Source organism: Leopardus geoffroyi, chromosome B4, assembly GCF_018350155.1.
Source record: "Leopardus geoffroyi isolate Oge1 chromosome B4, O.geoffroyi_Oge1_pat1.0, whole genome shotgun sequence".
In the NCBI taxonomy this organism is placed as follows: Eukaryota; Metazoa; Chordata; class Mammalia; order Carnivora; family Felidae; genus Leopardus; species Leopardus geoffroyi.
Genome location: NC_059341.1, coordinates 53,167,224 through 53,239,312, shown reverse-complemented (window position 1 = coordinate 53,239,312; position 72,089 = coordinate 53,167,224). Strand labels below are relative to the sequence as shown.

At 36.6% G+C, this 72,089-nt stretch overlaps 1 pseudogene; it reads right to left on the bottom strand.

Moving 5' to 3' along the window:
* Positions 1–11,488: 11,488 nt before the first annotated feature.
* On the bottom strand, positions 11,489–68,065 carry LOC123591797 (annotated as a pseudogene).
* Between the last annotated feature and the right edge of the window lie 4,024 nt (positions 68,066–72,089).

Here is a 72,089-nt window from a genome sequence, read left to right as displayed (position 1 = left end):
TGATAAAATGAGGAAGAATGACTTAGGAGTTCTCCAGGTGTCTCAAACAGGGTGAGATAGAATGTGGTTTAGTTGATGGATTTAAAGGTAATGACTTCTAGGGTAAGAAGGAGACACAAGATGCAGTTAAAAAGAAAAAGTGAATCTATGCTGTTTCAACACCATTTGGATTGGGGGGTAAGGGGGTCTCCACTGAGGAGAGCTGCATGAGAAGCAGTGTCTTCAAGTAGAAATATATGGTAGGTGCCTTATTTCTCTAATGTCATCCCTTGCTCTTCTTTTTCAGGTCATCTACCATCATAAGTATTGAAGGAATTGACTCCAAATCACTGTGTTGTTGTTGTTTTTCCCTACTACTGATTCTTAATGATTTCAATATCCATCTACAATGTCCAATTTAGACCCTAGCCTTTTAGTTCCTTGACTTTCTTACCTTCAGTGACCTTATCTGCTATCTCACCTCTGTCATCCACTTTCATCATCAAAACCTAGATATTGTTATCACCAATAACTGCTGTAGCAGACACTGATGGTTAGCTAACCAGGATTATTTCCAACCCTCTCTAGCCTGAATCTACAGTATAGAAGGCAAAAGCTAAACACTTTTCTTCAGGATCCTACACAGTAGTCACATGAAATATAAATAAATATACTGCTGCTTTCACTTGAGCTTTCTTCTTTCTTACAACAGACATGTGGCCTAGAGGTACAGCCACCAACTAGAAGCCATAAGTTGGGAAATATAAGGATCTAAGGCTCAAAGCCAATATACTGAGAGTGATGGAGTGAAGCATAGAAAATGACTAAGTCTTTCAGGATAAGATGGTGGGGGGGAAAGACTGGAAGAAAAAAATTGAGGAGTCAATATCTCTGGAAAAATAGAAGCCACCAATGTAAGAAATACTATATTCTCAAGTATGATAAATAGAAAACCACATTGAGACACATCATAAAAAAATTACCCAAAACCAAGTGCAAAAAGAAAAATCTTAAAATCAGTGAAATTAAACATACCACCTTCAAAGAAGCAACAAAAAGAATGAAAGCTAATTTCTCTAAAGAAACAACAGAAAAACACAATCTGATTAAAAGATAGGGAGACATTTTTCCAAGGAAGACAAACAAATGGCTAACAGGTATGTGAAAAGGTGCTCAACATCACTAATCATCAGGGAGATGCAAATCAAAACCACAATGAAATATCATCTCACAACTGTTAAAATGGCTATTATCAAAAAGACAAAAAAAATAAGTGTTCATGAAAATGTGGAAAAAAGGGAACCCTTGTGTACTGTTGGTAGGAATGTAAGTTGGTGAAGCCACTATAAAAAACAGTATGGAAGGGAGTGCCTGGCTCAGTCAGTTAAGCATCAGACTCTGGATTTTGGGTCAGGTCATGATCTCATGGTTCATGAGACTGAGCCCCACCTTGGGCTCTACACTGACAGTGTGGAGCCTGCTTGGGATTCTCTCTCTCTCCCTCTCTCTGCTTCTCCCTTGCTTGTGCTCTCTCTCAAAATAAATAAATAACCTTAAAAAAAACAGAATGGAGGTTCCTCAGAAAGTTAAAAATTAAACTGCCATATGATCTAGCAATTCCACTTCTGGTATTTATCCAAAGGAAACAAAAACAAGAACTCAGAACAATATATATGCACAACCACATACACTACAGCATTATTTACAATAGCCAAGATATGGAAACAATGTAAATGTCCATTGATCAATGAATGTATAAAGGAATTGTGGTGTATGTGTATATGAATGTATATGTACACACACACACACACAATGAGATATTGTTCAGGCATAAAAAAATGAAATCTCTCCAACTGCAAAAACATGGATGGACCTTGAGGGCATAATGCTAAGTGAAATAAGTCAGAGAAAGACAAATACCACATGATCTCAATTATATGTGGAAACTAAAAGCAAAAACAAAAGCAAACATAGATACAGAGAACAGATTGGTGGTTACCAAAGGAAGGGATGGGACGAGGGATGAAATGAGTGAAGGTGGTTAGAAAATACAAACTTCTAACCATAAAATAAATAAATCCTATGATGTAATGTACAGCATAGTGACTATAGTTAATAATACTGTATTGTGTATTTGAAAGTTGCTAACAGAGTAGATCTTAAAAGTTCTCATCCCAAGAAAGAAAACATGTATAACTCTATGTGGCAATATATGTTAAGTAGACTTATTGTGGTGGTCATTTTGCAATATATACAAAACCAAATCATTATGTTGCACGCTTGAAACTAATATAGCATCATGTGTCAATTAGATCTCAAAAAAAGAAAGAAACAATGGAAACCAAAAGAGAAATGTATAACGTATCTCAAATGATTGAAGGTATTAATTGCCAACCAAGAAACTTATATCCAGCAAAACTATCTCTAAAAAAACTGATCTTTTCAATCTTTAAAATTTGTATATAAAGAAATATTGTAGAATTTGTCCACCGCAGAACTGCTTTGTGGAAAATACTAAGGGGGATGCTTATGAAAGGCATAGATAGATAGATAGAAAGCTAGATATTAATAGAAAGAGTTAATATACAGTATATCTAGGGGTGCCCAGGTGGCTCAGTCAGTTAAGTATGCAACTTTTACTCAGGTAATGATCTTGCAGTTTGTGAGTTCAAGCCCCAGGTTGGGCTCTGTGCTGACAGCTCAGAGCCTGGAGCCTGTTTCAGATTCTGTGTCTCCCTCTCTCTCTGCTACTCCCCTGCTCATACTCTCTCTCAAAAATAAAAAAGATTTTTAAAAATTTAAAAAAATATACAGCATATCTAAATAAATACTATATAAAATATGAATGCTTTATGGAGCATAAAATGTGGGTAGAATTAAATTACAAGAATAATGCAAATATTTTTGAATGGGTAAGTGGAATTATAGTACTTAAAGTCCTTGCATTTTCTGAAATTGCTTGAGTGTCAATATAAGGAAGATTCTAGTAAGTCAAGAATTCATGCTGCAATAGGTTAACCACTAAAAGTAGAGTTTTAAAAAATGCAAAACTAATAAGCTAATAGAACAGAAGGAATAGAATTAGAAAAAAAAAAAACCAAGCAATCCATAATAGACAAAAGGGGGGAAAGAAAGTTACATAGGGCAGGTGGAGTTAACAGAAAACAAATATAAAATCATAGATTTATGAACATGAAATAAATGCTTCAATTAAAAGACACAATTTTCAAACCTGAAAAAAACCAAAACCTAATTACATTCTGCTTTCAAGAGACACACTTTAATTATAATGACGCATTGAATGTAAAAGAAACCGAATTTATAAAAGATAAACCACTCAAACACTGTACAATGAAACTGCCTTTGCTACATTAACATCAGGTGAAGTAGAAAGTAAGGCAAATGAATGCTTCAAGATAAAGAGGGCCATTTCAATGATAAAATTTGTCAGCCAACCAAGAAGATAAAACAATTCTAAATTTTTATGCATTGAATAGTATAGTTTAAAAGTAAGTAAATTTAACAGAATTAAAATCAGAAAGACATACCCATAATCATAATGGGAGATTTTAACATAACTACCTCAGAGAAAGATAAAACAAGCAGATGGTAAGCACATATAAGATTTGAACACGCATGGAGCCAGGGTGGCTCAGTCAGTTGGAAGTCCAACCCTTGATTTTGGCTCAGGTCATGATCCCAGAGTTGTGGGGTGGAGCCCCACTTCAGGCTCCATGCTCAGCATGGAGTTTGCTTGAGATTCTCTCTCTCCCTCTACCCCTACCCGCCCACCCCCCACCCCCTCTCATGCTTGCTCTCTCTTAAAAAAAAAAAAAAAAAAAAAAAAGGATTTGGACATGCTTAACAAATGACCTAATTAACATATATAGAACACTATACACAATGATAGAATATACATTCTTTTCTAGTTTATGTGAAAATGTTACCAAACCAGATGTATACTAGGCCAAGTTAAGACAAATTTCAAAAGGCTAACGTCATAAAGGACACATCTTCTGACCATAGTGAAATTAAATTAGAAACCTAGGCAAAACAAAACCCAAATATTTAAAAATTAAGCAAAACTCACCAAAATAACACTTATGTCAGAGAGGAAATCCCAGTGAAAAATTAAAATTAAAAGAAGAAACTTAGAAAATACTGGTAACAGAAAACAACATCCCAAAGTTGTAGGACACTGCTAGAGCTTAACTTAAAGCAGTGGCTCTCAAACATCAGCATGCATCCGAATCACCTGGCATCAGCATGCATCCGAATCACGTGGTGGACTTCTTAAACCACAGGTTGCTGGGTCCCCACTCTAGAACTTCTGATTCAGTAAGCACGGGAGGGGGAGACAATAGGCATGTCTAACAATGTTCCAGGTGATACAAAGGCTGCTGGTCCAGGAACTACAACTTCTACTAAGATACTCTATGAACATTCATGACAATTAATTTTATAAATAAATATGTTTTTAGAAAAAGTTTACTGAAATTAGCACAAGAACAGATACAGATACAAAATCTGAATGGTTTCTTATCTATTTAAAATTTTGAATCTTTAATTAAGAAAGTTTATACAAAGCAAACTTCAGACTCCAATGGCTTCACCAGTGAATTCTCCCATCCACTTAAGGAAAAAATTATACCAATCTCCCATAAAGCCTTCCAGACAATAGGAAAGAAAAAACAAAAGAAAACAAAAGAAAAATAAAAAAAAAAAAACTTTTCAATTTCTTTGATGAGGTCAACATATTATTAAATATTAAATCAAAACCTTAGAAGGATATTAAAAGAAATGGGATAGGTGTTGTTCAACCACTCTCATGAACACAGACCCCAAGATCTTAAAAATAAATAAAATAGATATGTAACCAAACTGCATCTATTACTATATGAGAGAGAGAGACACGCACATACAAAAGCTGAGTCCTAAAGGCAACAATGCATAATTGCACCAGCCTTGGATTGTCTACCTGGGACTTCTTGATAAGTGAAAAAATCAAACACTTACTCATGTAGCCAGTCTGAGATTATTAATGGTACTAAGTGATTCATTTATTGATACTACTCAGCCATCTACAAAATCTCAATCTAAGTAACCACCAACTCCTATATTTCCCAGATCCCAATTCCAAGAATTGTTCATCCCAACCTTGAATAAAATCCATTATCTTGGAAACCTTTTCACTGTCTACTCAGACCTTGCATCTCATTGTCACTATCTTCATGTCCTTGTGTATAATGTCAACTCGTTGACATCCATCATCCATTGCATTACTGGACAAAACCCCGAATCTAGTGAGGCTCAATCCCTGTATACTTCATGTTTACACATGAGAGGCTCATATGGTTGACTACAAACCAGCCAGATTACTAACCCATCTCACTTTAAACCACTAACCACGAGCCTTCACAAAAGCCCAGAAAACTTACCACATTTTCTCATTAGTTGAGGGTCCCCCTCTCCCTGATAACAGTTTCACAGCTATTGCTCTACTTTCAAATATCCCACACTTCCCCCTGCCCACCTCACTCTCAGCTGATGGCCCCCTATTTTACTAGGATAATAGAAGCCATCAGAAGCTAACAGCCTCAGCTTCTCCCACCCACTTTTCCAACATTCTGCAGCTGCAACAGTTAAAGCCCTGTCTTGCTACCAGGTAAAACTATATTATCATACAACAACATCACTGTGTCCTAGGTCAAAATCACAACTGGGAAGATGCTTAGGAAACACGCACTACAGCAGCATTTTTCAAAGTGTGGTTAGCAGACCAGCAACATCAGCATCAACTCGGAACTTGCTACAAATGCAAATTCCCAGACCTACTGAAATAGAAACTCCTGCGATTAGGACCCGGCATTCTGGCTTTCTTAAGTCCTCCAGCTGATTCTGATGTGCACTAGGAATTGAGAACCACTGCTCTAGAATGTATGAATTTAATGACGTTGTTTTAACTCCTGCACCAAACACAGTAGTGTATAATAATTGCTTCATTATTAAGGAGGGAAGAAAGGTGGAGAGGAGCACATGTAAGCACATATATTTTTTGACTTTAAAAAGTTTAAAGAAACTTTAAATTGCCTCTAGGTTCTCACATTATTTTTCCAGATGAAATTGAAGCCCAGTAATGTGCCCACATTCATATAGCTAGCCTTGATTCTGCCTTTTAATAATGATGTGTAATGGGCAAATCAATTAACTTCCTCCCAAAATAGAGAGCTAATCTCTACTGTTCTGCACTAATTTCCTAGGGCTGCCATAACAAATTAGCGCAAAGTAAGTGGCCTAAAACAACAGAAATTCATTCTCTCACGGTTGTGGAGGCTAGAACCTGAAATCTAGGTTTGTGAGCAGGGCTGGCTACTTCTGGATGCCCTGAGAGAGAATGTTACACCCCTCTCTCCCAGCTTCTGGGGAGTACTCTTCTGGCAACCCTTGACCTTCCTTGGGTCATAGATGTATCACTCCAATCTCTGTCTCCGCATTCTGTGGTTCTCTCCCTCACCTATTTTTGTTTCCAAATTTTCCTCTTGAAATCTTGCCATTTGGGACAACATAGGTGGACCTTAATGACATTATGCTAAGCAAAATAAGTCACACAGAAACCAAATCTGTATGATATCACTTATGTGTGGACTCTAAAAAAGCTGAACTCCCAGAACGCGAGAATAGCATGGCAGTTACTAGGAGCTGGGGGGTGTGGGCAATGGGGAGATGTTGGTTATAGGATACATACTTCCAGGTGTAAGATGAATAAGTTTTAAGGATTTAATGACAGCGTGGTGATTATAGCTAATAATGCTTTATTATGTCCTTGAAAGTTGCCAAGAAAGTAGATCTTAAATGTCCTTACCACTCCTCCACAAAAAAGAGAATTATGTTACATGATGGAGGTGTGAGCTAACACTGTGGTGGAAATAGTTTTGAAATATATGTGTATCAAATCAACACTTGTACACCTTAAAGTTACAAAATGTTATATGTCAATTATAGCACAGTAAAGCTGAAAAAAAAAAAAGCCTAAATTTTCCTGTTCTTTAAGGACACCACTCATTTGATTAGCGCTCACCCTAATCCAGTATGACCTCATCTTAACTCAATTACATCTGCAAAGACCCTATTTCTAAATCATGTCACATTTGCAGGTACTAGGGGTTATGATTTGCACATACCTTTTGGTTGAAAGGGTTAACACGAGTCAATCTAGTATACCTTCCTTCCACGTTCCAAAGACTAGGGAAGGGGAAAACACGAGTCAATTGACATGAGTCAATCTAGTATACCTTCCTTCCACCTTCCAAAGACTAGGGAAGGGGAAAACAAAGTAAGCAATTCATCTCACCCAACAAATAGAAACCCAAACTTCTCATACAATCCAGTGCTGACCCTCTATGAAGCACTGACCCACAACATGCACAGCCGAGGACCATTGCCTAACACCTCGGCTCACCCCATATGAGAAATGCCATGTGTCCTGCCTTCTTGCTCTTCACTGGCCACTTCTGCCACTTACCCCACTTGCTGGACCAAGGACACTGATTCCTGAAATCTGCCTCCAAGACTGCCACATCCCATGGGACCATCCCAATGTGAGATGCTTTATCTCATCCCCTGTCAGGCTTCCCTCTAAGGAATTAATTCTAAACCTAAAGAGGAAATAAAATGACATAAATTCATATTATTTCATTTTTTATGTACAAAAACTTCAGTGAGAGCAATATGATAAATATATTGCTGTGATTAGTGATCCTTATTTTACTTTATAATGTGACTAGGGGTAGAAATGGCAGTTCTTCCATTGTCTTCTCTGCTTGCTCTTGCATACAAATTTTTCAGTCTATGGATTTTTTGTTTGTCTGTTTTTGCAGAAATCCATTAGAACCATTTGTCAATTTGAAAAAAGTTTAGTACAATTAAGACCAGACACTATACCCCATAAATACAGTTCCCTAGATGCAGATAAACTGTGAGACATTGTTAATTCCCTCTGTGTGAAAGTAGCCAGTAAATTCGCAGCATCAGATAAATGTGCCATAGTATTATCATCATCATCATCATGATCATGCCTGTTGATTTCCTGGTTGTTCGTCCCTCTCTGGACTCTTCATCACCCTATCACACCTGAATGTGGAAATATTGACCAAATGCTGACAGTTTGCTACTGTCTGCTGTCCTTAAAATCTTGTCATTCTATTACTGATCCTTGGTACTTCTCTAAATCTTGACAATGTCTCTTCCCCTTTTTCCTACTGCTAACACTCCCAGCTGTACAACTGAGACCTCAGTTTGGACACTATCAACAGGTTAAGATGATGAAGCACAGAAAAAAAAAAGAAATGCAGAGAAGTAGTGTGACATTATGTTTATCTAGAACCTACCTTCAGGACTGCCACTGTAACATAATATTTTCGGAATTGGAATTTAGTGTCAGTAAAGAATTGGGTTTGGAAAATAATAAACATGCAGTGAAAAATCAAGGTGTGGGCTTGGAAATGTCTCTCTATTTCTGAATGAATCAGGTAATCACCGCCTTGATAAAACATGCTTTATAGTTATCCCTCATACCCACATCACCTATTTGCAGCTGGCCAAAAACTCTTTAGGGGCAAACCTTTATGTTCAAATTTTTGGTTAATTTGTTCACTCAAGGTTGATTTTGAGTGCATGGTCCTGCTGAAATAACTTAAGCACATGTGGCTGAAGTTGTCACTTTGAGTGACACTTTCTCATATTTATGCTCATGACATTTCTACAGTTATAAACTGCAAAAGTAGAACAAATATAGCAGTGATGGCCAAAGAATACAGGATGATTTCTCCCTTGGCTTCTCTCATTTCTCTAGTTTTCAGGAAGTTTCCCCCCCATTCATCCTGCCCATGGCTGTTTCCCCTCCATTAGTCAAACCTTCTAAGTCAAGAAGCATTTTTTGTGAAACCAGTCATTCTTTCCAGAATTCCAGAGATGAGCTAAAGCAAGTGAAAACTGAACCTGTGCATAAAAGGCAAAGATTGTTATACCTCCGGTACACAAAATGTCAATCTCTGAAGTTTATTGGGAACTTTATATTTTATATTACTAGAACCTAAAATAGATTCCTGAGGATTTAAATTAGGCTTCTAGGATTCCATTAGAGGTTAGTTATACTGGGAGTATCTAGGACATTTAATTTTATAAACTTTGAAGCTAGAAAAATATTAGCATTTATAGTTTGGGGAAAACAAAGGGAAACGGTAATAAAAAGGAAATACTCTGTTTATGCTTTCTTTGGGATTATGTATAGAATTGCATTTTGATAGTTTGCCCAGAATTTCAAAACCTTGGATGTAAATATCAAAGGTACTCCATCCATGCTTTCCACTTTGTTTCTATTACCCCAGACACCCAAGTTCCCTGAAGCAGACATTAGAAGCCATAACTTTCTGTCCAAAACATGCATATCAAGGTAACATGGCCTGAGTCAGGAATCATCACACTTTCTCAGCTCTTCATGTTTTCTCAAATGCCCAAATAGACACAGCTCATTTGTAAGACAACTCCACTTTATAAGATGATGGCTAAATGTGAACCCATATCGTCCTTATAAAATGTGAGATATGGTGTAGAAGAACACTGAAATGTACAATTTCTGTCAGCCCACACAGTGTAGGTGCCATGTTTATTCAGTTCCTTGCAAATTCTTCCAAGTTACCAACTTCTTCTTAAGTTTCAGGCTCTAGGATTGTGTATCCCAGTTTTAAAAGCCTAGCTACTGCTGAACAAAGCAGGAATACCAGGCTTTGTGGACTGTTTATACAAAGCATGTTTACACACTATAGCATCATGGGGCTTTAAAAATGCAACCTATTTGACACATTCTAAACTTCTCTCTTAAATGAGTCAGAATGCCTTTAGATCCTGCTGTGGTATGAATCACAGCAAGAAGTTCCTAAATAAGAGAAGGAATGAACATAAATTTCACTCAAGCAGCCCTTGTTATCACAAACAAGAAAGGCCAGCATGTTTTTAGGTATTGCAAGTGATAAAAGAAATCTTTAAAAAATGTTGATAGTAAATGGAAAATGCAAAATTATGAAACACCTAGAAGATAACATAGGAGAAAATCTAGATGAACTTGGGTATGGCAATGACTTGTTAGATACAATATCAAAGGCACAATCCATGAAGGAAAGAATTGATAAATTGGTCTTCATTAAAATTAAAAGCTTCTGTTCTATGAAAGACAACAGAGAGAGAATGAGAAAACAAACCACACACTAGAAGAAAATATTTACTAAAAACACAGCTGATAAAGGACTATTGTGCAAAATATACAAAGAACTCAAACTCAACACTAAGAAAAGAAACAATCTGATTAAAATATGGGCCAAAGACCTTGACAGACATCTTACGAAAGAAGATACTAAAGATATACAGACAGCAAATAAACACATGAAAAGATATTCCATATGTCATCAAGAAAATGAAAATAAAACAATAATGAGATACCACTATTTACCTATTAAAATGGCCAGGATTTGGAACACCAACATCATGAAATGCTGGTGATTATGTGGAATAACAGGAACTCTCATTGATTGCTGGTGAGAATGCAAAATAGTATAGCTACTTTGGAAGACAGTTTGGTGATTTCTTCCAAAGGGAACATATTCTTACTATATAATCCAGCAATCATGCTCCTTGATATTTACCCAAAGGTGTTGAAAATTCATATCCACACAAACACCTGCATATAGATGTTTGTATTAGCTTTATTCATAATTGCCAAAACTTGGAAGTAACCAACTTATTCTTCAGTAGGTTAACATCTGTGGTACATCACAATGGAATATTATTCAGCACTAAAAATAAATGAGCAATAAAGCTATGAAAAGACATGGAGGAACCTTAAGCATATGTGATTAAGTGAAAGAAGTCAATATGAAAAAGCTACCTATGCATGACTCCAACTATTGCCATACTGAAAATGGAGACATTAAAAAGATTAGTGATTGTCAGGGGTGGGGAAAAGGGAAGGATGAATATGCAGAGCACAGAAGATTTTTAGGGAAGCAAAAATGCTCGGAATGATCCTATAATGAGGGGTACATGTCATTATACATTTGTCCAAACCCACGGAATGTACAGCAGCAAGAGTGAATCCTAATATAAAACAATGGACTTTGGGTGATCATGATGTGTCAGTGGAGGTTCATCAAGCAGCAAACGTACCCCTCTGATGAGGGATGTTGTTGATAAAAGAGAAGGCTGTGCATGTGTGGGGACAGAGGGTGATGTGGAGAAGCTCTGTACTGTCCTCTCGATTTTGCTGTGAATCTAAAACTGCTCTTAAAAAAAAAAGTCATTAAAAATAGTAATGAAATATTTTTTAAAATAAAAAGAGTAGAGGGTAAATGACTGTCCCAACATAATTGCTAACAAAATTCAAAACAAGGAGTTTTGCTTCTGTAGCTTCAGTCTCCCTTCCTCTCATCAGGATAAAGATTACATGTGGATTCTGATGCTAGTGGGTGGAGCAGGTCTGGGATTCTGCATTTCTCACAAACTCCAGGCAGTGTTGCTGCTGCTGGACTGTGGACAGTGCTGTGTACAGCAAGTCACGTAACACCTTGAGGGTTAAGGCGTGCCGGGTGTCTAAGGAATCATGCTACAACAACGATGAGTGGAGCACAGGAACTTGTATCAGCATCCCTTTCCGGAAAACCTGCTGCTGAGTGAGCTGAAGAAAAAAATTACTAGGAGGAGGACCTGAGTTAAAATATATGTATCTACCCATTGATACTAGTACTAAAAAGAGAACTCTAGGTAGAAATAAAACTGGGATGGTTGCAAACAGACCAGGATTATGTCTACTGATTATCCGAATGTCTTTCGTAAGCTACATAACTTCTGTAGAACTTCATTTATTTAGCTTTCCAATTAAGAGGTTGGATTTAAGTAAGTCTTGGTCGCAGGGCAAAAGAGAGCAAACTGGGGTGGGCAAAGGGGTGGCGGTGAAGATCTGAGGATGTGTCAGGATATGAGAGTACCAACAATGACTGGTTGAATGTGGAGAGCAGAGTATGGTCACAACCAAAGCCTTAATATAACTGTCAAGTTCAGAGTATAAGACAGAGGTAAAAATAGGTTAGTAAAAAAAGAAGTTTAAGAGCAGGACATAGGGTAGGACAGGTTACTAGATATAAAAAATGAGTCAAGGGAGACTATTAAAGATGTATTCTATGAATCATGAATGGAGACTAGAGAGGCCATTCTATGATGTTTGTGGCAGTAGGGCCATCAACTTGAAGGACTGCTGCAGACGGCATGTGACTAATCTTTCAAATCCCTCCCAGATCTGTAATTTCATGATCATTGCTTCCCTTTTTCTTCTTCCTTAGAATCATCTGGGCCCATTTGCCTCATGGGTTCCCATCTTCAGAGAGCATTCTTAACCTCTCTGGGGAAACTCAGAAGGTTATTGTCATAAGTCTTTCTTGTCTTTAATTGGCCTAATTTCTTATATTTATTTTGTTTGTCTTTCAACACACATTACATTCCCCCCTGCAGCATATTATGTTAGGCCATGTTCTGCTTTATTCTTTAACATTTTTTTATTTCATGATCACACCATTCTATTCCTTTGAATTTCCATTGGAAGCAATTTTAGTGGTATATATAATAACATTCTTCAAAACTCTTGTCCTGTTTTCTTACCCATAATGAAAAAGTCCCAGTATAAGTGTTTTCTATGTATTTTTTTTTTTTTGGTGCATTGATTTTTTTTCATACTTAGCAATGTTATAATTAAGTCAATAAATTCCAGTCCATAGACGAGTACTAGCTCCAGAACTCTTCTTTGATGATTAGTATCCAGAAAGCTATGTGGTAACTTTATATTTAGTTACTGTTTTCAACCTCCTAAGAAAGCACACTTTTGTTTTATGAACTATAAGCAAATAGTAAAAAAAATATATATTAAACATTTTCCTCAGAGAATCTATAGTAGAAATAGATATGTTTTGTAAATGCAGATACAGAAATATCTTCACATTTATATATTCTATTACAATGACATATTCAAATACCGCCTGTTTGGGTGGATGTTTGTTTACATTACTCAGAGTTTTATCTATTTCTGTGTATTCTAACACTTGTAATTGACAAAAAAAAAAAAAACCTCTAAAATCCCTTAACCAACCGTTACTGCTAATGATATGATTAAGGGAGACAAAATATAAACAATCCCTTAAAACCAATCTGCTAGACCTTGTTGTACTTCATTTTTTTTCAATTCAAAAAAAAGTCTTCCTATCGGCTCTCACAATACAAACAAATATTTTTATTCAGCTCCTTGCAATTCCTTTCCAGTTCTTCACTTACAATTCTCTATCTTAAATTTTAGACTCTGGAGCTGTATTACACACAGGTAAGAGCCTTGCTCCTGATGAACTGAACAGGAATACTGTTCATTGTGGACCTGGGATCATCACATTCCTCAAGACCATCTGCTTCAGAATCTCCTAGAAGCTTTTTAAGAATTAAAATACCTGAGCTCCCCTAGACCCACCAAATCAGAATTTCTGCTGATGGAGCATATGAATCTACCTTTTTTACTTTTTTTTTGCTACTTCTGGTGATGCTTATAAGCACTAAAGGTCAGGACACACTGTCCTAGAGTAAAAAATCTTAAAATAGCCATTTTCAAACATCCTTCTGTTTTAAAGACTTACTTCTATTATCTCTTCTCTTTGCTACCCTATGAATGAGATTTGATTAATAAGAAAAACAATTATCTTCCAGGACCAAGAGGAATTTCTACTTTCTCCTACTTTTTTTTTTTTAATTAAGCCTAAGTGTGCTGATGTGTCTATCCCCAAATATGTTCCACAACAGCACTCCAAGTCACAAATGTATTGCCTAAATGGAGGATGCATTTACTATACAGCATCATCAGATTAGCTTAAAGTCATTTTTCCCATTTTTTATAAGTCTGTGTATTGGGTAGCAGGACTCCCAGTAAAGTAGGTGGAAAAGAAACTTCTAGGACAAACTTCTATCTACCTTTTTTTTTCTTTTGGGCCATCCTACCTTACCCGTTTCCTTTCCTCCAGTCCTGAAGAAAAGAATAATAGCTATATCTGTCTAAGCCTGCTTTTATTTATCTTCATGCATTTCCCCACAGCAATATCCACTGGAATATGCATACTTTAGCCCCCACGTTCAAGAAACATAATGAGTTATGTTATTTCTTATTTCAGACTGAGTTTTATCACGAAACATATTATTTTTCAAAAGATATCGAACTGTTCCTAGGTCCTTGTGCATACATGCACAAAAACTCAAGTTTGAAAAGCATTCATTCTCCTATATATCAGAGTCCTGGGTGATTCTGATTTCTTTTAATTCTAAAGTATTATTGGAGTGTGGGCTACATTTACTTGCAATGTGTATCCCCTCCTATTTAATTTTCGCTTTTTCTTGAATCACTGTGCTTGCTTTTCAAAGTTCAGTGTATTTCTACAGCACAAATTAAATTGTAACAAAATTCAAGTCTATACTTATCTTTATTATAGCTTTTTTACCAGGTCCTGAAGAACACAAGATAAAGGAAAGAAAACTCTGGACTAAGCCGACCCCAAATTTTAGTGACAAATCCAGGGCCACCACATTCAGCCAGATTGGCCAGACACACCTAACATTATAGAGAAACCCTAGGTTGTCAGTCCAGTGGATGAACAGGCCTCCCTAACTCCCCAACTTATAGCCCATAATATATGACCACACACCTGCACTGCCCTAGTAGTAGCCAATGTTTGACAGTGTGTCTGCACTGTGAACACATTTCATAAATTAGCCATTCTCTGCAAATGAATAAGACTATGCCTTTGATAATCTCAAATTCAAAGAGCTTAAACTGGATATATAATACTTTTCCATGATATTTTTTCTCTAAAACTGCCACTGTATTTCCCGACATTTAGATTCGATATCTAGGCTCAATCAATAGATATGGATGTGTTTTAGATCCCTGAGTCACCTAATACCTAAGTGGCTCTGAACAGGTGTCTGCTAAGAAACATATAATCCATTTAGTGGAGACCTATAATACTCATTTTGTTTTCACAGATGGTGTTGGATTATTAAAGTGGAAATATGCCAAGAAGTTTTGAGAGTACCTTTCCATTTAAGCTGGACTTTGCATTATTTAAAGCTATGATAATTTAACTCATCTCTAATCCTCTCATAGTCCAGTCGGACCAAATCCATTATTTTCTGTATCTCCTAAATTTCAGTTTTCCTGTTACTAACCTCCTGCATCATACAAAAAGCCTGGGGGAGGAAAACACATCACTCAGCTTCAAAGTGTTTCATTTGTAGCCATATCCTTTTCTTTTCCAAGGGCAGGTAATGGACAGTAGTAGGCTGAAACAGAGTCAGGAAAAACAAATAATGGTAACTCTACTATCGACTATTTGCATGGGGAAGCCATTTAGTGTCTCTCTCAGGTTGGTCATCTGTTACATAAAGTAATAAATTATTCAAACTACTAAATTTTTTAAGTGCAAACAAGTGTCAAAGTGGTTCAGGGTTTGTTTACTTGCTGAGAAATGCTATAAATCCAAAATATTATCACTGTTTACCTAATCATACACAGTATCTACCACGAGTCTTAGAGTAGAAAGATTTGCAGTTGGACTCTTTCACTTAGCTCAGTGACTTTGGGCAAATTACACTTGTGTTTCTTTGGCTGCCTAGAATCTGAAATACCTTTGTGTATCTGGAGAATTCCCCATCATATGCCTTTGTTGAACTGTCTCCCACTATAGAAGCTGAAAAGAGCAAAACCCACTCCTGTATTTGTCTCCCACTCCCAGCACTTAGGGCATTGGCATCTCCAAACAGACGCTTCCATGTTAGACTCTGAACTTGTATTGAGTAAAATAGGCAAAGAGGATGGAACTCATTCTGTCAGTGGGAGTTGCAGTGGTGCTACTATTTGATGATTCCTACCAAATGGTGCTTACTGAATTTAAAAAAAAAAAAAAATTTTTAATGTTTATTTATTTTTGAGACAGAGAGAGACAGAGCCTGAATGGAGAGGGTCAGAGACAGAGGGAGACACAGAAACTGAAGCAGGCTCCAGGCTCTGAGCTGTCAGCACAGAGCCCGACATGGGGTTCGAACTCACAAACCATGAGATCATGACCTGAGCCAAAGTCAGACGCTTAACCGACTGAGCCACCCAGGTGCCCGGCGCTGACTGTATTGATCAAGATGTTGCTATGACGATCCAGTTGGTTGTTAATGATATCTACTTCAACTTTATATGGAAGAACTGAGAAAATCCAGAGAAGGGACTTAGGGTATGATGTTTCATATCAGGATTATGCTTAGCAACTGACCTCTCAAAAATTCTCACTCAACAGTGGACTCAGTGGGGCTGGTTCCCAGCAATTAGTTCTAGCTCAGAGTTGGTGCCCATTAAGTATAAAAAAATCCGTGTATGTTTTTTAAGCTGCTCTAGAATATAGGGCAGACTAGAGCGCCTGGAGTCATACTTCAGTGTGCATCCTCAAGCCAGTTAGCCTCCCCTCAGGTGACACCAGATCTATGAAAGTGCAGTCAGCAAGTTACAGTGACTTGCCCCCTCAATCTTCTCCAAGAAAATCAACTTATCAGAAACTACTTTGAATGTACCCCCTAAGTTAAAGTGCATGTTTCCAGTGTGCTGAAACTTGATTGTCTAAAATAGACTAAAATCTCAAGCACATGCAAAGACTAAGCCTCACTTAATTAGAAAATGTGGAATCTGTCATTTTTATCACCAAAAAATTCACTTTGAGGTGTAAGCTGCATCAGGCCCATTTTATACTTGGAAAAACAAGTAGCAACCCATAAGTATCTTTGGTGAACACTAACCTTGAACTTAAAACTTGTGGTTCTTTAGTTTATAATATGCTGACTCTACAAATAAAATCCCAAATATACCAATACTAAGAAGACATTTTTATTTCTTCCATACTAGAATATTTAATAAATGTCTGGTTTCAGAATTAACTAATTCCACTCCTTTCAAAAATGTATATTTTCAAAAAAATGTTTACAATGGATAATACCACATGCAAAATGTATTTCATCCATAGAGATCATTTTTTAACCTAAGATATTACTTAAGGAAATTTAAACAATTGGAGCTTATGATGACACCAGGATAATTAAGACAATGGCTGCCATAGTAATGGAGACCAAGTGACCAGCAGAATAGATAAAGAACTCCCAAAATAGAGCTACTTCAGGGTGGAAATTTGATATATGCAGAGGTGGGAAAAAAGGAACTGTTTAATAACTGGAGTTGGGAAAAAAGTTATCTATTACAGAAAAAGGCCAAATTTGATCCCTACTGCATATAATAATAATAATAATAATAATAATATTTAATAATAAAACAATTCTAAGTGAAATAGGGATTTTAAATGCAAAAATGGAAATATAAAACATCTAGAAGAAAATATAGATGAATATTTTTAAGACCTTAATGGTAAGGTCTTTACTACGTAAAGATTTCTTAATTTACAAAAACCAAAAACAAAAACAAAAAATAAACAGTACTGTATCAAAAGTAAGAACTTTTGTTCATACAAAACACTTTAAGGAAACAGGTGGGATGGGGAAGGGTTATGATGAAGGAAAACATTTGCACATTTGCAACAACAGAAGACTGCTATAAAGAATATATCTTTTAAAACTCCTTAAAAATCAATAAGAAAAGCAGAAAGTATATGGGTAAAAAGACACAGACATTTAACTGTAGGTAAAATGCATATTGACAATAAATATATGATAATAGGGGCACTTGGGTGGCTCAGTCGGTAAAGCATCTGATTCTTGGTTTTGGCTCAGGTCATGATCTCGCAGTTTGTGAGTTGGAACCCCACATCGGGCTCTGTGCTGCTGGTGAGGAGCCTGCTTGGGATTCTCTTTCTCCTTCTCTCTCTTTATCCCGCCCTCCTCCCTTCTTCTCTCTCTTCCTCTCTCTCTCAAAATAAATAAACTTAAAAAATAAATATATTAAATATTATTAATGATTAGTGCAGGGAAATTAAGACCATAATGAGATACCATTTTACAGCTATTAAATTTGCACAACTTTAAAAATCGAAAATGCCAAGTATCAGGGAGGTTGTAGATTCCCAAGATTTCTTGTATATTACCATTGTAAAGGTAGTGAAACCATTGTGGAAAACAGTTGGACCTTGCCTCCAAAACTTGAACATTCACACACTCCATGACCAGAATTTTTAGTCCTAGGCATACATGCTACAAGAGCTCATGCATCCGTACAACAGGAGACATGGGCAAGAATCTTCTAACAGCACCAGTTAAAATAGCAGAGAGTTGAAAACTACCCAGGGACCCATCGATATAAATAAACTGGTGTATTTACACAGTGAAATATTACACAGAGGTCATAATGTCACAGCAATATAATTTGTGGTAGGCTGAAAAACTGGGTCCCCCCCCCCAAAATACTCACTTCCTTATCCCCAGAACCTGTGATTATTACCTTATATGGCAAAATAGGTGGTCAAGTTAAGGCCCTTAAGATGAAGAGCTTATCCTTGTTAACCTGGTTGGCTCTAAATGGAATCACATGTCTCCTTATACAAGAGAAACAGAAGGAATTATGAGACGGACACACGTAGAAGAGAGAAAACAGTGTGAAGATGCAGCAGACAGAGAGATCTGAAGATGCTGGTGATGCGGCCACAAATGAAGGAATGCTAGCAGCCACAGAAGCTGAAGGAAGCAAGGAACAGATTTTTCCCCGAGAGCCTCTGGAGGGCTCAGTGCAGCCATGCCAGCACCTGATCTGCCTAGTGAAACTGATTTTGGACTTCTGGCTTCCAGAATTGTGAGAAAATATATTTTATGCCACTGAATGTGTGGTAATTTGTTACAGCAACCAGAGGAAACTAATATACAAGTCATTGATACATTCATCAATACAGCAAATGGATTTTTTTTTAAATACTGATGATTAACTGAAGGGGAAAATTAAAATAAAAAGCTTAATTGTCCAATGTGTAGATTTGTAAACTAAATTATGTTAACATAAAAGGATGTTAGGCCAAAATAATAAATCTAGAGAAATGGGGGAAGAATCTTCCTTAATTAAGACCTCACTGTATCAAGGCCAAAGTCCTTTCCTGGGCCTTCAGCACACAGCCTGATGATGCATAAAATTAAAATAGAATATGAAGCACCCTAATTATGGTAATTAGATACAAGATAAGGTAGAATGGTTATGGAGTGGTGAGGACATTAGTTCTTTAGGATGTAAATAAATGAGACAAAGGAATAAGGTTTTGAAACACAGACAGGAAGAATAAGCAATTTGAAAAACAGGACTGAGTCCAGTTACAGATAACTTCCAGAAGGGATTCTGATTTAATTTGCATTTAGCAAGCAGCTCATGACACAGCCTCATCCATTTTTCCACCGACAAGACAGTGGTTCTCAAACCTTAGATGGAATCAGAATCACCTGGGAAGTTGGTATAACTCAAGAGGCTCAGGCTTATTCTCTTCAATGAGCCTACTCTTCAGTGTTCTTTCTGAGTTCTCCAGGTGTTCTGATTTGCATCAACATGTAAGAACCACTGATCCAGGAAAACACACAGAGGGAAAAGTATACTGTCACTGAAACAGTTTCCCTAGAATTAAACAGAAAATTCTGTTCTCTTCCCTCACTGCTCATTCAAATCTGTTCTGTGAGACTAATCCTGTGCCCCTTCAATGAAGTCTAAGCAGATCCCAAGGCTTTTCTGATCATTCTCAGAAAACAAAAAGTCCTCTGGTCACTTTTAGTCATAAAACATTTAATTTTAGTCTTTAAATGATCATTCCCAAGTAATGGTCAAGACTCCCAACTGCATTTAAAACTTCCTCCATTCCCCAAGTTTTTGCAAGGATATAGAGAAAAAAGAAACTTGTGCACTGTTGGTAGGAATGTAAATTGGTGCAGCCACTGTGGAAAACAGTATGAAAGTTCCTTAAAAATTAAAAATAGAAATACCATATGACTCAGTGATTCCACTGCTGGATATTTAACAACAACAACAAAAAGCCCGAAAATACTAATTCAAAAAGGTATATGCAGCTCTATGACTATTGCAGCAGTATTTACAATAGCCAAGATATGGAAGAAACCCAAGTGCCCATAGATAGATGAATAGAGAAAATGTGGTATACACTGGATATGTACCATACACACACACACACACACACACACACACACACACACGCAGAGGAATATTAATCATCTGTAAAAAAGAATGAGATCTTCCATTTGTAACAACATAGATGGACCTAGAGGGTATTCTGCTAAGTGAAATAAGTCAGACAGAGAAAGACAAATATTATCTCATTTCATTTACATGTGGAATCTAAAAAACAAATGAATAGACAAACAAAAAGCAGAAATAGACCCATAAATACAGAGAACTAACTGATGGTTGCCAGAGAGGAGGGGTGAAGAGATGGGGAAAATGGGTGAAGGGGAGTGAGAGATAAAAGCTTCCAATTATGGAATGAGTAAGTCACGGCCATGAAAGGTACAACATAGGGAATAGAGTCAATGGTATTGTAATAGCGGTCCTTGTATGGAGACAGACGGTAGCTACATCTGTGGTGAACATAGCATAAGGCATAATCTTGTCCAATTACCATGTTGTACACCTGAAACTAATGTAACATTGTGTGTCAACTATATGTCAGTAATATATATGGCTGCTAAACAAGACCCACAATAATTGTTATTAAAAACAACAACTTCCTCCCTCCCTGCTCAGGTTAAGGATTGTAACCTGGGTTGTAAGCCTGCAGTGTGGGGAGGGCTCCAGTTACCTCCTTTATTTCACTGTTTCTCCTCCTTGTCTACAGCCTGGATCCTGATCTTCTAGATTTCACAGAGGTGTTAGAGAGCTGTAAATTCCAAGAAAGTTCTTATTTGACAGGCACCAGTGTAATCTGGCATTGTTTTCCTCTGGGCTTGGCAGGGATTTAAGGCTGATTCTTTCTCATGGAGCATCTTTGTAATTTCTATGGAACTGTCACTGGGCACAGGGTCTCCCATTATTGCATTCATAACACAAGTGAGGTCTCCTTTGCCTGGACATTCAGGACTTCAGCCTGATTTTCTGAGGCCCATTGCATTTTCTCAGGAGCTTATCACCCCTGAAAGGGGGCTGCAGGTATGTCTCTCTCTTCTATGTGGCCCTCAGGAGTTGCCAGAAAGCATTCATGAATTCTTCTTTCCACAGACCTCTGGCAATGCAAGTTTTTCCTAAGGCAGTGAGTCTTGTAGCTCTTGGGGCAACAAACTGTGCCCCAAACCCCAGCACACAAGGCAACCTCTTTAAGGGGCTTCCTTGAATCCCCTCTCATTTGGCTTGAGGGGAGACAGAAGGGACATTTCACAGCACTCCAAAATCAAATGAGCTTTACTTAAAAAGACAGAACTTAAGCAAACCAGCAAGGAAAGGTAACACATAAAACAGTGGGTGGCGGTGAGTTAGGCATTATTAAGAAAAATGAGACAAATAACCTTATTAGTTTGAACAAAGTAGAACAGAAGGTAGATTTTTTTAACATGGATGAAAGAAGATCTTGAAAATAAAAAATAAAACTTGTAAAATGTGTCAAAATACATAAAGAAATTTTCTTGGCATTTAATGATAATAAGGCATAGGCACAACTAAATACACATTTCTTAGCCCTTAATCAATTATATAAAATATATATAATGAAGACTAATAAATTCAGAATTGTATATATTTCAGATTTTGTAAGGCTTTAAACAGTTAACTAGTATACATGACCCTTAAAACATATCTATATATAGCAAAGATATATTTTGCCAAAAAAACCTACATAAATTCCAAGTGTCCAAAAATTGCTATCTATATTTACTTTGCAAAAGAGTGAAACTAGATATTTATAGAAGAAATATTAAAGAAGGATCCCAATCATTTAACAATTCAAAAAGTCATTTAAAGGGGCAGCTGGGTGGCTCAATCAGTTAAGCATCCGACTTCGGCTCAGGTCATGATCTCACAGTTCATGGGTTCAAGTCCCACGTCGGGCTCTGTGCTAACAGCTCAGAGCCTGGAGCCTGCTTCAGATTCTCTGTTTCCCTTTTCTCTCTGCCCTCCCCCACTTGCACACTGTCTCTCTCTCTCTCTCTCAAAAATAAACATTAAAAAAATTATACAAGAAGTCTTTAAATATTAGACCAAAACTATAAATCCATAATTATAAACTATTCAGGAATTAATGATGATGACTAAATTATAGCCAAAATTTACAGGAACTGGCCAAGGCAATGCTCAAAGGTAATTTAAAATTTTTAAATCATAATTTAAAACAGCAAAAATGAATTGTTTTTTATTACATAAGCTTAAATTCAAATACTTGGAAAAATTCATAGAAATCTAGAGGAATCAGGAAGAAAACATTCATGATTTTGAGTCTTTAGAATACAATGCTGAATAAGACAAAACACCTACCTTTCTGTTTATGAAAGAATATTGCCTGGTTAATTTGCGCTCAGTATTTTTCTACACATAAAATAGTGAACAAGTCACAGGTCTTGTCTTCAAGAACTTTAAAGTCAGTAGGGAGTAAAGTAAATAGGTAATCAAAGTCTAGGGGATCAGTTGTTCTCTGATAGTACAAGGGGCCAGGGAGCAGGTGGCTTGACTATGTATAATCTGCAAGGTGGTAGTGAAGGTCTTCCAAGGGACAGGGTACACAACCTGAGTCCTGAGGGTAAATGGCATTAGGGAGGTATGTGTTGTTAGCACAGGAAGAAGCATATGAAAGGAGAGAGAACAGAACACATTTGGAGAACTGAGAACATTTCAATATTGCCAGAGATTAAATGATGAAATGTGGCCTTGGAGAGGTGAGCCTGGACCGTATCATGGAAAGTCTCACAGGAACTGTTAAGGAATGTCAGCATCATCCCAGGGAGGTATTAAAGGATTGTAAGAAAGAGCATGACATGAGAAGATGTGCATTTTAGAACTGTGACCAGAGGGGGTGTGACATGTTAACCCCTCCTGTCCAGGGTGTGACGCTTGCCACACTAGGAGCAGAAGGGGCTCATGAATCCTAGACACGTGTATGTAGAGTCATGTGCACACATGGGAGATGAAACCAAGTAAGGAAACGAATACTCCAAACCCCAAAATGACATACAGGGAGCTGGAACTGAATGTCAACAAATACCACTTAAAACATAGAAGTTCCAAAACCGAGGGATAAAAATAAAGCAGCCAGACTAAAGGGCTTGAAGGAAGAACACAAAATACAAGAATGCAAGTGCAATACTATAAAATGAACAGAGGCATTATAAACTATTGGAAGTGAGGACAATTGGCAAAGCATCCACCGGTAAACCTAGGGAAAACAATTTCATCCTCTTGGGTTTCCTTTGAGGTCAACTGGAGAGCTGCTTTTTAGAAACTGGCCGTTCAGTCCTATTATATAACTTTAACTCCCTAATCAGTTAAAAACATGGACTATATTCCTACTCTCAAGATGCCTAATGGGCTGAATGTTAATACTTATAATTCAGATAGGTCTATGAAATGGATGTGATTCCCAGGAATTGGTAGTCGTGGGTACTCTAGGTAAGGACTTTAAATAAAACAAAATGAATGCTATATGGGAAATTTGAGAGCAATCTTTCAACTGGGTCATTAATTTTAATAATAGTAGGAGATTTTTTTTTTATTTTAGAGACAGAGGGAGTGTGCAAGTGGGGGACAGGGGCATAGGGAGAGAGAGAGAGACACTATTGTAAGCAGGCTCCATGTTCAGCACAGAGCCCAGAAAAGGGCTTGGTCCCACGACCTTGGGATCATGACCTGAGCCAAAATCAAGAGTCGGGAGCTCAACAGACTGAGCCACCCAGGTGCCCCAAAAGTAGAAGCTTTTAATAAAATAATGTTAACTTCCCTAATGCTATAGTTAGCAATTAAACAGACATCACATTGAACTATAACCAAAGCAGTGTTTGTTAGAAGTGAGAGGCTAAAATCCAAAATGTGAATAATGAGAACATATAAAATTGCAGTAATAAGCTCTTAGGGGTGTCATTAGTGAAGCATCACTTTCTCTCTGTTGATGTGGCAAATCTTTTCCCAGGGCCACTAAGCCCTTCTGACTCCATCAATTTGATTATCAATTATTTCCTGATATCCATCAATGCCAGCAACTAGTATTATTTTTCTATTTTCACGGTAATTTTAAAGTAATTTTAAGGATGAAATGGAATGGAAATAAATCACGTGCCTTGCTGTAGCAATTGGCCAACTCAAAACATTGCCAGGTTTGAGTGAGCGTCATTATGAATACCACATTAAATACATCAAATGCCCATACTGATTATGTTGATACACTCATGGATGAAGTTAGGATTTGCAGAATTTCAGCGAATTAGAATTCTAGGGTTATATATGCCTATAATTATTCATTCACTTATTTATTCATTTATTCAATCAGTTCTACATAAAATATTTATTGGGCATCTACCATGTGCTAGGTCCTGTTCCAGGTGCAGGGAGTAGAGTGAACAAAACAGACAAAATTTTGCTCTCAGTGAACATCCTCATGTTGCTTTATATGAGAGTTCATTCCATGAAATAAGAAAAATTCATTATGCGTTGACATTGTGCCTCCTTTGAAGAGAGGGCGTGGGTACTTTGAAAGCTTCAGAGGTTAGTTTGTGATATATGTTTTCACTTCTTCCCAAATGGATTTAAAATATTTATTATCTCTCTCTGACAAAAAAAAAAAAAAAGAACAAAAAGGAATAATGCTTATTTTTTGAAAGCAAAGAAAAAGGGTCTGTAATATAATTTAATTTATTGCTCATGAGAAAGAATTCTAAGAACAGCACAGGATATTTAAAAAAAAACGTTTTAAGGAAATTATAATTTTAAATTTGGAATCTGTCAGCCAAACACTCGATTCACCAGTCATCTGCTTATCTGAGGATTCATTCATCTCCAGATGCATCTTTATTACACCAATATGTAAGATGAAATATACGTCAAGCTCTGTTTTGCAACTTTCATAGCTCATGTAAAATATCTTTGTTCTGGTGACCCATTTTTAAGAAGTGTTCACCTTTCTGCACGTTCGTGAGTGGTATCATATGAAGACATGATAGAATTGAGAACTTTTCACAACTTTTTTACGTATTCACCAGACAATATCACTTGTAAATTCAAACAGGCATGATGATAAATGCATTATGTTTTCTTCTTTCAATTCCACAGGTACTTCATTAAAATTCCCACAATTTTGATTTTGTTGCAGGCTAGGCCACACATTTTATTGCAACTTGTTGCAGAGAAGTTTTGACACACTTACGTAAGTTGTTCCCAGTTATCTTTCCTACTTTGATGAAATGTAGGAGTTTCTTTTCGATCAGGATAGATTTTGACATTTTCATTGGGTCCCACCTACATTTTCCCTGCACAGTTTTCTCATAATGTGTTATTGAGTAAGCTGAGAAGAAACTGATCTCATTTACTATGTTTGATGATATTCTTACTTTTTTTCACTTAGCATTGAAGGTTTTCCCTTTTGTAGAAAACTACTTATAAATCATACATTGAAATATTTCTTTGTCTCTCATTCTAATCTAATATAATCTAATCAACCAGTTGGCTGGTTGATAACTCCAACGATTTTTAGACCATTTACTTATCACTTTTCTCAGTCACGTTTGGTTCCCTCACTATTCTGGGAAGCCAGGATTCCCATTTGCTCCAGTCTTCTTCTTCCCTTCCACTTGATGCTATGTCATGCATGAAATTTTGTAGCAGGCTCACCTTCATTTTCCAGCGAAGACCTTGTACATTAAAAATCATGCAGCATGTGTCATATGTTGATCATATGACACATTTTTTTCAAATTCCAATGATTTTCAACTGCTGCTTTACTGTCCGAGAGCATTTTAATTCAGGATAGTTAACATTACTGGAATTGCCACATCACTTAATTGGTAACACTATAGGTTTACAAGCAAAAGCAAGCCTTGCGCTAGAGACAGCAAATCTACAAAACACTAAATAAAGAGAACAAAACCACCATGTTTTAAAAGTTGATGTCAGAAATGTCTCATTTAGTTCAAATAAACTGCTATGAAATAATCCTTTAAAACATGTGAATAAAGAGCCAACAACCTAAAAGTGGAAATAACATCTAGACAGGAGGTAGTTTATATTCTGTTGGATGATGGGATTAAATAACATGAAGACCCAAAATATTCTTTTATACAAAAGTCTGGTTCCCAAAACAATTATTAAATATTTCCACCATCTCTAAGGGAATGACTGGAATATTAACAAAGCACCCTATTAAAAAGAGCTTCAAAGAGCATCTTTATTGTTGCATTTAATTTATTTTCTGAAACTCTGAGGAAATTACAAATCTATTATAGAAGTTTATGATCCTTCATAAGTCAAGAACAGAAATTATATTATTTTTTATAATTATCAATAATAACAAAATCACTGAAGACATTCAAATAAAAAGATATACTTTTAGTTTGGATGCAACTGAACAAAAACACAATTTAAAGAGGCTGTACTTTTTTTAAACAAGCCAACATAGAAGTTCAAGCTACATATTAAATTTCCATTTCTACTCAAAATCTTAGGAGATTTTAAAAGACTACGACACTAGCATGGCAAGTGACATATCATATCCAATAACAATATAATTAGAAACTCATTTATTCTATAACTGCAAAATATTAAAATTTTGCTGACTTTATTTCAGTCTTCACCACTTTAATTAACTTTTTCCCCCCATAGCTCTGTTCACAATACAGTACAGAAAGGCAGTATATAGGGTATTATGGTTAAGAGTGGTTAGTCAGACTGTCCTGAGTTCAAATCCAGGTTCTATGCCATCTGAATAACCTTGAGCAACTTGTTCCTCTCCACTTGCCTCATTTTTTTTTAATTTTTTTTAACGTTTATTTATTTTTGAGACAGAGATAGAGCATGAACGGGGGAGGGTCAGAGAGAGAGGGAGACACAGAATTCCAAACAGGCTCCAGGCTCTGAGCTGTCAGCACAGAGCCTGACGCGGGGCTCAAACCCACGAACTGCGAGATCGTGACCTGAGCTGAAGTCGGACGCTCAGCCAACTGAGCCACTCAGGCGCCCCGTCAATTTTTAAAATGAGAAGAATAATATTTGCTTCATAAGATAAGTAGCTTAAAGGGGTAGCTTATAGGGCTCAGAGTATCAAATGAGAAGTGAGAACAAAAGTCCAATACTGGTCTCATTTGCTCTCATTTATTTACTCGTTTTGTCTTTGAGCAGCAGCCCACGATAAAAAAAAAAAAAAAAAAAAAAAAAAAAGAACACACATTTCTGGCTGAATTTTAACTTCTTCCTTTTCTTCATCCACCAGTGTTCTTGATACACTGAAAGGAAACTTAAGGAATTTGAAAAATCTTATTTTCCATGTCAGAAGCTATTACATCATCCTTCTTGCAATAACATGTCTTAATCTTCTCCAGGTTTGATGAATTTTTGGGCCAACTAGAATAAATGTCATATACTTGAAAAGCTAGAAAAGAAAGCGTATTTGAACTTTCATTGTATCACCTCCTTCCCAACAGAAAAAAAAAAAAGGCGGGGGGCGGGGAGGGCTCCTGAGTGGCTCAGTTAAGCGTCTGACTTCTGCTCAGGTCATGATTTCAAGATTGGTGGGTTTGAGTCCCACATCAAGCTCTGTGCTGACAACTCAGAGCCTGGAGCCTGTTTCAGATTCTGTGTTTCTCTCTCTCTTTGCCCCTGCCCCACTTACTCTCTCTCTTTCAAAAACAAATAAACGTAAATTTTTTTTTTAAACGAAAAGCTGAGTGATTGAGCTAAAGGGATAGGCAATACTTCTACATATCTGAAAGGAAGCCCATCAAACAATGTTAAAAAATGATGTTATCTGGACTAAAGCCCTTGCTAAACTGAGGTTGGCAGACACAGTGAATCTGTCCATTTTAGATCTGTCAGTCTCAGCTGCACACTTTACTTAATAGTTTGGGTACATCTATTCCTCCCCCAGCCACAGTGGGGGGAAGGGCTCAGAAATCAATAGAGAGGCTATTTAACAATTAGTGAGATTTTCTGGGATGTGCCCAAGAGGATCTCCTGCACTTCTTTACAGTTTCCTCCCAAAATCCTGGAAGAATGTCTACAAATAAGTTACTTTCTAAAAAAAATTTTAAATTAATTCCACATTAGGTTCTGTATTACTATGAGCTTTACTACTATTTGTGGAGAATTAACATCCAGTTACAAAACAACAACCTCACTGATTTAACTTCACATGGGCTTATATGATGGACAGAAGACTCCTTTATACCAGTACTTCCTTATTCTGTTTGAGGATTATCAAAGATTCATGAATTCGCCTTAGAAAATGTCAATCTCTAGCCGCACTTTTTAAACACCTTCTAAAAATCAATGACCTCATCTTCAATTAATTACGCCAAGTGTACCATAGAAAAATGCTCATCTTGGTCATATCTCAGCAGTTACTGTACTTCAAGAAGCTGATTTTTGGCTTCCATGTGTCTTCTGTTATATGCAGAACATTAAGCTCTACTTTGTGGTTCTATATGTTAATTCTCATATTTAAAGGTAGAGGCATATACATTACATTTTAAAATATATTTTAAAATTTAAATTGCAAAGTCAAGCTCTTAAAAATTTTATATTACATCACGGTAAAATGTTTATTTTGCCAATGGAGCAGTTCCAACATGACACTAAGATCATTTAGCATTTTAGGAAACCAAATCCTGTAAGAAATGCTAATATTGTCTTCAAGCTTCCTGGAATGCAAAGGGATTTAGCCTCTCTTTTTCAGATGCAAGTGATAGCTTGTTAGGTATTATTCTTAGAGAAATGATTCTTCTTGGCTTATTTTTTTAATCCCAGCTTTGGAGAGACAAAGGTGCATACTTACCCTCATATACAGTGAGTCATACCTTCAACAAGTCACAAAGCCTAGGTAAGACCTATATATGTTCCAGTATGTTATCTTTCACCAAGAAAACCAGGTATCACCTCCTTCCTCAACCTTCAGTATACTACTTTTGTGGGCATAAAAGCAAAGTGATGACAAAGGTGGCCAATGCTGAACACTTTAGGTGGTTAAGTGGCCTCAAAGAGGTGAAAATAGCATAACGGAATGCTGAGCTAGCAATGAAAGGAGCTGTAAACCTAAATCTTCTCAACAACATTTATTTCCTAGCTATGACTCAGTCTCAGTTTGTTTTTGTATCAGGTAAGAAAATAAAATCAACACAGGTGACACACTGGAACCAGTAAAGGGTATACTTAGACCATGTAGGAAGGCAATGCTTCATACCATGTAGAGGAATGGGGTTAAAGAAGTCTTTCCCAGAAGAGTTGATGCTTCAAAAGGCATAGGACTGAGCTGGCTGATGAAGATGTGGGGAGAAAGTCATCTTAGAAGATACAAGGCTATTGTGAGGATTAATGAGATGACACCCAAAACACTTACCCTCAGTGCTTGGTGCTTAATGCTAATTCTCGCTATCCTTAGTTTGACAAGACAGAGTTTGCCTTTGATCAATGTGCTGCCAATCCCATTCCTAGCACTCAAATGAGAGCCCCATAGAATTATGGGAATGTACAGTAAAGGCCAGCTTCATGGCCGTACAACCTGTATAGTTGCACACACCCCACCTTAGAAGAGGTCTGAGCTTGGTTTAATGCTCTACTTTCATTGCCTTAAATTCTCAGTAATTCTGAGCAAGATGCCCCACATTTTTATATTGCACTTTTATTTTCCACAAATTGTGTAGCCATTCCTGGGTATGGTATCAGAATATCCAGATTTGTGTTGATTAGACTGATTCACATCCTGATTTTCTTACTTCCTAGTTTCATGAATTTCTTGAGGTTCTTTTTCTACAGCTTTAAAAATGGCAAGATTACCAAAATCTATTCATTTGCAATGATCAAATAAATTATGATTGTAAAACTAAGGTTTGTTTTCTAAGGTACTGTAGAAACAGAGAGGACAGCAATCGTTCAGCTACCAGGACCCTTATGTTTAAAGAAGTTACTATTTGGAATGGTTTTAAATACCTGGAAATTAGTATATGCCCACTGCCCTTTCTTCTCTTTGCTTCTCTTTATTTTTCTCCCTTCTCCTTCTTTCCTTTGCAATTGATCTCATACTATGTGTCAAATACTGCACTCAATGCTGAAAATGCAGGTGCAAGAAGACAGAGGTCCTTCCCTCAAGGAGTTTGTACTCACCTAGAGGAAAGAGAGGCATAAATTGACAGTGATAGTGAATTGTGATGGGTACATCATGGAGGAAACATGCAGTGTAATGAGAACAGTGACTCAGATGTGGGCACATGACGTGGACGGAGGTGGCTCAGAGAAGTCTTTCCCAAGAGAGCTGACGCTTTAACAGAGGGACAGGATTTAGAAGAAAGGAGAAGGCATTAGGAGGAAGGTGTTTAAGGCAAAAGAGAAAGTGTGTGTGCAGTCGTAAAAACTTGAAACGCATGACAATTATGAAGAATACCAGTTGTTCTATAAATCTGTGCCAAAGATATACATAGAAAAGTGAAGGATGTTGAGCAAAATAGACAAAGCGCAAATCCAAAGATATTAAAGGGTAAACCAGAATATTTGGTTCACCCTGAACTTTCCTTGGGAATTATGGGAAGATAAAGAAAGGAGAGAAATGATATGGTAAGATACATATTTTAGAAAGATGTGTAGAACTGAATGAGAATGAAACCTGAAGGGAAGACATTTTCTTGAGTAGCTCATGTCTCGAGCAAAGGTAAGAAGTATATGTGGAAACACAGCTGACTCTACCGATGCTATCGAGGGGGCATTTAGAGCAAGCTTCAGGCCCTCAAGGAATATTTTATGGAGCAACTGTTATAGAGCAGGTACTCTGTTATGTTCTGAGAATGTAGAGACAACGAAGATAAGCTTTCCACTTCTCAAAAAAGCAACGTTGTCAGTACAGTGAGGGGGCTGTACTCATAATGTTGAGAACAGAAGGGCTTCTGACCTTCCCAGGGACATAGGCAGTCTTTCCAGAAAAAAAAAAAAAAAATGACACTAAGACTCACAGGAATCTCCTGAACTGGGATGTATAGGATCCAAAGGATTAACCAGACACAGGATAAGGTTAATTTGGAGGAAAGAAGTGTTCTAGGAAAAAGAGATAACTTATGAGATGTGTGAATTTATATTGACTGTGCAGAGGTGGTAACGAACTGAACCAGGACAGTGACTGTGGGGATGGAAAAGAGAAAGAAAAGCCAGGTTTGTGAAATGTCTAGGAAGTATTGGCAGAACTTGGTTATTAGTGAAGTGTGTGCAGTGGTGGAGGGGAACTACACACAACACTTTTGACATGAAATATGTGGGGGGAGGGCGTCCCACACCAACCAATTCTCCAGCTCTCTGAACCAGGTGTCATATAATTGAATTCTGACACTTACAACCCAGAGTTAGTGCAGGCACCACGGGATTCAATCCCAAGACTAACTCCCACTTCAGACACCAGTCACAAGACCAGGCCGCTAAACCTTCTGACTGGCCAGCGATAAATCAGGGGTTCTCACAATCCCCTCCCTGTGTTAGATAACTTGCTATGACAGCTCACAGAACTCAGGAAAACAGTTTACTTACTATTACCAGATTATTAGAAAGGATACAACTCAGGAACAGCCAAACAGAAGAGATGCCCAGGCAAGCTTGGGGGAAAGAACACAGAGCTTCCGGCCTTTTCTGAACACTCCACCTTCTCAGCACCACGATGTCTTCACCAGACCAGAGCTCTCTGAACCCCACTGTTTAGGATGTTTATGGAAATTCCACTACCATAAACTGGACTGATTAAACCAGTTTATGGTTTAATGGCTTAATCATGACTGATTAATCATCACCATTAGCCATTGGTGATTAGCTCAATCTCCAGGCCCTCTCCTCTCCTGGAGGCTGGGTGAGGAGGAATTGAATGTTCCAAGCCACCAATCACATGGTCACTTCCTCCGCCAACTTTCCCTCATCCTGAAACTATCTAGAAGCCCACCCAGGGTCACCTCACTAGCATACTTAGGTGTGGTTGAAAGGGGTTTGTTATGAATAACAAAGACACTCCATAATTTTGACTCCAGGAATTCCTAGGGTTTTAGGAGCTCTGTACCAGGAACCAGAGGGAAAGACCACATATGCATTTCTCATTATACTGCAGTATCACGAGGGTGGGGTAAGGGAATATTGCAGTTTCATCTTGCCTCTTTCACTCCACAAATTATTCACAATAATTATTAAAATAATCAAATTATTCACAAATAATTTCCCAAACTATTCAGGTTAGTTAAGTTACTTTTCCTTCTCAAGTTGTACTGAAGAGGGTCTACGATGTATATCTATAAGAACTGCAAATGTATATATCTACCAGTCACATTACTTTTTAATTCCAAGACAGATATACTGGAATCCCAGGATAACCTTGATTGTCACAGGTTATGTCTAACCTGTAGACATAATCGTGGTCAAATATGTCCCCTTGTCAAACAACAAGTTACTGTTACCTTGATATATCATATATAAGACATAACTATATCTCCTCTCCCAGATCAATTTTAGATTTCCACCATGAAGTCACAGAATCTCAGGGTTGGAGAGCATCTTAATGATTGCAGAACTGAAATACTGGGGGCATTCTGGGGTTTAAGTTTCATCTACTTATTTTGTAAAATCAACAGACTACAGAACAAGGACCACCTGCTTTGATAAGTTTATCATTAACTCCTGGTTCTGAGAAATAAAATTTTGAGAAGCTGGGAACAATAATACATGACTACTATTTCAAGGCCCCCTGAACTTTTAAATTCACTTCCCTATTTCATCAAACAACTGTCAGATCAAGGTTGAATTTTTTCCCTTCCTCATTTAAATGTCTCTCATGCTTTCTGATATAAGAATCATGCTCACATGAAATTAGGTCACCGTTTGCTTTTATTTTGCCTAGGCTTTTGACAGGAAAGAATAATGTAGCCTGAAAGGAATATAAACCGGAATGAGTGAGTGAAGTAGGAATACACGAGTCATGGGGAATAAGGCTGTTCTATCAGAAACAATGAGAATGCCTGCTATATAGTTACCATGCTAGAAACTTATACATGATCTCATTAAGTTTCATTTTTAATACTGAGAACATTCAGTGTGGGGATGATAAAATATTTTAAAGTTCTAACTCCAGCAGTACAGTCATTGTAGTTAAAATTATTCAATGAAACATAATTTATCAACTATGTATAGGAGAGACAAAAACCCTATTTTTTGCCTCTTGGAAAATGATTACTTAGAATGTTCCTTCTTTAAGAGCCCAGAGGAATCTTTCAATATAGAGAATTACATGAACTTGTTTAACCTAGAAAACACACACACACACACACACACACACACACACACACTCCATTCATATACACATACACCACACCAAATTTATAGTTCGTAGAATTTGGAGCAAGGAAAAAAGCTTGACATTGAAACAACAGGAAAAGGACATGTCACTTTTGGTATATCATAAGTTAATCCTACATTTCTGACAAAAATTCATGATTATAAATGCAAGGTATCTTTCTAATACATTATATCAGGTATGCTGTAAGTTCTGAAATATGAGATCAAATAATGACTAATGGCTACATAAAAATCATGACTGAAGAAATGGGAAGACAGCCAAAGAAAAGACTCCCGTGGAGTAAAAAAAAAAAAAAAATAGTTAAATACCACCTGTTTAGCTTATTTTAATGTAATATTTTACTTGTTTTCCAAAATATTGCATCATTCAATGAATATGTGAAATCCTACTATGTGCCGAATGGATTATTCTGTTTGTGGCAATCTAACGGTGACAAAGAGGTGCTGAAATCTAATCCCTCTCTAAGAGACTTTGTCTCATTCACTGCAAATCTTGTGCTCTTTTTCGTTGTTGTTGTTGAAATTGATAAGTGTTCACCACATTCAGTAATGTTTTCCAGACTTCCAGACATATTAATTCAGAGCATATGCATTTACTTCCCCTTGAAAACGCAATTTTTACAGTTTCTGTTTCCAGAGAATACAGAGTAAGCTTATTTTTCAGAAGAATTAATGAAATAAGTAAACAATTGCTTCATTGAGTAGTCTAGCCTCAAAGCCACGGATAATGTAGAGAACAACTCTAGTGACGTACTTCGTTTTCCACAGGGGCCTGTTCCAATTAAAATGAATCTAGTCTCCCGTAAAGCTCTATTTTTCTAGCCACAATGTACTTAATGAGAACTCCACTACCTGCTCTCTCCTAATCAACTACGCTTTCAGGACAAATTCCTACATTTTGCTATTTTAAATGTTGACTTTGTAATGATTTTTGTATAAATACTTTAAACGATAGTCTTATTTTTTTTCAATTATTCTACTAGGATCTACTAGAAGAGGGGGCAATAATTTTAAGAATGTAATTTTCTAGGGTTTTTTTTTGTGTGTGTGTGCGTGTGTGGTTGTTGTTCCCTGCAGGTATCTGGGTTTTTGTTGGCGGTGGTGGTGGTGGTGGTCTGCCCAAATTTCACTTCAGGGCAAGGGGTGATATTTACAGTTTTACACTGCACTACAATTGAAATATCTTTTCAAATCACACTTCATTTGTTTACTATTCTCTTGGAGATTACATACGTTTATTTAGACATGTTATATTACACCAATCTAATAATATTAACATAGATAGTAGTGATTTTATAATGTGCCAAACAGCTAATTCATTAGGGTTTCATAAGATTGACACGGTAGAATTGGATTTCTCTAAATATTAGTCTGCAGAGATAGCTTGTGCAATTAGATTGTGGACATATACTAACTAGTGTTTAAGGCTCACTAAAAGAATCTTATTAACCTTAATTCTCCTTCAGTTATTTAGTGTTTTATTAGGTAACTTGATTACAAGATCTATTCCTTTTTCCCCCTCTGCTTTTTTTATTGTAATAAAATAGAAATAATGCAAATTGTATCTGTTTAGCCATTTATTTGTAGGTGCACAGTTCAGTGGCATTAAGTACATTCCCATTGTACAACCATCACTGCTATGCATCTCTAAAACTTTTCATCTTTCTGAACTGAAACTCTATACCCATGAAACACCTATTGCCCATTCCCTCCTCCTCCTAACGCCTGGCAACCACCACTTTACTCCCTTTCTCTATGAATTTGGGTACCACATACATACACCATTTGTTACGGGATCTATTCCTGAAGAAGCTCAATTGATATCTGTCTCAATTTGACTTGATTTCTTCAACAATTTGCCCAAGGTCCCACAGCAAACAACAATTTAGAAGTAGGCTCATATAACTAAAGAGCTTGTACTTTTCACACTAGGCAGAATTATATCAATGCCTTGTTCCTAACCTCCACCCACAACCTGCTTCTTTTCCTGTGTTTCATTCATGAGTGAATAGCAACCGAATCTACCAAGGCCCCCAGGTCAGAAATCCAGAAGCCATCTAAGACTGCTTCCTCTTCCTCAGACACCTTTTATAATTAGTCCTTAAGATCAGTAGGGTTTACTTTTTTTTAACATTCCTGGTACCTGAACTTTCATTTCCATTTCTATTTCTCCTGTCTTAGATAAATTCCTTATCTTTTTCCAGTTAAAGTTTTCTTCCTTCTCTCCCCTACCCTCCACTATCAAATCTCCATGTCACAGACACATTTTCTATAAGGAAAAACTAACTTTGCACACACCACCACCATTACTACCATCATAAAATTTTTGAGTGACATCTAACCAAATCAAGTTCAAATCCATTAGTATGTCCTATGTTGTTCTCTGTAATCCAATCCCTGCCTATCTCCCTCTAGCCCTTCCTGACATACCACACCCTATACTTTACTCTGCAGTCATGTTAAACCACTCATTCTTCCCTCAGTACATTAAAGGTTTTTATGTTTCTGCAACTGTGTTCAACTTCTCCAATTATCTGAATGTGCTTTGCTCCCTTCAATCTCTTCAGGTCAAATACTGCTTCCTCTGCGAAGCTTTTTCTGAGTCTCTCCTATGGGGACATTATTGACCTCCTACCATGAATCTCACCCCAAATTATTGGCTTAAATAAAGATAATCTCATTCCCCTGTTTTATGTGGCCTCAGGATGGGGTATGACACTAATGCCAAATTTAGTTCCCCTGTTTACAAGATTGACATCTTTTACAAAGTTTTGATTTCTTTAATGGCAAGAAATCTATCACATTCAGCTTTGTAAGTGGTCATTTGCAATTCTTAGGCACAATCATATGTTCAATTGTTTATATGGGAGGCTCTGTCATTTACTAAGCAGAATTATATTTATATTTGTCATATAATAGACTACCATGTAGAAGACTCAATCATACTTGCAATTGTTATATAGTAGGCCCTTGAATGAGCACATAGTAAATTGATATCTGAAAAGCAGTATTTATATATTAATTCATGCAAAGATATGAGTTAATTTTTTAACATTCTTCAGCATAATTAATTTTCGCTACACTAATACCATAGTTGGTGTTTTAATATTGCACTTTATCCAACATTTTCATATTCTTGAGTGCTTGTGATAAACTTATCATCTTTCAGATAGCCCTGTCCTTAAAAAGATCTCTATCATATGTCATTATACTGTTTACTGCTTTCATGAAATTATATACCTAAGTCAAATTTTTTAAATCAATTTTTAACCAAAGTTTTAAATCAAATTTAAATAATATTTGCTTTAGTGTATTTTTTACAGCTTTATTGAGGTATAATTGATATATTTTTAAAACTGCATACATATTTACATATTTAATATAGGCAATTTTATGAATGTAGACATAACCATATACCCATCACTACAATCAAGGTAATAAACATGTCTATCACCTTGTGTCCCTTTGTTTTTGTTTTGCTTTATTGTTTTGTTTTGTTTTTGTGTAGTAACAACATTCAACATGATATCTGAACATGAGGGTACTGTTAACAAATTTTTAAGTGCAAAATACTGTATCATTAACTTTGGGCACTATATTGAACAGAGGACCTCTAGAACTTACTTATCTTGCATAACTAAAACTTTATACTCTTTGAGTAAGAACTGCCCATTTTCCTCTCCCCCCCATATCCTGGCAACCACCGTTTAACATTTTGGTTCCATAAGTTTGACTATTTTAAAGATCTCATGTTATGCAATCATGTATTGTTTGTCCTGCTCTGACTGACTTATTTCACTTAGCATGTTAAATTATAATCCTGTATACTATTGGTTGAAATGCAAAATGTTGCAGCCACTGCAGAAAACAGTATGGAGAATCCTCAATTAAAAATAGAAGGGTGCCTGGGTGGTTCAGTTGGTTAAGCATCCAACTTCAGCTCAAGTCATGATCTTGTGATTCACGAGTTCAAGCCCCACGTCAGGCTCTGTGCTAACAACTCAGAGCCTGGAGCCTGCCTCGGATTCTGTGTCTCCTTCTCTCTCTGCCCCTCTCCTATATGTGCTCTGTCTTTCTCTCTCTTAAAAATAAACATTAATTTAAAAAAAAAAACGTAAAAATTGAACTACCTTCTGATACAGCAATTCTACTTGTGAGCAAATATTCAAAAGAATTTAAATTGTGATCTCAAAGAGATATCTGCACTTCCATATTGATTGTAGCATTATTCACAATAGCCAAGATATGAAAACAACCCAAATGTCCACTGACAGATAAATGGATAAAGAAAATGTGATAACATACATACAATAATGTATTAGTTAGCCTTACAAAAGAAAGAAATCTTGCCATTTGTAACAACACTAATGGACTTAGAAGACATTACGCTTCAGTATATTCTTAAAAGAGCTGATTTGACACTGTGTTGCCCCATTCCATTTATGGGAATTCTAGGTACTGAAGAACTTATCTGGCACTGTGGTATTGTTCTAAATATTCATTCATTTAAACATTAGTTTTTGAACACCCACTATTTACTTGCCAGGCATCATGGGGGCAGATGAAATTTCTTTCATTATAGAAGATGAGAGAGAAATAGAACAGTTTGGCATTAATGAAATCATATAAATGTCAAAGGTCGACGTACCAAGATTCAAACCTTGGTCTTCACTTTCTAACCACTTTCTAACCAGATCTGGAGCAAGTTACATTATGTCTGTGAAATTCTCAATCCTTCCATCTGTTATCTGGGGTAAATTGTAGGGTTATTATAAGATCAGATGTCTGTGAAAAGTATTTTGCATTGCGCCTGACCCTTAACGAGGAATCATTAAGAGGTAATATTACAACTTAAATTAATACTTACAGGTAGACATGTGGCACAAGGAAGAGAATTGTTGAGGGAGGAAGATGAAAGCTTAAGGGAAGGAATGTCACAAAAGGTTTAGATGTGGAATGTTAGTGTAGTTTAGTAAGCAGACAATGGAGAAAGAACACTCAGGTAGAGAAAGCAATGTGAGCAGAGACATAGATACTCACATGAATGGGGACCAAATAACAGTTTGGTGTGGCCACCATTTCTGTCAGCAGACTGGCTGAGTTCTAGCACCTTGTCGTTGGCCATTTATATGTGCCAACTAATGAAAAGCAGATAGGATTCATGAGTAATTCAGGAAGCTGACAGTAATCTTTGGGCAATGCTCAAACCTCAAACACATAAAAGATGGAATGCTAGCTATCATCTTAAGATGAGCCACTTGGTATGGGGAGTTCTGTGTCATATTAGCCAATATACCATTTAGAGTTCTAAGCTGCTTTGTTTTTCTATTTCTTGCTTAGTCAGAGTCTTATCCTCTCAAATACATTCTCCAAGGCAACTAGAGAGGCCCACAAATTGAAATCACAAACCTTGAAATGTTGGCCACAGTATTTAAAAGCCTTTAATGGTTTCTTATGACTTCAAAAAACTGAAATTTAAACTTTTTAGTATGGCAAAACTGTCGTCCAATGCATATTCTTCACATCTCTCTCTGACTACAATATTTTCACCTGTTTCTGCTTTTGCATTTTGTAATAAAGAAATACCAAACTGCTTAAGATTCCCTGTATACATCAGGCTCTTTCAAACTTTGTACATTTTCTCACCTCTTCCTTGTACCTTGAATACCATTTTCCCCTTCACTGTCAGCCTAGCATTCTTCAAGACATGTTCAGATGTCTTTTCCTCCCCTGATATCCAGCCTGGACTGAGTTCACCAACTCTGTGCTGCCTTAGAACTTGTGTCCAAGTTACTTGTTTTTATCTGTTCCACTAGAACACAACTTCCTGAAAGATTGTGAGCCTTAATCATTTATTAATAATCCCAGTACAATTACTGCTTCATGGTACCTAATCAATATGCCTGTTCAATGAAAGGTAACTTGGAATATAAACAATCATTCCAATGTAGCAGTCTGAAGAAGGTCATGTTGTTACTGATTTATAGCCTTTTAACATATACATTAAAGTTTCTTCTAGGCCCCTGGCTCTGTCCTAACCAAGCTGGCAGAGAATAGGATAAAAATGGACCTTGTTGGTTTGGATTTTATTGATTACAGTTAACGGGAAGTGTAGAAAAACATCAATTTGTTTACAACTAGTCACACCATTATGAAACGTTTCAACAATCAACATTTTCACACACACTAAAATGCCTACCACATGGCACACCTAGGGACCTTGGGGAACTTCATGAGGTAGACGGTACTGTATAGTAACTGCTACTGTCCTTGTCTTCTGATGATGCCACTTATATTGAAGAGACAAAATACCATTAGTTCTAAGATTTCCCTACTGCCTTTGCACCTCTTTATCTGCTGAGAAGGCAAGAACACAGTGGCTCTATCACAACTTGGCCTGTGATCCCAACGTAATGCTAGGAATCTGTTGATAGATAGGGCCAGTCGCCCATCCAGAAAGTCGCTAACTATGAGCTTGGCAACAAATAGGATATGAAGAAGCCAACAGTTTTGCCTCATAATCAGTTTTGCCTTCAGGGCTCTAGCAACTCTATTTTTACTTCCATTTTTGCTCCATTTGTGTAAGAGTTGAGCGGCTGCCACTAAATCAACCCAATACAATTCATACCACTCTCTTTCATCACAGAGTTGTTCCTCATTTCTGTCCAACCAATTTCCAGAGAACAGCATGCTTAGAGGTCAAGTGCATTGACTTCTGTTTTCAAATAATCTTCTTCTGAAAACCACCTGAGTTATTCTCTGAAAACCACCTGAGGTATTCTTTTCTTGCTATCTTAGTGCTTCTGTGTGTATTATTGTACATTTCTGAGCAAAATTAAGATTGCCACTATGGTCTCCTATGAGATTCCTTTTACCGAGAGAATAATATTATCAGAAATGCCACCAATACCAGAAGGCAGAAGTTCCTTACCTTTTGAGTTTAAATGCAGGCTGGTCTACCCTCTTGGGTTTTTTCTTAGGATAGAGGAAGATATGGGAATAGCATTCCTATAAGAATCTCATGATAGTTCTTCCATCTTTACATAAGTGGCTCATCAGCCTATCAGCTGGGAATTTCCTCAGACTGGCCAGTAGTCAGATTCCACCTCCAGATATAGATTTATTTGGATAGCTGCTCCTAGAGGTATTCAAAATTAAAAACATCCTGTCATTTATAACCAAAATAACCTTAAATTTTCTTTGTAACAATTTGCAAGAGAATGCTTGCTTTGAAATAAAAAACAAACTAGGTTTAAATACCAGGTCTGCACTGAATTTCATTAACATAGAAATAATATTACTAACATCAAATACCTCCAAGGAGTAAATGTCAAATGTTTCAAATAGTACCAGGAACATAGCAGTATATGAAATGTTTTATAGTTGTCTACAAAATGTTTTTTTTTTTCCCTTAAAATGGAACATGAAGGGAGTCTTTGTTATTTTTTACATCAGAAAACATAAAGGCACGTGAGATTCAGCTCACTAAGGCCAAAACGGTCTCTGAATCTTAAGTGTCCTAGAGATTCTGAGCAATTATACAAATGTTACAAGTGACCCTACATGGTCTCACAGTCACTGGGCTAAGTAAGGTATGCAGCCAGGAGTCTGATGTAAGTGGTGAAGGAACAGACACTGTAGCTAGGTTACCACTTACAGCCGTTTGATCTTGCTCAAAGAACCTCACCACTCATATGTTTTAGTTTCTTCATCTGTAAAACAGTTTTCTGCTTCATAGGTTTGTTAAGAAGATTTAAAGAGTTGATACATTAAAGCATGCCAGAAACATGGAAAGTTCTTAATTCAATGTTAAATACTATGGTTATAGTCAAATTAGATAATTAAGGCAGAATGATGAACAGGGAGTAAAAAATAAAGGTGTCACACTGATCCACTCTCTCTAGACCTTAGAGAGACCTGAGGTATAGTCAAATTAGATAATTAAGGCAGAATGATGAACAGGGAGTAAAAAATAAAGGTGTCACACTGATCCACTCTCTCTAGACCTTACTTTGGCCTGAGGATAATTTTACTTGATTATTAAGAATGGCTATGCACTTTCTACATGCTGAAATTTCACTAGCTCATACATCATGTAACCTTTCTTCCCAAGTGGTTTCTCTTATTGAGCCCCTCTTCCCAACTGTTTTTCATGCATAAGGCACACATGCTTCCCTGGAAATCTCTAGCACGTGCACATTCAATTCCAACTAGACTCAGAATTTAACTCTTCATTCCCTTGGTATCTTTTTCCTTGCTTAGTGTTTAATCATGCTGAGTTAATAAAAACCTGCAGGGATATTTCTATTCCGTGTTTCATGTTTGCCTTTTAATATATTTTAAATGCTTCATCTCAAACATTTTTGATGAAACAAAAATTCCAAGATTTTAGATATTCCATCACACCCCATTTAAGTCATCCCCAAATCAAAGAGACTCATGATTCTTAAACCATTCATTCTCAAAGAAAGGAAAACACAGACCAGTACAAAGAAAAAAAGTCAGGAACAAATATTGGTGCGACTGCACCTCTTAAATAAGTTCTGCTTACGCCCCTTGTAAAATTATGGTTATCAGGAACCAGCAGGTTTTGACTGATAGCTCTTATTCTATTTAAGCCCAATAGGGCCAACTAAATGTCATAAAAGTGCAGTGTGGTGTGTTTTGTTTTGTTTTTTCCTTTTCTTACTGGGGTTAAGTCAAGACATGCCTTATTTGGAACTAAAGTATCCTTATAAGCAGCTGACTTAGTTTCATTTAAGAGAATCAATAGGCAAAATTTAAAGGAGCTGACCAAGATCAAGCAAGAAAAACTCAAGACTCAATACTCTCAAGAGCCCACTGCAGTGTAAGATTTATTAAAAAAAAGAAAATTAATGTTTATTTTTGAGAGAGAGAGAGAGACAGAGCATGAATGGGGAGGGGGGGCCCAGGGGGGAGACACAGAATCAGAAACAGGCCCCAGGGTCAGCACAGAGCCCGACACAGGCCTTGAACTCACAAACTGCGAGATCATGACCCGAGCCCAAGTCAGACACTCAACCAACTGAGCCACCTAGGCACCCCTGCATAAGATTTATTTTAAATGAATGTGGTATCTTGGTTCAGATTTCTCAGTTTAGGATTCTATGATGGCTGACAATCATACCATCTTATCCTTATGTCCTCTCTCTATATTTTTTAATCATTCTATCATGCATTTTATTTTAACAAAGTAAACCCTAGGTCCCTATGTCACTTCAGAGAAGGCACTCTCAGGAAGGTTATGAGAAGGCTGGTCAGGAGGGCAAAACACTTCCTGATAAAAGCTGTTTCTAAGAGATATAAATAGAAGCTTTTCCAGGACTGCAGCCTGGTGCTATATTGGGAATCATGTAACATTTACAATATACTTCCATGTGAGACAATCTTGTGCTAAGGCATTGCTAAAAGAGGCAGCACCTTTGGAGTTTATCATATGTGATATTCAAAAACAGTGGTAGGTTTAATCTCTTACCTTGATCCTGACTTGTTATTATGGTAAGCAGCCTCCTTGTTTTCTTTGTCCAGGTAGCACCATAGTATTTTGCCCAGTAGAAGTAGATAGTAGACATTTCTCTCAAAATTCCATTTACTTCATCTGTAGCTACTATGACAAAAATTTAAATTTCTTTAAAATATAGGATAAAATCTTACATTTGAGCTCTTTTTGAATGGAAGAATACATTTAATTCAAAAAGAGAACTCAGGAGCTCTGGGTGGCTCAGTCAATTAAGTGTCTGACTCTTGGTTTCAGCTCAAGTCATGATCTCGTAGTTTGCGAGTTCAAGCCCTGCATCAGGCTCTGTGCTGACAGCATGGAGCCTGCTCCTCTCTCTCTCTGCCTCTCCCCTATTTGCTCTCTACCTCTTTCTCAACATAAATAAACATTTAAAAACAAAACAAAATGAGAATTCATTCAAATGTCTAAAACTATACCGTGCAATGATCTAAAAACTTTCACGAAGAGCTCATAAGAATGCCTAAAATCCCAAACGTAGATACTGATAACTATATGTGATCATGTAGTGCAAATATTTACTCACTGCTTTCCTTAAGCAACTTCACATTTTGGTATCTCAGTGTTGTTTTTTTGTTTTTTTGGGTTTTTTTTTTTTGCATAAATTCTAAATTATGATTGACATGTTCAATAATTCCTAGGAGGAAATCTCATGATTCTTATGGGAAACAGATGTGCATGATTAAGATGTTTGTGAAGCTTTGTAATTAAAAAAGTCTTGTGAACTTGGATACTGATACCACTATCACCATATTTCCTTAACACTCTCAGTTTTGTCACATGTTTTAGAGTTATTAATGTAATTCTTAACTTGAAGATGAAGAAAAAACGTAGCCAAATGAAGTGATACGTAAACCTGAGTATGGATGATAAACATAAGACTACAGACAAGATTCTTCTCAAAGATATTAAATTGCTCACAAGATACTCCAGAATTTGTTGGAACAAGATACGGTAGAAAACAAGTAGTCAGACATATAGGCTAAGGTACTCAAAGCATACTTACCCTAAGAGTATTATAGACCATTCCTGCAGGAGTAGTTGAAAGGCTTAGCAGTGGGGCGCCTGGGTGGCGCAGTCGGTTAAGCGTCCGACTTCAGCCAGGTCACGATCTCGCGGTCTGTGAGTTCGAGCCCCGCGTCAGGCTCTGGGCTGATGCCTCAGAGCCTGGAGCCTGTTTCTGATTCTGTGTCTCCCTCTCTCTCTGCCCCTCCCCCATTCATGCTCTGTCTCTCTCTGTCCCAAAAAAAATAAATAAACGTTGAAAAAAAAAAAAAAAAAAAGAAAGGCTTAGCAGTGCTTTTGGTGGTCTTGTGGGACTGGAGAAATAGAACTCAAAATCAGGAACTTTTTAGGAGAAGAAACATTAATAATTTACCCACTGCAGGGGCACCTGGGTGGCTCAGTTGGTTAAGCTTCTGACTTTGGCTCAGGTCATGATCTCACGGTTCATGGGTTCAAGCCTGGTGTCGGGCTCTGCACTGACAGCTCAGAGCCTGGAGTCTGCTTCTGATTCTGTGTCTCCCTTTCTCTCAGCACCTCCCCCTGTTCATGCTCTGTCTGTCTGTCTGTCTCTCTCTCACAATAAACATTAATATTTTTTTTAAATAATTAACCTACTACAAAGAGCTATACCTAGAAGATAAGCTGGAGGTTAGCAAGCCCTCTTTGAACATGTGGCTCAACATTGCACCATCTGTAGGGATGCTGAAATCTCAAACTTCATTTAAAGTGGTTCTGGACTGGCAAGACCCCATATGCCTAGAAAAAGCAACAGAAAATCCTCTATGAAAGATGATATATAAAAGACATAAGAAATATTTTCCAAATAATGTTTTTTTATAATTTTTTTTCTTGTGATAAGAACTTTCAAAATCCACTCACCTAGCTACTTTCAAATATGCAGTGGAGTATTAAGTGTCATCACTATACTGTACATTACTATACATCCCATGATTTACCCATTTTATAATTGGAAATTTTATATTTTGACCCCCTTTACTCATTCCCTCACACCCCACCTCAGGCAACCACAAATCTGTCTGTATCTATAAGTTCATTTTTTTCTTTTTTTTTTTTTAGACTCCATATATGAGATCATACAGTATTTATCTTATTCTATCTGATTTATTTCATTTGGCATAAAGTCCTCAAGTTCTATCCATGTTGTTGCAAATGGCCAGATTTCATTATTTTATAGCTGAATAATGTTCCATTGTTATGAAAATACCAGCTTCTTTATCCATTCACCCATCAATGTACATTTGTTATTTCCGTGTTTTGGCTTTTGTAAATAATGCCACAATAAACATAGGGGTGCATATATCTTTTTAAATTAGTGTTTCCATTTTCTTCAGATAAATATCCAGTAGTAGGATTGCTGGTTCATATGGTATTTTTAGTTTTAAATTGTTGAGCAACCTCCAGTTTTCCATAGTGGTTGAAACAATTTACATTCCAACCAATGGCGCACAAATATTCCCTTTTTATCCACATCTTCACCAACACTTGCTGTTGCTTATCTTCTTGATAGTGACGATTCTAACAAGTATGAGGGGAGGCCTCCTTGTGGTTTTGAACTGCATTTCCTTATGATTAGTAAAACAATTTTAATATAATATCACAAAGTCAAATAAAATCAGGAACACAAGGAAAGATAAGACCATGGATGAAAGCCGACAAAATAAACAATTAGACACCACCCAAAAAAGAAGCAAAACAAAAAATATGACTTATTGGAATCATCAACCTCAAATGATAAAATAATTGTATTTAAAATGCCTGCAAAAGTCAACAAAAATTAATAGTTTTTTGTAGGGGAATAGAAAGTATAAACTGTGACATGGCAGATATGAGAAAAAAACTGAATAATAATTCATTAACTGAAAAACATAACATGAAATTTTGTGGATTGGAAATAGCAATTAGCTATGAAATACTATTTATTTCATTAAATAGTAAATCAAATTACACATGAAATATTAAAGATATAAATCCACACATTCAAAAAACTCAGTGAATGCCAAACAATAATTAAAGATAAATCTATATTAACATGCCTTCATGTGGAATTTAAAAATCAAAATAAGAAGAAGATATTAAATGGAGTCAGAAGAAATAAAGATAGACTGCTTTCAAAAAGGCCACATAAAGACTCACAGCTGACTTCTCAATGGCAACAGAGGAAGCTACAATGACATTGTTAATGAGATGAAGAAAATAATTTCCAACCTTGAATTGTATACTTAGGAAAAGGATACTTTAAGGATAAAAAAGAAGGGACAGGGTGCCTGGGTGGCTCAGTTGGTTGAGGGTTTAACTTTGGCTCAGGTCATGAACTCATGATTCATGGGTTTAAGCCCTATGTTGGGCTCTGTGCTGATAGCACAGAACCTGGAGTCTGCTTTGGACTGTGTTTCTCTTCTTCTCTGACCTCCCCTATGTGCACTCTGTCTCTCTCAAAAATAATAAACATTAAAAATTTTTTAAAACAAAGGAATAAGGAAAGTTATAAGACAAGAAAAAATGGAGTTTGCCACCCATAGAAAATCCCAATCAATGTTCTTCATTCACAATAAAAATTATTTCTGATGAAAAATAAGGATGCATAAAAGATTACAGAGAAAAAGAAAAGGTATAAATAAAATAAAGTATATGAATTTCATAAACCAATAAAAATGGGGACTTAAAATTATTTGTATTGTCCAAAAGGATAGTAAAAGTACCAGTTAATAGTAGATTTAATATTTAAATATACTCTTATAATTTCATGTGTAATGTTAAATGAATATAAACTGAATAAATAATTTCTGAATTAGGAGGGAAATGGAAATATAAAAATCAATCAATCTAAAAGAAGAGAGAAAGTAAAGAATCAAGAACAGTTTAGAAGAGTAAAAAGTAGAAAGTAAAATGGTAGATGTAAATTCAAACACATAATTACATTAAAGGTAAACAGACTTAGTTCTATAGCTAAGTGACAAAACTTTCCAAGTAAATCTAAACAACAGTTTGTTTTTAGCAAAAGGACATCTATCACATGGAAATACATAAAGATTGATAAAACAAAAGGGAAGAAAACCAAACAATCGTAAGAAAGGTGATGTAGGTTCTATGATGGCAGTGCAAGTGTCTTACAGCCCATCCCTTTTACTGATTACGACTAAAAACTCTGGAAAAAAATAAACTATTTAAGGACTCTCAAACATAAAGGCAGGGGAGTCAACACTTGGAGAGGCAATCCACACTGGGGTAAATTTCACTTAATTTTTGTCTTATTTCTTTGCTCTAAGGTTGGGCCCCTGTTGGAGAGTAGCACAATGCAGACACCTAAAACTCAGAAACCCCAACATTTTGGGGTACTTGTGTGGCTCAGTTGGTTAAGTGTCTGACTTCAGCTCCAGTCATGATCTTGCCATTCATGAGTTCGAGCCCTGCATCAGGCTCTGGGCAGACAGCTCAGAACCTGGAGCCTGGAGCCTGCTTCAGATTCTGTGTCTCCATCTCCCTCTGCCCCTCCCCCGCTCGTGCTCTGACTCTCTCTCCCTCTCTCTCTCTCTCCCCCCAACCTTCTCTCTCTCTCTCAAAAATAAATAAACATTAAAACAAAAATTTTTTTGAAAAGAAACCCCAACATCTCTTTTTGCAAAAAGGAGCTCCTAAAAAGAAGCCCCAGCAGTCAGGAGAATAGAAGAGACAGAGCCACAGAAGGGTTTCTCCTAATACTGTGTATAAATCCCCACAAATCTTACCCTACATTTTGAACCACATCTGCACATAGACCCAAGCAAAGCCTTAGAAAACTGAACAGAGTTGAAAACGCTTGTCACAAAAGATGAGCCAAAGCTGACAGTGTGCAACTACTTGGGAAGATTGCCCGCTAAAAGAAAAGCAACATTCTCCAGAGGAGTATGACAGCACCTATATATGCACATATCATATTCACAATGTTCCAGATAATATCCAAATTACTTGACACACAAAGACCCATTAACAAGGAAAAGCAGCTCTAATAACTATGTCCAATGTAGTATAGGAAAATACAAAATGCAGGAAAAGATAGAAAATCACAACAAAGAAATACACCCTATAAAAAAGGGAAAAAGGAAAAATTTAGGAACTTAAAAATAAAATACTTGAAATAAAAATTCTGATGGATGGCTTCAAGAGCAGAATGAAGTTTACAAAGAAGTCAGTGAACTTGCAAACATACCAATAAAAATTATCCAAACGAAGAACAGAGAGGGAAAAAAAAGATTAAAAAAAAATAACAGAACCTCAAGTACTTATGGGACAGCATCAAATGATCTAAGGTAAGTTTTTTTAACTCTAGCTGTGTTTGAAAGTTTAAATATGTGTATTGTAATCTTTATAACAACCACTAAAAAATAACATAAAATTATAACCAAAAACCCAAGATATAAATTAAAATGGAATATTAAACAAAAAATTCAAATAATCCAAGAAAAGGCAAAAAAAAAAAAAAAAAGGAGAAAAGGAACAAAACCCTGAAAGAACAAACACATACCAAAATAAAAGGTACACTGAAATCCAACCATACCAATAATTACATTAAATGTCAATGATCTAAACAGGGTATCACAAAATTTAGCCTGCAGGCCAAATCCAGCCTGACACTAGTTTTTATAAACAAGGTTGTTTTGGAACAAAGACATGCTCTTTTATTTTTATCTTATTTCTGCCTGCTTTACACTGCAGAGAGAGTTGAGTAGTTGCAACAGAGATCCTATAGCCCACAAAGCCTAAAACATTCATCTGGCCATTTTACAGAAAAGGTTTGCCAACTACTGCTCTAAATTTGTGCTGTCCAATAAAAATAAAATGTTCAACACATATGTTATTTAAATTTTTCTAGTGGCCACATTTAAAAAATAAAAAGAAAAAAAGACTTTAAAACAAGTAAAAACAAGTGAAGTTAATCTTAATAAAATATTTTATTTAACCAATTTTTCAAAATATTATCATTTCAACATAGAATCAGGGAGTGATATCAATAAGATGGCAACATAGGTTGTTCCCGACTTCAGTCCCTTTCACAAGAACAACTAGCAACTATCCATAAACAAGATACCACTGTGAAAATCCCAGAATTGGGAGGTGAGACAAAGTACCCACCCTGAGAAAACATAAAAAATAAAAAATAAAGTACTCACCATGGACCACATCACCCCTCCCCAAGGCCAGCACAGTGCCTTACTGAGAGGATGCCCTGGCCTTCAATTTATCTAGTGAGTAAAAAGAGTGCAAGGTGGACATCAAATCCCCCCAGCATTCTCGGACACATCCTGTGAGGCCCACTTGAATCTTGTCTCAAGGGGATCATTGGGAGAGTTTGTGGGGCTTGATCACTGGGGATCAGACAGACACAGAAGTGTTGGCCAGAGCCTACAGCAACCAACACTCAGATCATGGCGGAACACATTTTTGCTTACAGTGGAGCCTGAGCTGATCCTAGCTAGGGGCTTTGCCCCATGCTGTCAGGGAGCTCAGTTGGCTGTTCTGCCTAATTTGAGTCCCCAGCCAATGAGCTGTATGGGCAGTAGAGCCCATTCTATGACCCAGCCTGGGTAAGGAAGCAAATTAGAAGGCATACCCCACTGCCTTCAGTCCTGCCTGACCAGGAAGCCCAACCAAAGAACCCAGGCAACCATGGAGTCATATTCAGCCATGCTTGGGTGGGGACCCAAGGCAGCAGCCCTATCCAACTGCTAAGTATAGTCTCTGGCCTTGCATAACCAAGGAGCCTAAACAATGACCCTGGCAAGCTACAGAACCCAATGTGTGGCCCTGACTGATTGCTGAACATAGCCAGTAGTCTCACCAATGCAGGGAGCTCAGCCGGTGACCTTGCCCAATTGCATAGTATAGCCTGCAGCCCCACTGATAAGGAACATGGAAAACAACTCTACCTAACCACAGAGCACAGTCTCTATCCCCATCCAACTGTGGGACACATCTGGAGCCCCCACTTGACCTAAGAACCTAAGAACCTAAGAACCTTGCCATACAGTGGATACTTGCTAGTGGCTTACCTGGGGGAAAAGTTCAATTTGTGCCCCTGCCCAACTTCAGGACACAACTTAGAGCCCTGCCTGATCACAGGGCACAACCCGAGGCTTCATCCAATTGTGAAGCTCTGCCTGAGGCCCTGCCTGAACACGGAGTCTAGCCAATAGCACCAGGTGGTTGGGGAACATAGCATGAAAACCCACATGACCAGGAGCAATTATTAAGCCCACCCCATAGACCTGCCCAATTGTGGAGTCCAACCAGGGACACTAGTATGTTAGGGAACACAGGCTGTGACCTCACATGATCAGAAGTGACTGAGGAATCCTGCTGGCAGCCCCACCTGACTACAGAGTATAGCCAGCAGCCCTGCCCAGTGAGGGATCCCACTCAGTGGCATTGCTTAAACATAGAATCCAGCCTGTTGCACTCCCACCCCAACCTCAGAACATGGCCAGTAGCCTTATCCAAATAAAGGCCCTAATAGCAATCTCTGCCTGCCCAAGGATAGTACCAGCTGACCTATTCAATACTCCAAGCTGAGCTCACTGGTGAAGGCCTTTCCCCACCAAAGTGAACCAGTAAAGTCTGGAAGCAGAGACAAGTTACTCAAATAAGCAGATACCAAGGCAAGAAATTAAGGATCACAAAGCATCAGGTAAACATGATATCACCAAAGAAAAGTAATAAAGCTCCAATAATAGACCCTAAAAAAACAAAGATCTATAAAATGTCTAAGACTTCAGAACAGTCCTCTAAAAGAAGTTCAGTGAAAACACAGACAACTAAACAAAATTAAGAAGGAAAATGCACAAATAATATGAGAAGTTCAACAAAGAAACAGGAGCCACAAATCAAACAAAAAACAGAAATCTTAAGGCTGAAGAATATAAATGCTGAATGAAAGAATTCAATAGACAGCTTCAACAGCAGAATCAACCAAACAGAAGAACAAACAAATAATTAACCAGGAAATAGGTCATTTTAAATTATCCAGAGAGAAGCAAAAAGAATAAAAGTGTGAAGAAAGTCTCTGATACTCTTTTGGGATACCACTTTAAAAGCAATATATCCATTATGGGAATTCCAGAAGGAGAAAAGAAAGAGAAAGGGACAGAAAGTGTATTTAAAGCAATAATGGCGGAAAACTTTCCAAACTTGGGGAGAGAGAGGAACGTCCAGATTCATGAGGCCCAAAGGATTCCAAATAAGTCGAACCCCAAAAGGGCTATACCAAGACACATTATGATTAAATTGTCAAAGTGAAAGACTTTATACCCATTAACACATGCACACATCAAGAAAAAAAGAAAAGATCTCAAATAAACAACCTAACTTTACACCACAGGACACTAGAGAAAGAAAAACAAACTAAGCCCAAAATTAGCAGAAGGCAGAAAATAATAAAATTAGAACAGAAATAAATGAAATAGAGGACAGGAACACAATAAAAGAGGCTAACAAAACTAAGAGTTGGGTCTTTGAAAAGAGAAATCAAATAGACAACACTTTAGCTAGAAAGAGGAGAGAAAAAGAAAAAGAGAGTCAAGAAAAAGGGAGAGAGAACTCACATGAAATTATATTTTATTAATAATTTATAAAATAAAGTTATAAATGTAAGGGGAGATGTTGAAACTGAAAGCACAGAAATACAATGACTCATAGGAGGCTACTATGAACAACTGCACACAACAACAAATGGCACAAACTAGAAGAAATGGACAAATTTCTAGAAACATACAACCTATTGATGAATCAGAAAGAAACCGAAAATCTAAACAGATCAATAATGTATAAAACAATTGGAAAAGTAAGCAACCTCCCCACCCAGTAATAAAAAAAGTCAAAGGATCAGATGGTTTCACTGGTGAATTTTGCTAAACATTTAAAGAATCAATGCTAATTCTTCTCAAATTCTTCCAAACAGTTGAAGAGGGAGCATTCCCAAATTCATTTTATGAAGTCAGCACTACGCTGATACCAAAGCCAGATAAGAACACTATAAGAAAACTATAAACCAATATCCCTAGTGAATACTAATGCAAAAATTCTCAAAAAAAAAAAACAAAAAACCTCAAACTATCAAACCACATTCAATAGCACATTAAAAAGATCATATGCCATGATCAAGTGGGATTCATACCTGGGATGGAAGGATGATTTAACATGTGCAAATCAATAAATGTGATACATCACACTAACAGAATGAACAATAAAAATCATATAATTATCTTAATAAATGTGGGAAATGAATTTGGCAAAATTCAACATCTATTCATAACAAATACCTTAACAGATTGGGTGTAGAAGGAATGTACCTTAACAAAAGTTCTTATATGATAAGCCCACAGCTAACATCATACTCAATGATGAAAGGTTGAAACTTTCAAGAAATAAGACAAAGGTGCCTACTCTCAATACTTGTATTCACCATAATACTGGAAGACCTAACCAGAGCAATTAGGCAAAACAAAGAAATAAGTGGTACCAAAATTGAAAGAAAAAAGTAAAGTATTTTTATTGCAGATGACATTATCTTCTCTCTCTCTCCATATATATATAATTCTACATATAGAATTATAAAGACTACACCAAAAAACTGTAGGAACTAGTAAACCCAGTGAGGACTCAAAATCAAAAATCAGTTGTGTCTTCCTTCCTTCCTTCCTTCCTTCCTTCCTTCCTTCCTTCCTTCCTCCCTCCCTCCCTCCCTCCCTCCTTCTTTCCTTCTTTCTTTCTTTCTTTCTTTCTTTCTTTCTTTCTTTCTTTCTTTCTTCTTTCTTTCTTTCTTTCTTTCTTTCTTTCTTTCTTTCTTTCCTTCTTTCCTTCTTTCCTTCTTTCTTTCTAGGCTTCATGCCCAGCACAGAATGCAATGCAGGGCTTAAACTCACAACCCTAAGATCAAGACCTGAGCTGAGATCAAGAGTCAGACACTTAACCAACTGGGCCACCCATGCACAACTGGGCCCCAAATCAGTTGTGTTTCTATACAGTAACAATGAATTACTGAAAAAGATATAAAGAAAAAAATCCATTTACAATAACATCAAAACAATAAAATATTTAGGAGTAAATATAAGTAGGGAGGTGAAAAGTCTACACTGAAAACTATAAAACTTTGATGAAAGAAATTAAAGAAGATACAAATAAATAGAAAATACAAGTCATGTTCATAGAGTGGAAGAATTGATACTATTAAAATGTCCATGCTAACCAAAGCTATTTATAGATTCAATGCAATCCCTATTAAGGTTCCAATGGACTTTTTTTTTTTTTTTTTTTTTTTTTTTTTGCAGAGGAAGAAAACACAATCCTAAAATTCATATGGAACCACATGCAACTCAGAATAGCCAAAGCAATCCCGAGAAAGAAGAATGATGCTGGAAACATCACATTTCCTGATTTCAAACTATATTACAAAGCTATAGTAAATCAAAAAAGTATGTTATCAGCATAAAAATAGACACATAGACCACTGTAGAATCAAAAACCCAGAAAACTGCATGCATATACAGTTAACTAATATTTGACAAGAGAGCCAAGAATACCCAATGGAGAAAAGATACTCAATAAACTAGATATTCACATGCAAAAGAATGAAACTGAACTCCTACCTTACACCGCTCATAAAAATTAACTTGAAATGGAATAAAAACTTAAATATAAGACCTGAAATCATAAAACTCCTAGGAGAAAACATAGAGGAAAGTTCCTTGGCATTGTCCTTGGCAATAATGTTTAGGACATGACACCAAAAGCACAAGCCACAAAAGCAAAAATAAACAAGTGAGACTAAACTAAACTAAACTAAACTAAAAAGCTTCTACAAGGCAAAAGAAATCATCAACAAAATGGAAAAGGCAACCTAAGATATGGTAGAAAATATTCATAAACCATATATCTGATAAGGAGTTAATATCCAAAATATATAAAGAATTCAACTCAATTGCAAAAATATAGAAACAAATAACTGATTTAAAAGCAGGCAAAGGATTTGCAATGATGTGGCTGGAGCTAGAGTGTATTATGCTAAGTGAAATAAGTCAGTCAGAGAAAGACAAATATCATGATTTCACTTATATGTGGAATTTAAGAAACAAAACAGATGTACATAAGGGATGGGAAGGAAAAATAAGATAAAAACAGAGAGGGAGGCAAACCATAAGAGACTCTTAAATACAGAGAACAAACTGGAGGGTTTGCTGGAGGGGAGGCGGGTGGCAGGATGGGCTAAATGGGTGATGGGCATTAAGGAGGGCACTGGATATTATATGTAAGTGATGAATCACTAAATTCTACTCCTGAAACCAATAAAAAAATAAATATAAATAATATAAATATAAATATAAATATAAATATAAATAATATAAATATAAATATAAATAAAAGTGGGCAAAGGGCTTGAAAAGACATTTTTCCAAAGAAGATATTCAAATGGCTAACAGGCACATGAAAATATGCTTAACATTAATCATCACAGAAATGCAAATCAAAACCACGAGATACCACCTCACACCTGTTAGAACGGCTAGTATCAAAAGATAAGACGTAACAAGTGCTGGCAAGGATGTGGAGAAAAGTGTGCCATTGGTGGAAATATAAATTGGTACAGTCACTATGGAAAACAGAATGGAGGTTCCTCAAAAAACTAAAAACAGAATTACTGTATAATATAGCAATCCCACTTCTGGGTATATATCTGAAGGAAATGAAAAGATACCTGTACCCCATGTTCATTAAAGAATTTTTACAATAGCCAAGACATAGAAATGACCTAAGTGTCCATCAACAGATGAATAAAGAAAATGTGTGTGTGTGTGTGTGTGTACAGTAAAACCTTGGTTTGAGAGCATAATTCATTCCACAAACATGCTTTTAATCCAAAACATTTGTATATCAAAGCAAATTTCCCCATAAGAAATAATGGAAACTCAGATGATTCGTTCCACGACCCAAAAATATTCATATAAAAATGATTACAGTACTATAATACAAAATAATAAAGAAAATACAAAATATAAAGAAAAATAAACAAATTAACCTGCAATTACCTTTGAAAACCTTTGTGGCTGGTGTGAGGGAGACAAGGGAAGAGGGTTATTGTGTAGGACAACTTTCACTATCACTAACGGAATCACTGCTATCCATTGGCTCAATGGATTCTTTTTATTTCATGTAACTTTAGCAAGAAAACTATCCAATGACACGCCTCCTTTTGAGGATTTTGCAGAAATGTGACATTGCATTGTCGTTAAACAGATTCATTGCTCACTCTGCTACAGCCTTATTTGGATGGTGCTTTTCTACAGAATTTTGCAGTTTCCCACATTTAACACATCTCCCTAATCTCATTTGAAGTGAGGGATTCCTTCACCTTTTTCTCTTCCTCCTCTGCAGACAAGATGCAAACATAGACTTCTTATAAAATCTTGCAATTTCAGCCACTTGCATACTTCATTCATATTTCCAATGATCTCCTTCTTAACTTCCACTGTAATCATCACCTTCTTACCTCCTTTTCAATTTTTTCTGCATGGAGACCATTATATACGCTCACACAGGCATTGACTACAGTATAGTATTAATAACCTCTTGTCATACACTGTGTAACTGGCAATGAGGCAGCAGAGGAAAGGTTCTATATCTGCAGGCAGACTGACCTAGATTTCATCAAAGCATTCCTAAGCTTACTCTTGCATGAAAAAGCAGAGGACTATCCATAGGTGCTTTGATGTGACAAAAAATACACTAGTGCCAGAAATCTGAAAAACATTTCTGATTTTCAGAAATCAGATTTTCTGATTTCTGCCAAACACCATGGCCTGAGACCAAGTAGCCAAGCATGGGAGATTATCACCCACAATCCTGCAGTGAGAGAGAGAGACAGAGAGAGAGAGAGTAACCTTGGCTCAGTTGTGATCATGTGACATTCAGTGTCACATACTACTTGTATTGCAAGACATCACTCATTTATCAAGTTAAAACTTATTAGAAATGTTTGTTCATCTTGTAGAACACTCACAGAACAAGTTAGTTGCAATCCAAGGTTAATATTACTCAACTATAAAAAAGAAGGAAATTCTGGCATTTCTGACAATATAAATGAAACTTGAGGTCATTAATGTAAATGAAATGTCAGACAAAGACAATACCGTATGATCTCACCTCATTATGGAAATAAAACACTAGACTCAGAAACAACAGATTGGCAGGGGTGGCCTTGCAGGGGGGGCAGTGGAGAGAGAAATGGGCCAAGGTGGCCACAGGGTACAAACTTCCAGTTACAAGATGAATATGTTCTGGGTATATAATGAATAGCATGGTGACTATAGTTAACACTGCTATATTGTATAATTGAAAGTTGCTGAAAGAGTAGATCTTAGAAGCTCTGAAACACACACACACACACACACACACACATACACAATGGGTAACTACGTGAGGTGATGGATGTGTTAATTAGTCTTAGTATGGTAATCATTTCACAGTATATACCTATATGGAATTACCATGTTGTATACCTTGAACTTACACAATGTTATATGTCTATTATACCCTTGAAATCTGGGAAAAATAGAATCACTATAAAAAAGTATTACAGAGATATTTTATATTCTTCCTACTAAGTCTTTGAAATCCTATGTGTATTTTAAATATCAGCACATCTCAATTTGCAATAGACACATTTCAATTGTTCAATAGCCACGTGTGGCATATGCTCAAAAGCATTGCTTACCACAAGGTCTCAGCACTCCAAGAGATGAGGCTTTTTTGGAGGGATGAACAGATTTTGCATAGCCAGAGGGCAGACTGTGGTAGATTGAATATGACCACAAATACTTCGCAGTTCCTCCCATTAAATAGTGGAATCTATTTTTCCACTCTTTGAAGCTAAGCTCTCACCTTTTGACTTGCTCTAATGAAATGTAAGAAAAGTGCTGTTGTAGGAGTTCCAGAACCTAATTTTCAAGAAGGCTTTAGTTTTTTCTTCACACTCTTGGAAAATATCCTTGCCATTGGAGGAGGCCTGGAAGCAACTACTGAAACATGAGAGATCTCACAGATCATTGATCATGGGCAATAGTCAACACTAGGTCTCCGGACATGTGAGGGAGGCTACCTTAGACACCCTCTCATCCCCCATCAAGCCATAAGCTGACTGCTGCAAAACTAAGCCCTGGTAATAGTAGCAGAAATGCCTAGCTTATCCCAACTATCTTAGCCTGTTCTGCCATTGAGATTCTCCAAACAGCCCTCTTTACTAATTATTGGCATTTATATGGCAAGGACACATCTGTGACACTGCTACTTTCCAGCATTCCACTAGACAGAGGCATTCAACCTCTCTATTCTCAGCCTTACATTCTTAAGTATAGTAAGATTCTATCATAGTCCCCTTTTCAATATTTTCTAAGATCTCTGTTTCTCTCTTTCATCCCCTCCAACCCTCCCTGCCTGCATAGTTTAGCAATCATAGTTCATATGCTACTAGGGTGGGCAGCTGCTTCTGTCCAATCACTTCTTCTCCCAATTTTTTCCGATTTACAGCTAATGAGTGAGAATCTCCTTTTGGACGATGCCTACCTAGATAAAATGGGGTTGCATCGCAGCCCCAAAGTATACAAATGAGGGTGGAGGAAGAATGGGAAATATATTAATTATTTGTACATCATCCTATCACATTCATCTCTCCAAATAAATTGCAGCATGTTCAGTAAATTAGCTTATGATTCATATTTACACTGCCACATTTTACACAGTTAAATGTATAGTAGATACCAAATAGGTCACTTTAATTTCTTGACTGAGCCAATAAGTCCACCCAGACAGAGTTTGTACCCTTTACACGTTCAGCTTTTTCTCCCCTCCAGAGCAAGGTTTTACCTGCAATCCTTTCGAAGTCAATAGGCATAAATCTTTCTCTAAACACCATTACTGGTACCTACTGGATAATTTTCTGCTTGGAGACAAATGGAAAAGAGGATATGAGAGGGAGAGGGAGAGTTCTTGCATAGTTCACATCCATGAAGCATATTCTTAGCTCCATTCTGGCTGGAAATAGAGAATCAGGCTCAGCAGTTCTTGATCTATAATTTTTTTGGTGCTTTGGTTAATTCAGTGGCACAATAACCATAGTTTACAATGTTGTTCAATCAAATAGATTTTATAGCCTGCTGATAAGTTCTAAAATGTCCTTATAAATTATTCTTTTATTGTTATTATTATAAGACAGTGTGATATCTCGACATTGATACAACATATGTGGGGATCAGTGCACGACCTTGAAGTGTTGAGCCAGAAGGAAACATACATCCAATATCATTCATTATGTGCATGAATAAATAAGAATTCTCCACTCACTTTCCAAGTTATCAATGTAATTAGCAGATGTCAAGATCTCAGATTTATCCAAAGAGCACCATTTTTTAAAAAAAATCCGAATTATTAATTATTTACCTCTTCCAGACCTTTAATTGAAAATTTAAGGCAAAATAATAAAAATATTGTTGGAAAAAGAATAAAATAAATAAATAACTTATTTTATATACATGTGTATGTCAAAGATTACAAAGTAAGGGAAAATCTGCTATGCAATTTTAGAGAGACAAGAAGTAGAACAGCATTGGTAAATATGGAAGACACCTAGAAGTTTCCAATAAAAACTGAGACTCAACATTTATGATTTTGGAGACCTGATTTCAAGGTCTGATTAGCTCTTTTCGATTATGAGCTTCACTTAGTAAACTAATAACTTCCAAAAATGAATAATTGAGGTACACGAGCGTCTAATAACCAAGTATTCATTGCAATTGATGCTGTTTAAGAAAAAGTTCCTTCTTTTTTAAAAATATTTTTAATCCAAAAAGAAAGACATGCAAAAGAAATAATCCTTAGTGTGAGTTTTGTCCTCCCTCTCCTGTTTATTTTCTTTCTGAATCTAGATATTAAATTTCAACAAACCAGATATTTTCATCATTATCCTAGATTTTTAATGTCAAATAATACTGGATTTCATAGAATGAGGGACTATAAACAGACACAATAAAGCACAAGGACTTCTCAGAGAAACACTTGGAAATAACAAAATATAAATCATGAACATAGTTATTTTGTCTTTAAATAGTGAATAATTTTCTAAATCTAGATTTTTAGTTCCAATATTCTGATTCAAAAATTATTATGTTAGTAATTTGGTTGAAAAAATGTACTGAGCCAACTCCTCCCTGGTGCCATAGTCACTCCCCAGTAGTAAATGTTAACAGTTCCAGAAAGCAGAGTTCCAGTAGCTTGAGAGAGTTAACGCTCCTCTTGAAGGATTAACTTAAATCCAAAGAAAATACAAACCCATAAATGTAGAGATTTTCATTAAATGGAAATTAAGAGGAGTACTTTGGAGGACTGGTACAGAGAAAACTAGGTTAAGAAATATCCTTTCAAATGGAAAGAATAATAACCATGTAAAAACTACTAAAGGTTATTTAAACACAAATATTTTATGACGTCTCTTTGGCCATAGTTTTTGGAATGTTTAAGAATACTGGGGATTGTAAAAACACAATATGCAAACTTTTTAATACGCACATGTATTTTTCCCTCAGAGTCTAAACACAAGTGAAATTTCCGCTCTAGATCCCAGGTATCTAAGCCCATAAAAAATGCCTTCAAGCTGACTCTCCCTCTTGGCTCAGAAACTCATGTATGGTTTGCATGTTAATGAAGTTAATTACTCAACCTATGGTCAGGATGCCAACACACTTCATGACCTCAGGGACCTTGTTCTATCTGTTACAAACTCTTTCTCCAGTATCTTTGACATCTTTATTTACCCAGCCAGGTTGGCACCCTAAATTTTTCCTTCTCTGCAGGGCAACCAGAGCTCTACAAGAATGGTGGCTATGTTCCCAATGCATAGGCAATTTCTCCAGGATCTACTTCCTACTGTTTGCTTCAATGACTTTCACGACAGCTTTATTTACTCTGTTTTTATCTTACTGCCTTAAATCAGGAGTCTCCCTTTAGATTCATTAAAGTTGAAAAGTTGGCCTGCCTTTGATTTTATCTCTACTCTCAGAGGACTCTTTCCCTTTGTTCTGCAGCCCAGAGGCCAGCCCTGTCCATCCCTTACCCAGCTGACTGCTTCCTGGTTCTTGTACCCACTTCATGGCCTGGCCTTAGCTGGCCTCTATTTATCCACATATGGAGTTAGCCAAAACTGAATCTTCTCTTACAGCTTTTACACACATTCAGGTCTGCCCTATTTAAAAACATTTTCATTACTTATCCTAAATTCTTCTATAGACTTAATCCTTCTCTCTCCTTCCTTCTTTTGGTCAAGCTCCTTCAGCTTCTACTTCTTTACCTCACAACCCTCAGAATACTGACTTCTGTTCTGAGCAGCATATTGAACTTGCTTCTACTAAGAATGTCATTGACCTAATTACTAGCTCCAATGGATACTCTTCTGAATTTATTTTAGTTCAACTTTTGTGGCCTAAGCCTCTGTAGACCATTCCTTTTTTTCCTGGAATTCTTTCCTATGATGTGTATGGTACTTCTTTCTTCTGGCTTCCTTTTAGGAAACAGTGGAATTGAGTACTAAAGAAATTGATCTCAAACACGCATAAAAGCATGGAATATGAATCTGCATGTGACTTATAATATCTAACTTCTTAGGAGTACCACATATTGGTACAAAGTGACACAAAACTACGTACACATGCTGCCTTTTGGTCTTTAATATCTACTTGTTCAATGAGGGAGCCAAGAATTATCTCAAGTTGGTTGTAATTTTTGAAGACAAAGAAGATGGTCTGGGACCTAAGTTAGATTGATAGCCCTTACCAGACAAGTCATATCAGAGCTAATACTTCTCCACCTGAGAGGTCACCTATTCAGAGCTGGGATTCTACTGCAGTTGAGGCATATACGGTTCCCTAAACCTTCCTGATGGAAAAATGGGGGAAAATGGAGGATGAGGTAAAAAGTAGGACAGAGTCAATACTTTGCTTCCACTGAAATTTTCAGAGTGGTTGATGAGACTATGGGCTAAAAGCTAGTTGGAGGGTAAGGAGGTGGTTCTAACACACAGTGGCTCCCCTAGAACAATATGGTGGAAGAATAAGTGTGGGCCTGCTTTACCCTGCCACTGAAGTTTCTTATAGTTCAACAAATAGTCATCAAGTGTCCATTGTGTCCCAGGCCTTATTTGGGGCAATGGAGATACGAGGATGAAGAGCTATGGTTTTTTTATCTTCAAGGAGCAACAATCTAGCTGATACTTTCATCAGGTGGGCATAAAAAATACAGTAAAACATTGGGAATCCTTAATTTATCTGGTGGATTCTCTCCCTCTTCCTCTGCTGTATTCACAAACCCATGTAGATGGAATTTCAAATTTCAATTCCCAGTCCCCTTACAGTCTATTTATACCCACACTTCCTAGCTCCCATGATGACACCTTGGATAAAGAATTTATTCCTATCTTCCATTTGTCAAAGGAATTTCATTTCCAGATATCAATGTATCTCCTGCATTAGTGTTTAGGATATGATGCTTCTGTTGGATAAAACATTGGCAGGGTCTTTGGCTCATCCCATGTTATCCACATTTCTGTTATTTCCTAAGTATTCCTACTGCTTTGGGATTTTAGTCATTAAGAGGACAATCAAATTGATTCAAAACAATTATGCAATAATGTGCATGCCAAGGTTTCCTGGCACCTCTTACCAGAAATTCTACAGTGTGAGAGTGCATTGCCCAAATATTTTATTTACATTCAACTTGTCCCAAGGTATTGCTAAGAATAGGAATGAATATATAGCCTGTTTGTTCAGAGTATTAAGCCACATAGCCAAATTTGGACTGGTTAATGTTGTATCTCCCTCATGAATAGAGAATATGGAATTGAAAACGACTAGCATGGAGGACAGAATGACTCAGAAATCTAAGAATAGCCAAATCATGTGAAAAGACCCAAAAGCTACTTCAGAATGAACTGCATCTGCCTGCCTCACAAACCCAGCAAATTACAATATTTAAATCTATGCAAAACAGCATTTTACCAGCATTTTATCTGTATATTTAATTTTGCTTTGGGTTGGTATGTGTTTGTCTCCTTACTGTGAGTTAGTTTATTAGCAAAGGTGTATGCTAGCTCAAAAAAATAATCTTAATCTACTTTATTTTGTTTTGTTTCTTTTAGATTATAAATTAATAACTTGGGCTGCTTGGAATCATTTTAAGAATAGGTTTGAAAGTAGATTTTGGATAAACCACAGACTCCTCGGAGGTCTAGGAGACACTTACCACCAAAGCACTGAGAAAGGCTGATAATATGAAAGACTCAGACACTATGGGAGATCCCATGTTGCCTTAAGTAAGCTCATCATCTAGGATTCTGGCAATAATCTGACCCCCTAAATAAAGTGCTTCCTCTGCTTTAGTTATTATAAGCCACTTTATTGGGCTCTAATTAGGAACAGAACTGAGAGTAATCTGATAGGACATGTTCTTTGCTATTCTCATCACCATGCACATCACTGATAGTGAAGGAAGGAAGGACTGGAACTGAGTATCATCCTTCATTGGCCACTTTGGTCAGCCACACTCTCTGCCACCACACTGTGCCCTCTAAAGTTCCCATACTTTGATTAGTAAACAAACCTATATCCTGAATCCCTTTAACGAAAGCCTGTGCATCCCCTTGCTTTAATTAAAATCTGCATCTCATCACAGGCTCAGCCCCCCCTGCAGCCCTTTCAGGTGAAGGTTGTTCTTTTCTCCTAAGTGGTGTAGGTAGTTACCATCCACCGTTGCCATTTCCACATGATCACTTCATGGGGATAACCCGTGCTTCTTCCGGTTTCCCGTCACTTGGAGAAAACACCCAATGCCCCCCGTTCCCGCTGCGATGACCTGGGAGTCATCCCTGTATTTTGTTTAATGCTCTGCTGTTGCAGTGTTGAAATTTTAAATAATTTTTTATCAGGGGCCTCACATTTTCATTCTGCACTGGGCCCCACAAATTATGTAACCTTGTCCTGGTCCTAAATGTAGTTTTGCGTGTTCTAATTTGCTCTACACTAACAACTCAGGTTATTTTTATCACATGAATCATGCCACCCCCTTGGTTGAAACACATTTATGGCTTTTCATTGCATTGAGAATCAAGCCCTCACATCAAGGTCTGCAAAGACCTGCCTTCTTGGGTTGCAGGTGTCGCTTCCCCACTTCAACACCCTCACTCACTGAGGCTGCAGGCATACTGGCACCTTTCAGATTGTTGTCCACAGCAGTTCCTTCCCTTTGCACATGCCTCAGACCCTTTGCACATGCTATTTCCTTTCTCTGCAACACTCTTTCCCACACTACATCATTCTCATCTCTCAAGATTTGGCTTCAATAGCGCTTAATGTATCAGGATGTGCTAATTGCCATAACAACCCCCAAATCTCAGTGGCTTGTTAAAAAAAAAAAAAAAAAAAGGTTTATCCCTCAGTCATGACACAGTCTAATCAGCTCATGTCAGGTTCCTACAGACAGCCTTCCTAATGAGGATTCAGGGTCCCTCCTCAGTAGGTGGCTTTATCACTTTCTAAGGCCTCAGAGTTCTTCACTTGACTGTCTGTGCCCAGCAAGAAGACAAAGGAAGAATGTGTGGAGCATCACAGCAGAGGTTTAGCACCAGGCCTCAAAGAGGAGTCTGCCAATTTTGCCCAGATTCCACTGGCTCCATCAATTTGTAAAAGAGCCTGGGAAATGCTGTTTAGCTCTGTGCCCAGAAGGCAAAGTAAATGGTTTTGAGTACATGTTACCATCTTGGCCACTGTCGCCTTACTCAGAGAGTTTCTCTCTGACCCTTAATCGCAAATAGCTCACTTCTATTTTACTCTACTCTTGTAATCAATTTCTCTCTCACCTCAATTTGTGGTTATTTTTTGCATTTTACTTGTTTAGACTTTCTCATCTACTAGAATGTAAATACCTTGTGGGCAGAGATCTTACCAGTCTTTTTCACTGTTATAGCCACAGGACTTAGAGCAGTACTAGGCATACGGTAGATTTTTTTTTTTTTTAATGTTTTATTTCTTTTTGAAAGAGAGACAGAGTAGGAGCAGGGAGAGGCAGTGAGAGAGGGAGACACAGAATCTGAAGCTGGCTCCAGGCTCTGAGCTGTCAGCACAGAGCCCGACATGTGGCTCAAACCTCTGAACTGTAAGATCATGACCTGAGCCGAAGTCTGATGCTTATCTGACTGAGCCACCCAGGTGCCCCAGTACTTAATTAAAAAAAAAAAAAAAAAAAAAAAAAATTCTGTTGAATAATTGAGTGAGTGCAGGAAAAATGTCTGTCTTGTTCTTCCTTGCTAGTAATATTGATAACTATTCCTTTCTATAATGCGGGAGTGATAGAATGGCAAGATTCCCTTCTCCCACGATGAAATTAATGGTGCTTTTAAAGGCAGTATATAATGTTTAGAAGTAAATGTTCTGGAGTGCCTAGGTGGCTCAATCACTTAAGCGTCCAATTCTTGATTTCGACTGAGGTCACGATCTCATGGTCATGAGATCCAGCCTCATGTAGGGCTCCACACTGACAGCACAGAGCCTGTTTGGGATTCTGTCTATCCCTCTCTCTCTGCAGCTCCCCCTGCTCTTCCATGCTCTCTGCTCTCTCTCTCTCTCTCTCTCTCTCTCAAAATAAATAAATAAAAACATTAAAAAAGAAAAAAAGAAGTAAATGTTCTGTAATCAGATTCTGTAGGTTCAAACCCTAAGGTCATTGCTTATTATTAGCTATGTAATCTTGAGTAACCTACTCAACCTCTCTAAACTCTAATTTCCTCTTCTGTTAAAAAGTGTAATAGTAGTATCCATATCCCAGCATTCTTGTGAGGAAAATGAGATCATTTCTGTAACATGCTTAGAACCATGCTCTGGTTAATGGCTCAATAAATGTAAGTATGATTATTATTAGTCACCACTATATACCCAGTGCCTGGTCCAGTACATTGTAAAAGCAAGCACTCAATATATATTGGTTGAATGAAAGAACAAACGATTAAGGGAAAAAACCTTTTCTCACAGCTATTGACTCCAATAAAAACAAGAGCTATCTTTACTGGACCTTGAGTCCATGAAAGATCTTAGTTTGCTAATGCTCAGCACTCAGAACTTGCTTTCATGCATAACAATAATGGACAAGCCCTAGGGAACACCCAGTCTTTTGAAACCATCTAGCAATGTGTGTAAACTTGAACAAGAGCAACAGATCTCATTCTCTCCCCATCCCAATGTTTTAATTTTAATTTGTTCCAGTTGTATTGAGATATAATTAACATACATCACTGTGTACGTTTAAGGTGTATAGCCTGATGGTTTGATTTATATACATTGTGAAATGATTACTACAATAATTTAGTTAGCATTTACAAAAAGAGAAAGCATTTACTTAAAAATAATATAAATTAAAAGCGGGGCACCTGGCTGGCTCAGTTGGTGGAGCATGTGACTCTTGATCTCAGTATCTTGGGTTCAAGCCCCACAATTGGTATAGAGTTTACTTAAAAATACAATAAATTAAAAAATAAGAAAAGAGAGAAAGCAAAAAAAAAAAAGGCAAGAAATTTTCCTTGTGATAACTCAGAATTTACTCTTTATAACCTTCATATACATATATCATATAGATGTTAACCATAGTCATCATGTGATACATTCCATCCCTAGTACTTACTTACCTGATAACTAGAAGTTTACATTTTTTGACCATCTTCCTCCGATTCTCCTTCCCCTTACTCCCTGCCTCTGATAAACACAAATCTGATCTTTTTTCTATGAGTTTGGCTTTTTGTATTTGTTTATTTTTAGATTTCACAGGTAAATGAAATGATACGATATTTGCCTTTCTCTTTCTGACCTATTTCATTTAGCGTAATGTCCTCAATGTCTATCCATGTTGCTGCAAATGGCAGATGTTTTTGTCATTTTTTATGGCTGAATAATATTTAATTTTGTGGGGGGGGGGGGGTGGGTGTATACACATACCACAGCTTTTTTATCCATTCATCCATTAGTGGACACTTAGGTTGTTTCCATGTCTTAGTTATTGTAAATAATGCTGCTATAAACACAGAGGTACACATATCTTTTCAAGATAGTGTTTCATTCCTCTGGACATATATACCCAGAAGCGGAATAACCAGATCATATGATCATCCTATTTTTAATTTTTTGAGGATCTTCCATTCTGTTTTTCATAGTGGCTGTACCAGTTTACAATCCCATCAACAGTGCAAAGGTTTTCCTTTTCTCCACATCTTTGCCAGAGTTTATTTCTTGTCTTTTTCATAATGACCAATCTAACAGACATGAGGTGATATCTCATTGTGGTTTTGATTTGCATTTCCCTAATGACCAGTGATTTGAACATCTGTCCTGGGACCTGTTAGCCTTTCATATATTTTCTTTGGAGAAATGTCTATGCAGACCTTTTGCCCATTTTTGAATTGGTTATTTGATTTTTTCCATTGAGCTGTATGAGTTCTTTATATATTTTGGATATTAACCCCTTCTCAGATGTACAGTTTGTAAATATTTGTCCCATTCCTTAGGCTGTCTTTGCACTTTGTTGATGATTTCTTTTGCAGGGCCGGTGCTTTTTAATTTCATGTAGTCCTACTTGTTTATTTTTCATTTTGTTGCTTGTGCTTTAGGTATCACATCCAAATAAATCATTGTCAAGACCTATGTCATGGAGCTTTTTCTCCTGTTTTCTTCTAGGAGTTTCACACAGTTTCAGGTCTTACATTAAAGTCTTTAGTCTACAATTTGAAATATATCTCTCCATTTACATCATCTAACTTTTAATCTTTAAATCAGGCTTCTTTCACACACAGGAGGTGCACTTTCTTCCTAAAAGGTGAAATTTCCTAATTAGGTGAAATTTCTTCCTAAAGAACGAATAATGATGAAGGAAACAAATGATCAATTAATATTATAGCAAACTTGAACATTAGCATTGTCACATAATTTTAAGGTAATTTGAAAATTTTAATCAAAGTGTTCATAAAAAAAACCACAAAAGGTACAGAGGAATACAGAGTAAAAAGAATATATTCCTCCATCATTGAATGTCAGTCCTGTCTCCAGAAGCAAACATTGCTAATAACTTCTTGTGTTTGTTTCCAGAAATTATCTATGCATGAATAAGCTTAGGTTTGCTTATTCTTGTTACCAAGAAAAAGAAAAAAATGCACTCCTATATACACTACCTTTTTTTTTTTTTTTTCTAAAAATAAGCACCTTTATTACATGAACGAAGATGGGAGGACAGAGGATTTGTTTGCCTTTCCAGGCCTTGATTTTCCTCAGATAGACAGAACTCCAGTTCCCTGTCCTCTAGCACAAGGCCATCTGCCCTGCCACACTGGCCTGCTTTTCTTGTGATACACACAAGAAACTTGCCCTGCTGGAACTCCTCCTCCAGAAGCTGATTTGGGCATTCTTTGACCTTTCCTCATATTTCTTCTTCATTTTCTTTGATCTTTTTTTTTTTTAATCTCTTCCTCCTCAGGAGTCAGCTGGGCCTCCTCCCGATCCAGGGACAGTACATAGTGGGATTCATCCATGGTTGGGAAGTGTGCTGTCATCATCATATAGTTCTTCACAGAATCTTGGTGAAGCAGTTCATTGATAGATGCATTTGCAGACAACATCGATGATCCTTGCTTTGTACATAGAACACTTGGAGCTCCAGGAGAGATTCCCCAGATCCAGCCTCCAGGCACGGTAATTACTGTTGCCTCCCCAAAGTCAGACTGTGTGTATACAGCAGAGGCCAATCTTAGTGCAACAGAGTGTGTCCCAGCTCAAACTTCTGCTCCTTGTGGAAAGGCTTTCTTTTGCCCCTGGTCTTTCCCAGTTGTCCCAAGGGATGCCCATCACTCACAGCCCGCTGGAAAGAAAGCTAACAGATGCTTTTTTTTTTTTTTTAATTAACAATCTACCTTTGTCATTTTCCCTCAACAATGCATTTCCCATGCCTTTTATTGACAGCATGATATTCCATTGCATCAATATACTGTAACTTACTTTTTTTAAAAAAAATTTTGGGTGGTATGATTTTTACCAAGTTTTATTAAGATAGAATTCACAGCTCTTATAATTCATCCATTTAAAGTAGAAAACTTGGTGGTTTTTTAGTATGTTTATAGAGTTGGGCATCCATCATCACAATTTTAGAACATTTTTCCTACCCCCAAAAGAAACCTCATACTCTTAGCCAACATCTCTCAGTTCCTCTACCCTACATCAGCTTTTGTCAATCACTAATCTACTTTCTGTCTCTAAAGACTTGCCTGTTCTGGATATCTCCTATAAATGGAATCATACAATATGCAAACTTTCACTTAGTTTTATGTTTTCAAGTTTGAGCCATGTTGTAGCATGTGTCAAATATACTAGTATTTATTAATCAGGCTTGTATTGGTAGATATTTAAATTGCTTCTCTTTGTTCTTGCATATGGCCCTGCAATCGAAATCTTGGTACATTTATCTTCGCAAACTTATAGGAGTATTTATGAAACTCTTAGAAGGGAATTCCCTGGGTCAAATAATATGTGTCTTTAATTTTGAGTGATTTTTCTAAGCTAGTCTCTAAAAAGTTAGGTCATTTTATGTAACATGCAAATGTACATCACACTATCTTCTTAATTAGCATTTTAAAATCAAGAATGAAAAGGGTCTTTTCATGTGTTTGCTGGATATTAGTACTTTTTTCTCTCTTTTCTTTTTGGATGAAATATCCATTGAGTCACTTTGCCCATTTTATGTGAGATTATTAATTTTTTTCCATTTCTGTGTAAAAGTAAGAAAAATTAGCTTTTTGTTTGCTATATGTGTTGCACATAATTTTCCCATTTTTTTCATTTTTCTTTGACTTTGTTTATGGTGATTTTTGAAATACAAAAGTTTAAAATTTGTAAATAGTCAATGTATCTTCCATCTTTTCCTTCCCTGGTTATTTCATGATACACAAAGATGACTGTGTATTTGCTGATTTCTGAATTTCATTTAAATCTTGGACCCATCTGAAATTTATTTGATACAAGAATGAGGTAGGTCACAAACTTACTGTCCTTTTAAACTTTAAATTGTTAGGCAAGTGTTTCCTCCTTTATTGACTTTTCCTCACTGATCCGAAATGCTACCATCATCATCTACTAAATCTCTACATGAATCTAGATCCATACCTTGCTTCTTAAAGCTAATCCACAATTCTCCATTTCACCAGTCTCATATCCTTTAGGTTATGATAACTGAACTTCAAGTTTAATATCTGATAAAACATGGTCTAGCTCACTACTCTTTTTCTTTCCAGAATGTTTCTAATTATTGTCAACTGATTGCTCATCAGTAAAAAAAAAAAAAAAAAAAAAAAAAAAAAACCTTTGTCCATTTACCCCAAAATATACCTACTGGTATTTTAATTCCACATATCAAGGGAAGTGAACCTTTTCACAATATTGATGCTTTTTATCACAGAGTAAGGTATTTTTCTCTACTCTTTTAACTCTTTATGTCCATCAGTAGAATCCTACACATTAATAGTTAAACTTATTTTTAGCTATTTTGTCTTTTTTCTTATTGTTATATTAACTTTGAACCATTTGCCTTACCAAATTCTCTTACTGTTTGCAAGAGCTTTTCAATGGATTTTCCAGAAGTTTTCTAGTTATTAGTCAGACCATTCATCAATGTATTCAATAAATAGTTATCAAGCACTAATATGTGCCAAGTATTAATGAGAACACTAAACAAAAAGCAGTGATCAAAACAGACAAATACCTTACTCTTCTGGAACTTATGTTCTAAGAAGAAGAACAGGATAATAATTTAATATACAATATGTTAGGTGATTATAAATACTAAGAGGAAATAAATTAGATAAGAGAATAGAAAATTATAGGGGTATAAAGTAGTTATTTTAAATTGGGCAGTCAGTAAATTCTGGCCTGAATGAAAGGAGAGTGAGTTATTTCAATATCTGGTGTGAGGAGGGAAAAAGGAATAGTAAATGGAAAGGACCTGAGTGAGAAATATGCTCAAGAGACCAGGGGCTGAAGGCAGTAAGTAGGTAAGAGCCATAGCAAGAAGGACCATATAGCATTTTATGGGTTTGGCATTTTATTCTGGGAGACATGAGAACCCAAAGTTGAAATCTGTGAGTGAAAATGGCATGATTTAACTATTATTTTAAAAAGATCTCTCTCTCTCTCTGTGGAGAAAGAATTAATAAGCAAGGTGTTAAATGCAGACTGTGTAGGAAAATGGTAGAGGTGAGATGGTGGAGGCTGAAAAGAGGTACCGGGAAAGGTGAGGAAAAGTGGTCAGATTTGGGTTGTATTTAGGTTGAACAGGTAGATTTACTGATGCATCAGAAAATAGTATGTGGAAAATAGTATGAGAAATACAGAAATATGAGAATATAGTTTTTTCCAGCAAAATACTGGCCATTCTTATAATTTACATTATTCTTATGTCCTCTTCATTTCTAATTTTGTGTTTTTGTGCCTTCTCCAGCTCTCTTTGAGAGTTAGCCTAATAGGTTTTCTATTTTATTGTTATTGTTTCTCAAAGAATCAGTTATAAAATGTATTTATTCTTTCTAATGTTTTTCTCTTTTATTACATTTAATTTTTGACCTTTCTTATTTCTCCCTTTATTTATTTATTTGTTTATTTATTTAGCAGGAGGATGTTTTATTTATTTTTTTAAATATAATTTTCAATTAGCTAACATACAGTGTATACAGTGTGCTCTTGGTTTCGGAAATAGAGTCCCATGATTCATCACTTACATAACAACACCCAGTGCTCATCCCAATAAGTGCCTTTCTCAGTGCCCATCACCCATTTTCCCCTCCCCCACACCCCCACACCCCCATCAACCCTTAGTTTGTTCTCTGTATTCAAGAGTCTCTTTTGGTTTCGTCCCTCTCTGTAATTATTTTTTTCCTTCCCTTCCCCCATGATCTTCACACAATCAACAATAGCCAAATTATGGAAAGAGTCCAAATGTCCATCGACTGATGAATGGATAAAGAAGATGTGGTGCATATATATATATATATATATACATATATAGATATAGATATAGATATAGATATAGATATAGATATAGATATAGATATAGATATAGATTAGATATAGATACAGATATAGATACACACACACACACACAATGGAACACTACTCAGCAATGAGAAAGAATGAAATCTTGCCATTTGCAACAACATGGATAGAACTGAAGGGTATTATGCTAAGCAAAATAAGTCAGTCAGAGAAAGACAGATATCATATGTTTTCACTCATATGTGGAATTTGAGAAACTTAACAGAAGACCATGGGGTAAGGGAAGGGGAAAAAAAAATAAGTCTTCCTTCTTTTAAGTTCAATTTTTGCTATTTTTTAAAATATTAATATGAATAGCTAACAATTTTTCTTCTTTCAAAGAAAACTAAAGATTTTGGCTATCATATTTTTTTTTCTAGCCACAGCTTTTCACATACCATAGGTTTTTTGGATCTAAAGTCTTACTTTTACTTTCCAGCTATGAAATTTAGGCCTAGATTTCCTCTTAGAGTTAAAAAAAAATTTAGAACTTCAGATTGTGATTTTCTTATTTCAATCTCTGTTACAAATTTCTACTTTTACTGCAATATAATCTGAGAATATTGTCTATAATGTTACTCCTTTTTAAGATTTACTGATATTCTCCTTGTTCTCTTCTAGACAATTTTGGGAAACAACCCATAGAGACTTGAAGAGAGTAACATTTTCTGTAATTACTAAATAGAGTCAAATGTACATCTATTAGTTCTATTTAATTAATTCTGTTATTTAGATTCACCATTATCTCATTTATTTCTCCCATTTGCCTCTTGTGTGAAGTGAGTTATAAACC